The sequence below is a fragment of the Amphiura filiformis genome, chromosome 8 (assembly GCF_039555335.1).
Source record: "Amphiura filiformis chromosome 8, Afil_fr2py, whole genome shotgun sequence".
In the NCBI taxonomy this organism is placed as follows: Eukaryota; Metazoa; Echinodermata; class Ophiuroidea; order Amphilepidida; family Amphiuridae; genus Amphiura; species Amphiura filiformis.
The window spans coordinates 41,732,516-41,796,995 of record NC_092635.1 but is presented as its reverse complement, the minus strand read 5'-3'; the positions used below and the strand labels follow the sequence as shown (position 1 = coordinate 41,796,995).

Below are 64,480 nucleotides of genomic sequence, written 5' to 3'. Positions count from 1 at the left end.
TCAGATAGCCAAGGTGTGGATGTTATTAAGCTATCTTCAGAAGATAGCCAATGTGTGGATGTTATTAAGCTGTCTTCAGTAGATAGCCAAGGTATGGGTGATATTAAGCTATCTTCAGTAGATAGCCAAAGTGTGGATGTTATTAAGTTATCTTCAGTAGATAGCCAAGGTGAGGATGTTATTAAACTATCTTCAGTAGATAGCCAAGGTGTGGATGTTATTAAGCTATCTTCAGTAGATAACCAAGGTGTGGATGTTATTAAGCTATCTTCAGAAGATAGCCAAGGTGTCGATGGTATTAGGCTATCTTCAGAAGATAGCCAAGGTGTGGATGTTATTAAACTATTTTCAGTAGATTGCCAAGGTGTGGATGTTATTAAGCTGTCTTCAGTAGATAGCCAGAGTGGATGTTATTAAGCTATCTTCAGTAGATAGCCAAGGTGTGGGTGTTATTAAGCTATCTTCAGTAGATAGCCAAAGTGAGGATGTTATTAAGCTATCTTCAGTAGATAGCCAAAGTATGGGTGTTATTAAGCTATCTTCTTTAGATAGCCAAGGTGTGGATGTTATTAAGCTATCTTAAGTGGATAGCCAAAGTGAGGATGTTATTAAGCTATCTTCAGTAGATAGCCAAAGTATGGATGTCAGTAGATAGCCAAAGTATGGATGTTATTAAGCTATCATTCAGTAGATAACCAAGGTATGGATGTTATTAAGCTATCTTCAGTAGATAGCCAAAGTATGGATGTTATTAAGCTATCATTCAGTAGATAGCCAAGGTATGGATGTTATTAAGCTATCTTCAGTAGATAGCCAAGGTGTGGGTGTTATTAAGCTATCTTCAGTAGATAGCCAGAGTGGATGTTATTAAGCTATCATTCAGTAGATAGCCAAGGTATGGATGTTATTAAGCTATCTTCAGTAGATAGCCAAGGTGTCGATGGTATTAGGCTATCTTCAGAAGATAGCCAAGGTGTGGATGTTATTAAGCTATCTTCAGTAGATAGCCAAGGTGTGGTTGTTATTAAGCTATCTTCAGTAGATAGCCAAGGTGTGGATGTTATTAAGCTATCTTCAGTAGATAGCCAAGGTGTGGATGTTATTAAGCTATCTTCAGTAGATAGCCAAGGTCTGGATGTTATTAAGCTATCTTCAGTAGATAGCCAAGGTCTGGATGTTATTAAGCTATCTTCAGTAGATATCAAAGGTGTGGATGTTATTAAGCTATCTTCAGTAGATAGCCAAGGTGTCGATGGTATTAGGCTATCTTCAGAAGATAGCCAAGGTGTGGATGTTATTAAGTTATCTTCAGTAGATAGCCAAGGTGTGGGTGTTATTAAGCTATCTTCAGTAGATAGCCAAAGTGTGGATGTTATTAAGCTATCTTCAGTAGATAGCCAAGGTGTGGATGTTAAGCTATCTACAGTAGACAGCAGAATGTGCATTAAGCTACAGTCAATAGATGGCAAGTGCATACATGTGTTAATAAAGCAATATTGTACCATTTCCATAACAAATAAAAATTTTTCCCCATGTAATGAATTTGATGTTATGCACATTCCGTAGATTCATAAAATGGATGTATAATAACTAGCATGTAAACCATGAAAATGCACATCGATTTATAACATCAAGACATTTCAGTGATATGCAAGTGCAACTAATCGACAATATGATTTAAATGACATACTGCATCATTTTATTACAAATCTCTCAGTTTGTCACAAGATGGAATGTGCAGTTCCGCATGCGGAAGTACAAGTGGAAATGTGCACTGTGAGCAGTACCTCATGCGGTACTCAGGCCATGCCGTTTGAGGCGAGCGATCGCTCTCGCTCGCCACCGCTCGCCCAAGCTCAATTTCTAGCGAGCGATTTTAAACTCTGCCCAAAATTGAATCCAATATCAATTTACATGCAATTTTCAGCACTTCAGTGTATCCTGTATCCAATCTACCGTAATAAGTTAGCCTTAAACCCTGGATACGAAAAAAAGGTTGTGAAGCTTTGTGAACAGTGTGTAATATTGTTTCATATTAGTATATTTTCAGACCTAGCGAGTGATTCGATTAAAATGTAGAGAATGATTCGACCACTCGCCTAGCATCATGCTAGCGAGTGATTGACCACTCGCCTTTCAAAATCTAGACGGCAAGGCCTGGGTACTGCACATAAACAAGTCAGTTGTAATACCTGACATAAGGTCTTGATTTTGGCAGAGTATGCTAGTTCATTAAAATACATTTCAAACATGTAAAAAATCAAGAATTTTGAAATTAAATAAGGGCATCCTTCTCAGCAAATGTTACAAATAAATTACTCTTGATATCCCCTTCTCTATTTGTACTTCTATTTTTTTTTCATGGAACGAAACATATTATTGGCTCTCTTAAGGGTTGGGGTATGAACCTTTGGACAGTATTTATTGTGGGACATTTAGAGCACATCAGACATATCGAATTGCATTCTGAATATGAAGAATGTCCTTCTAATATCAAATAATTTTGATTTTTTGAAATTTGCAATGTAATACACATTTTATGTCTGATGTGCTCTCATGTCCCACAAAAAATACTGTCGAAATGCTAAAAACGCCCCGGGCAAAACGCTCATTCCAGATCCCTTAAATAAACACTAAACATCACATTACATCTTGTGTAGAATGTTTTATTCAACAAGGTGTTCTTTATGATAAATATATTTACATACTTAATCAAGGCATCAAGGCTTTTTTTTTTATACATAAATAAACTTTAATGGGTCTAGCTAGTTTCCAGAATGGGTCTTAATTGTTTCAACTGTTATCACATTCATGATGATTACACTGAGGTGCCTGGCTCAGTGACATAGCAAGTGGAGGGGAGGGAGGGAGGGATGTATGTTTGAGCGCTGCTCTAGTGGACATCAAATTTGGTCAAGTGAGCAAAGATGGGTTCAGAGGTAGAATTTGGTTTCACACTGCAAGAATCCATTTTGATTCTGGCAACAGCATTTTGCGATAAAATTTAGATTCTCCCCCATTTACTTAGTGTGTAGCACTAGGATCCACAACATGTTCATCCATGAGGGCAGTTCTTTAACCCCAATACAATTGTACATTCATTGAATGACCTTAAAAAAATTTGGGTACAAAAACTCATACTCTGCATCTTGATGTCAAATTTTGCACTGTGAGTGTTTAATTGAGGTTATTGAACTATGCCATTGGGATGAGGCCATTGTGGTCCATGATAGTGTAGGCTCCAAACAATATTTTTATAGTATCTCGATTCACACAAATCAGTTTAGGAAAATTGCTGCGGAATGGATTCTCACTGAATTCCTATGCCTGGGTTTGTAAGGAATTACTCCACAAAACCTTGCCATGCCACCGGATTGATTAGGTTTATATGTAGAAATGCAATACTAAACATGCATTCTTTCATTACTGAATCAAATGACGCAAGAAAGCAATCAAATTTGATGCTCAAAAATGATGTAAATATACAACATTTTATATATATTTTAAAAACATGAAAAACCAGTAAAAATGTATGTCCTATAACAATAACAACCATAGTCATTTACAGTCTCCAGAATCCTGAAAATCTCATACAATTATTTCCTAATTTTCACCATATATGTGATGTGATCAAGCAAAATCCGTCGGAAGTCGGGAATATGAGATATAGCCAAGTAAGAGGTATTTCCTTTTGTTTTCCTTGTTTTGGAAACTCTTTTAACTGCTCATATCTTTTGAACTGCCAAAGTCAATAGGGTTTTCTGCAAGAGTATATCCAACTTCAGACTGATTTTGCTTGATCCCACCACATATTATTTGCCAATAACAACAACAAATAGACATTATTGGAACTGTGTAAAGTGAAATTCAATTGTCACTTTTAGTTTTAGTTGCTTCAATTTGAAGTCTGTTGAGCTGAGAGAGGTTTTGTTTTCTTGGCATTTCCACCCAAAACCGACTGATATTGTTTGTCTAAGTTTGTTCACCTTCTAATTAAACTGAATGTAATATCCAACCAAAATTTGCCAAACATTCAATTTGGATCCAAATGACTGGCTATGATTAATTATTATCTTGTGCTCAAGTTATTTTTGTTTTAATCATCAGAATGTCATAATTTCTTAGGATGTGTCTGCTTTCCCTTTGTCGTTTCATTAGTATAACATAGAGGTGGCTTTGTTACCCTTACTCCTAATCCCATAGGCATTTTTAACAATGAAATCCATATACCCCCTATGGAAGACATAACCTTAATCTGCCACACAGGGAGTGTGAATTTCAAATGGAGTTACCTGAATGGGTGACTCCATTTGAAATCTACACCCTCTGTGTGGGATATTAAAGTCAAGTCTTGCAAAGTGTGTATGGGTTTCAACTGGAATAGTCCAATTTTGGTGTGTTGCATAGTATTCTTCTCTTTCGTTTGGTCCTACATGTGCATGAAAATGAAACAAACAAATCAACAACCATTTAAAGATTTAAAAAAAGGATATTCCACATGGACTTATAAATGAGATACCATACGAAAACATGCCAAACTTTTAAAAGTGGGTGATTGGATATAGCACTTGGTTTCTTTTTCTACATGACATGGAGGCCCATCACCCAAACATTCTTATTCCAAGCTTTGAGTCACATTGCTCCAGAGATTTTGGATTCTAGAATAATGCCTTAACAACAAATATTTTACGTCTAATATTACCGAGATTATGAGAAAAATTTAAGCTTTCATCTGATACCAAAATCTGCTTTTTTTAGAAGCGTAGGGGCACACCGGGGCTGACGTGATTCCATTAGCCCAAAATAAGCTGATTTTGCATGCTTTTGAAACAAGCCTGATTACACCACTGATTTTGATGGGATATTTGAGGGGGAAGGGGCGAGGCTATCAATCGAGTCACCCACCTTTAAAAAGACATCTCAATACCAGAGAAACACTGTACAATGTCTACTTTTTGCAATCTGAAGTTTATAAGAAAACACAAGTTGTGCAGTTCAAGTTGAGGAAATGATATTGCTACCATCATATTACTGATTAAATAAAACTTCAACACGTGACAATGTGACATGATCAAGGGGATCCGAATGAGTCATATGTCGCTAAAAACAGTGTTCAAATTCTTTTGTTTAATATTGTTTTCAGCCATTGATAAATTGTTTATAACTCGGTAACCAGATTTTTTATGGGGTTTGCATTTGTAAACTGCCAGAAAATGATGTAAAAAACTTCTAATTGAAAATTGCCGAAATGTGACTCATTCCCTGTGATCATGTCACATATTATCATAGAAACTGTCAAATAGATGGGTACTAATCATCAAGATCACCCTGTAGTAATTTACTTGTCCATGGGAACTTCAAGTCGGGAAACAAGCAATCTATGGAGGCTCCAATATGAACTGCCACGTCAGCACCAAAGCACCAGTAGTGTCCAGCACATTGCCAACTGTGCTACCTTGACAGCTCTGAAGAAAGTAGAACTTGAAAACCTTTGTAAAACCCAACCGCTGTCTCTTGCATAAAACTAACTTGTCATATTGGGCTATTCCAGTTGAAGTCCATACACCCCCTATGGAAAACATGAACTTAATCTCCCACACAGGCAGTGTGAACTTCAGACGGCATTCCCTAATTGGGTGACTCCATTTACATCCCGTTGGGAGATAAAGCTCACGTCTTCCATAGGGGGTGTATGTATCTCAACTGGAATAGCCCATTTTTATGAATCCAGTGAGCGCCCTCACTTAGGCTAAGTCCATGTTGGTATTTATAGTTCGTATCTTTATGCTTCTGTTTGCTCTTCTGTTGGTGCTGCTGCATCCGTTGCTTCTTGTTCTTCATCAGCAGCAGGTTGTTCTCCTTCTGCTGGGGTTGTTTCTTCCCCACCCTCCTTAGCAGTGTCTCCTGCTTCCCCACTGTCTTCTGCTCCCTCCTGTAAACAAATATAAAGGATGTACGTTTTGAGGCAGGGTCTGACTTAGATTTCGGTTTTCTACTGGCCTTCCAGGGCAGTTATATTGTAAAGCTACTGGTCCAGCAATACATTTACCAGCCCAGCTTTCTCAATATTTTCTATTGAAAATTCAAGCAACTGGCAACCAATTCCATCTTTCATTTCAGGTGATATCCCAGTGATCTAGCATTTTAACATGACATGCCTGGTCACATTGTTCTTCACTTGTCTTCTTTTTAGGCAACAGGATTGGTGGCAGCATAATTAACAAGAAAATGCTCCATTTTGTATATTATTTGTGTCTGGTCACTCCGTGTAATCAACAAAAATTTACTGTTCTCTTGGTGCAGCCATGAAATATCTAGCGTGGTATGTTCGCAAATTCCGTCTTTATTCTGTCTTTACTAATCGAGACTTCCGTATCATCTCAAAATCTACTGGACCGCTGGGCCAGCATTGTTGAATATTTACTGGCCTGATGCAAAATTTACTGGTTTGGGGCTACCGGGCCATCACATAAATCCGACCCTGTAATTTGAGGGGGCATGGTCTCTTGTAACATCATAGAATTAATTTTTATCACCTTTTTCTCCTATACCTACTTACCTAAGCAGTCAACATACTGATGTTTAAGTCCCTGCATACTTTGTTGCAAAGGTATGAACTCTCTTATGCTTTTTATTTTTTGCTCTTCCTTTTTTGCTTTTATATTTTTTATTCGTTATGAGCGACTTTAGTCCGATTGTGATTGGACCAGACTGTGTCACAGATTGCGTTCAATTCAACCCCACCACTAAACCAACAGTTTGAAAAGGCCACACAATGAAATTCTTTCAAATTGTCATCATTGGGCAGGAAAAACATCTGGTGTGTCATTGGCCCCTGAACATGTTTATAGCAAAACTTCCTATGTAACCTCTTGGCAGTTTTGTTTTAAACATATTCAGGGGCCACAAGCACATAGGAGGTTTTTCTTGCCCAACGACATTGTGCGTTTCAACTCACTTTAGTGTCTGTTTCTTCCTCCTCTTCTTCCTCAGCTAAGGTATCCAGATTTGGTGCTCCAGTGAGATTACTACTTCTATCTTTAGCCACAGCTGTCTGTTTCTCTGGTTCAGGTTCTGGTTCTGCTGCCGCTGCAGCTGCGGCTGCTTCTGCTGCTGCCGCCGCTGCTGCTGCATCCTCCTCTGCCTTCTGAAATAGGATATATTTTTTAAATAAATTATAAATTGATACCTATTCTAGAAATATCAAAACAGGGACAAAATGTGATATCTAATTGTACTGTACACTTGAAGTGAACCATTTTGCCACTCACAATACATGGCCTGGCCTGGGGGTACTCAAGTTTGGTTTGGGTAGTCGGTGTTGCTAAGAATTTGACATTTAGGCCAAAAGAAAAGAAAGTATGTCTCAGACACATTAGGTAAAAAGGCTAAGTGCTATGCATTTTTTATTTTTTTAAAGAAAATGAGCTTTGCGATATGCGATATTGTTTTTTTTTACAGTCAAGACACAATATACCTTTTGATATTCAAAATACAGAAACATAGTAATATACATACACAATGAATAGTTTTGTTTGTCTCTTTTACAACCATGGCAAAATGGCCAACGTATAGCGCTAAACGCTAAATTGGATTTCACATATCAATGTGCGCGGTGTCTGAGAAATACATTCTTTTTTTCTTGGCCTTAGACCCATCAACATAACAAACTGCCTTAGTTATTACAACTTTTCCCCCAAATTTTGGTGAAATTTCCAGAATTTTGACTACAGTGAGGCTAAATTGAAAATTGGGATGTTTAAAAAAATCAGAACAGTTTTTCAAAAAGGAACCATACATATACCAAAATTTACACCCCCTGTGTGGAAGATTAAGGTCATGTCTTCCAAAGGGGATGTATGGATTTAAAAAAATAGCCCATCGTAGTTCATTGTGCACCTTTTAAAAGAAACGAACGAAAGGCGACAAAAAAACCCTGTTCTACTGGTGGAAGGACCTTTCATGTATATAGTTAATCCAGTACCTTTTGGCGACAGAATAATTGTATGGTACAAATGCACGCGAAGTGTACACAAACATTTTTTGCAATTTTTCCCACATTTTTTCAGTTAAAATAAATGTACTTTTTCCCAAAACATTGCCAAAGCAGCTGTTTTTACATGCATACAACTATTTCCATCAAACTTAGTCCACATTTGACCAAAGAACAGGTAATTTTACATGCATACAGCAAATTTAAATTTAAAAAATAATCACTAAAACAGAAAATCTGGGATCATTAGGGTCCATGAAACAGGGTGGAGTTTTTTTGTCGCCTCTTATAGATACATCATACATTATTTGTGTGTGTGTTTACTTACCTTCTTTGCTTCAGCTTCTTGTTGTGCCAATCTTTCAACTTCTTGCTTCATGATTTCTTGTTGTTCCTTCTCTCGCACTGCTTCTTCTTTTTCTTGTTCCAGTTGTTTTGCTAGATCTTTTTCCTGTCAGTAACAGAACCAAAACATTACTTGAAAGTTGATCAAATTTGCTCTAAATACTTTTCATTTAAGTTAGGGTGTCCACTGTGCAGCGCACGGCGTGCCGTTGTTTTCCATTCACACACAAGCACACGGCTTGTTGAACGCAAAAAAGCAAACGTTTTAAAATTGCTCTCATTTGTTTAATATTTAAGATAGAGCTATACAACTTCGTAATACAACTAAAAAGGGATGAAATCAAATAGAAATCCAAAAAATATTGAAATCCGATGAGTATTTTTGCATCTACGATTTTCCAAAGTTGAGGTTTTTTCCGACTCCGAGCAGCCATGTTGGTGGTTTTTTTGGTGATGGCTCCAATATTTTTCGTCAAAATGGTGATTTATATCTCAAAATAGAAACTACACGCGGCCTATAAATGATTCTTTTTATTAATTGCATATTAAGTACAGACTTCAATGCCATATATACTGAAATCCCTAGATTTTTTGATAAAGGGAAAGTATTTTAATATTTTTTTAAAAATGTATCACTTACGCAAATATGGTTCCCGTGGCCCAATATACTGTATGTGATATCAAAATAAAGCTTGTTCTGTCGGCTACAAGATCCATTGAAAAAAATCTCTGTAAATCGCCCACGTGTATTTTCTTTCCCATACATTGTCATACCATACCCGCCCGTTGGTTTCAATGAGAAACAAGGTGAAAATCAGCTGCCGTGTTGCCAGCTAGCTCACGCAATATCGTCCCCGCTGTTAGTGCACATGACTAGCGTACGTGTAAAACCAATAGTATGGTCGTTGAAGAGGAAAAACAGTGGCTACCCGGAAAAAATTGGTAAAAAGCTGATTTTTGCACCAGACAAGCAGAATATATCATAGAACATCATATCCAAAATCCGAAGAAATCCTCTTTGGGGAATTCGTTTTATCCAAGATGGCCGCCAAAATGGCCACCACAACATATAATTAGCTGTATCTTAGCTTCTAAAGCAGATATGATGATGATATTAGTGTCTTTGAATAGGTTTAAGAGGTCAGAGAATTCAAATTTGTACAAATCTAACACACTGATGTCTTCAATCACACTGAAATCCAAGATGGCCGCCAAAATGGCCGCCACAACATATAATTAGCTGTATCTTAGCTTCTAAAGCAGATATGATGATGCTTTTAGTGTCTTTGAATAGGTTTAAGAGGTCAGAGAATTCAAATTTGTACAAATCTAACACACTGATGTCTTCAATCACACTGAAATTCAAGATGGCCGCCAAAATCTCACCACCACATATGATTAGATATATATCTCCGCTTCTGAAGCAGATATGATGATGATTTTAGTGTCCTTGAATATATTTCAGAGGTTAAAGAATTCAAATGTGTACGTATCTAAAACACTGAAGTCTTCATTCACACTGGAATCCAAGATGGCTGCCAAAATGGCTGCCACCACCACATGTTATGTTTAGGTATATTTTGGCTTATGAAGCAGATATGATAATGATTTTAGTGTCTTTGAATAGGTTTTAGGTGACGAGAAGTCAATTTTGTTTATTTATCTGTTTAAGTATATGTCTTTACTGACACTGCAATCCAACATGGTCCTCAAACCCGGGCTTATAACACTGAAGTGCAAGTCGCAATAGAATCCCAAATAGCTGCCACCACATGTGAATATATATCTCAGCTTCTGAAGCAAAAGTAGCTGTCTTCGTTCTCATCTACAGGTATATTCTCCTCAGCGTTTTTGCAATGTTCTCCTGTTCACAAGCTGTGACACATTGAAGTTCATTTTTGTGACAGGATCATCCGTTATTTACACAAGAATTCCTGGAGGAATGTTTACAATTGTATCGTACAAGCTATGCTTAAAGCAAGCTATGTGGTGCTGCATCTAAATTCGTAAGGACCGGTGCTAGTACGATGTCCGAGTGTTTCCAGCCCCATTGCTTTAAATTGGATTCAAGTCATTGTTTGTTAACTTTCTCCAAAGTATGACCTGTGAAAGAACCCGCAGACTGAAAACACGCTGCTCTTTCAGTAGGTGAAAGCTTTTGTCGATAGCTGTGGATCAAAGTGATGCTTTATTTGATGATACCCTCGCCATGGATTAAGCGAACCGTAGACCGTTTAAAGAATCTTCTTCTCTGCCACCATATAAGACAACAAATACTCTGATGCCATTTGTACCAATCTGTTCTAATGTCGCCTCAGGATCGCTCATCTAGGATGATATCTGCTGCAATTCTTTTATCTTCTGCAACAATCTTGTCTTTCCATGTCCAAATGTTGCAGAAGTTGAGTCGCAACCACTCCATGCATGGATAAACAGGAGATGGGATGTCACTACTTCACCAGCTTTGTTAACCAGGTCTTGAACTTTCCAAACCACCAACCCTTTCTTCTCTAAATGGAAGTAGATATCAGCCATAGTCTGGTCTCAGTGGTACATCAAAAGGAAAATTATATCTGTGTCATCTGCTACTACAGGTACTTCTCTTCCTTGTCTTGCAAATTGAAGGGTACATTCCATTATCAAAGTGTCAAACAATCCATCTCAGGTCCTGTTTATCCATGCATGGAGTGGTTGTGACTCCACTTCTGCAACATTTGGACATGGAAAGACAAGATTGTTGCAGAAGATAAGAAGAATTGCAGCAGATATCATCCTAGATGAGCGATCCTGAGGCGACATTAGAACAGATTGCTACAAATGGCATCAGAGTATTTGTTGTCTTATGTGGTGGCAGAGAAGAAGATTCTTTAAACGGTTCATGCGTTCGCTTAATTCATGGCGAGGGTATCATCAAATAAAGCATCACTTGATCCACAAAAGCTTCCACCTAGTTAAAAAGAGCAGCGTATTTTCACAGTCTGAGTGTTCTTTTGCAGGTCATACTTTGGAGAAAGCTCACAAACAATAACTTGGATCCAAATCAATGGGGTTGGAAACTCTCTGACACCGCCGTACTAGCACCGGTCCTTACGGATGTAGATACAGCACCACAAGGCTTGCTTAAATTTGTACAATACAAATGTAAACTATCCTCCAGGAGTCCTTGTGGAAATAACGGATGTTCCTGTTGCAAAAAGAGATTTAAATGTGTCACAGCTTGTGGAGATTGCAGAGGAGAAAATTGCCAAAATGCCGAGGCGAATATACTTGCAGATGAAGTCGAAGATAGCTACTTTTGCTTCAGAAACTGAGATATAGAAAATCATGTGGTGGCAGCTGTTTTGGATTCTATTGTTACTGAGCACTTACTTCTGTGTTTTAAGTAATTGCAACATTGAAATCTGCAACCCCTAAAACCTACATTCTCTTAAAAGCCTATTCAAAGATTAAAATCATCATTATATTGGTTTCAGAAGCTGAAATATACAGTTAAGCATGTTTGATTTTAGCCATATTGAGGATCATCTTGGATTACAGTGTGAGTGAAGACTTGACTTAGTACTTTAGATAAATACAAAATTGACTTCTGCACACCTAAAACCTATTCAAAGACACTAAAATCATTATCATATCTGCTTCATAAGCCAAAATATACCTAAACATTACACGTGGTGGTGGCGGCCATTTTGGTGGCCATCTTGGATTCCAGTGTGAATGAAGACTTCAGTGTTTTAGATTTGTACAATTTGAATTCTCTGACCTCTTAAACCTATTCAAAGACACTAAAATCATCATCATATCTGCTTTAGAAGCTAAGATACAGCTAATTATATGTTGTGGCGGCCATTTTGGCGGCCATCTTGGATAAAACAAATTCCCCAAGAAGGATTCCTTCGGATTTTGAATTCTTTGACCTCTGAAATATATTCAAGGACACTAAAATGATCATCATATCTGCTTCAGAAGCGGAGATATATCTAATCATATGTGGTGGTGGTGGCCATTTTGGCGGCCATCTTGGATTTCAGTGTAATTGAAGACACTAGTGTGTTAGATTTGTACAATTTGAATTCTCTGACCTCTTAAACCTATTCAAAGACACTAAAATCATCATCATATCTGCTTTAGAAGCTAAGATACAGCTAATTATATGTAGGGCGGCCATTTTGGCGCCATCTTGGATTTCAGTGTGATTGAAGACATCAGTGTGTTATATTTGTACAAATTTGAATTCTCTGACCTCTTAAACCTATTCAAAGACACTAAAATCATCATCATATCTGCTTTAGAAGCTAAGATACAGCTAATTATATGTTGTGGCGGCCATTTTGGCGGCCATCTTGGATAAAACAAATTCCCCAAGAAGGATTCCTTCGGATTTTGGATATGATGTTGTATGATGCATTCTGCTTGTCTGGTGCAAAAATCAGCTTTTTACCAATTTTTTCCGGGTCAAAATGTCCAACGACCATACTACAAGGCATGTGCCTGTTCTGTATGACGGCGCGCTGTCGAGTCTGCATGTGTTGCCGTATTCAACTAACACGTGGTTCGCTCGAAGCCGGTTGGGGCCGGTTCTGTGTTGGTGATTGTAATAAAAAAAATGGCTGTTCATCTTCTGGTACATTTGAGAGATGTTTTATCCCGAGTTTTATAAACAATAAAAACCAGGCAGTTATGTGGTACAGGTTTTTGTTTAAAAAGATCATATAGGCTTGCAGTGGTGAATAGAATGTTATTTCTATTTCTAACGCAATGATTTGTTTTTAATGCAACCACGCAAACCATTAATATGTTGTCCCTCATTAATTGTCTACTACGATTGCTGGACAATGCTGGTCAATATGGTATCACCCAACAGGTGATTGCAGTCGCGCACGAGGTGTAGCTGGGCTATTCCATTGACTGGAATAGGGGTGACTTCTCAGTTTGATGTGTACGATATTGGAGGGCACTTTTCAAAGCCCTAAATTTAGATTAGTTTTCATTTTTTTAAATAATACTTATTTATTTAGTATGTTTATTTTATATAAAACATTTTTGTTGTTTCTTTTTTCAAATAAAAAAAAAAAAAAAAAAAAAAAAATTTTTATTTAAAAAAACACATCAACATTGGGTGGTGAGAGGGGGAGGGGGACCGAGAAAGAGGGATAGGAAGGGGTTTGGGGCATGAGATGTGAAAGGAAGACATGCAAATAAATCTCTTTTAAAAAGTTTTAAGACTTTTAACTTTAATTGTTCACAAATGTTTTTTAAATATTTTCGTATTTTAATATTACTGGTAATTTCATGAAACAGGAGAGTTTAAGGGGGATATGGGACTTTATCTTTGAGGTTTTTGTTTGTTTGTTTTGTTTTTTGTTTTGAATATGCTCAATCAAGTCAATTATTAAAGAATTGTTTGTTGATGTTCTTTCATATTAATCTTAGCTCTAATTTTTGGTTCACATTTTGCAAGGGTTAAATTGCTCCTCGGTCTATACTTTGAAATACCCATAAACAAAATGGAATATTCCACTCAGTTTGCAATTGAATGAGACTTGTATTAAATGATTTTTATTTTATTTTTCAACCATCCTATTTTTACATCAAATAGGAAACAAATGTACATTACATATAATCAAAACAATTCATAAAGCCTACATTTAAATACATGTGAACCTAAATTGAAGTTACAAAAATCCCTCAACATGGATTGATTCACTATACTTGTTCCATGAATTGAGCAGGCCTACTCTATTATCTTCAACAAAAATATTTATACATTATAAAAATGACAAAGACTAGAATTGTGTTCTTTCAAGTACAGGTATATTTTATTAGCAACATTACAATAGAAAATGTGAGCATTCATGTATACATGTGTTCCTCAAGAGACAAAGGGTCAAAATTGAAGAACAATTAAAATTACCCCTTTAATTAAATGGAACATCCGATTTTAAGTATGTTATTTTAATTTTAAAAAGTTCATTTGAACAACATATCATACTTAATTCACTTCTCAACAATATTATACAGTTGCTGTCAAGTGTAAACAGATCACATTGCAAACATTACCAAACAAATTTATTATAGCAAATCTTGAGCTTCATTTGTACCATCGCTGTAAGATATGCTAATTTATGCAAATTAAGCCTTAAAACTAACAAAACATCAAATTATTGAACATAAAACTTGATCCACATCATGTGTACTACCAACATGCCAAGTTACATAAGAATTGCATTTCAAATAACTTCACAACAGTACTTTAGAAAATGTATTTCAATGTAGCACAATTTTTGTTATTCCCCCATAGAGATTGTACAGGCTTGATTCACAGGTGGAGCCATGAAAGCAATGCATTATGGGTAATATCAAATATGAGGCAAAACGATGTTTTTCAAAGTGCGATAACTCAAGAATGGCTATAGCTATTTGAATAAAACTTGGAATATAGTTAGACAAGGATGAATACTTCCAAGAACAAACATTGCAGTGTCAAAGAAACAGTAATTTTGTTTACATATTGTCTACAAAAGCGCCCTCTTTTGCACTTTTTACCAAAACGACGAAAATTGCGCTTTTTTGATGCCTTAAAACGGCTGTATCTGGGGACCGGACGGTCCGATTTTGATAAATTTTTTTTTAATGAGTGTCTTTCAACATACTCTTTAGGATAAAATTTTAAAAAATACACAATTAACAATTTAAAATTTTGACCTGGACACCCTATTTAAGTATTATGATGTACACAGCTCTGTCTAATGTTGAAAACAGGGTCGGGCCTATTTTTAGGATCACTTAGGCAAGGGTCGCGCTAGGCTGCGTTTTTGCGTCCCGGACCCACCAAAACCCGAATCTCACGCATGAATATTGCAAAAGCAGTGAGTTATTGCGTCCCGTCGTACGCAACAAAAATTCCCACATGTTGTTTTCTATATCCAGGTTTCATAAAACTAGGCTCAAAAGTTTCCTCAACTTGCATTATGCACATCATTTTCGAAGCAACTGAACCCCCGAAGTACCAAATTATGGCCTAATTTACTTCAATAATTAATATTATGCACAGTAATACTGCTGTGAGTGAAAATTTTGACAGCAAAACAGCCGTGACTTCGCGAAAATACGGCGAGATCTCTGGCTATGGCTGCCATTGTTTACTGGCAAATACACACAATAGAGGGCAGTATTAAAAGTATTATTGGGCAGCCAGTGGTGGGCGCAAATATTAGGTAATTATACTAATTTGATTGAAATAAAAAAATTAAATTAAAAAAAAAAAAGGAAAGAAAAAAAAAAAAAAAAAAAAAAAAAGAAAGGAAAGAAAGAAGAAAAGAAAGGAAAAAAAAGAAAAGAAAAGAAAAAAGAAAAGAAAAGAAAGAAAAAAAAAAAAAAAAAAAAAAAAAAGAAGAAAAAAAAAGAAAGAAAAAAAGAAAAAGAAAGTAAAGAAAGAAAAAAGAATGAAAGAAAAAAAAAAACAATAATATTTAATAAACCCCTGCCCCCCACCCAACATATCACACAAATAGATTGAATTGGCTAGACAATAGTTGGGACCCCGATATTTCTTTAGGGACCCCCATTTTTGCATTTTTTCTGTTAGCTCGGGGTCCCAAGGGACCCCGAGCTTTTGACCTAGCGCTACCCTTGCACTTAGGTATATATAAATGCCATTCAAACAAATATTTTTAGGCCTAAGTGGCAGGGGTAGCATTAAGGCCCGAAAGTCGGGGGTTGATTTCCCGTGTTTTTCGCTCCTGAGCCTTGCAGAAAATCCAAATACATGGGGTGAAAATTAAATCTCGATGGTGACAAATATTTTGGAGTGTAGTCAGGGGTAGGAGTAAGGTCCAAAAGTAGAGGGTCAGAGTTCACCCCCGAGCTTGCACATATTCCCAATAAAGAGGGTGAAAAATTAATATTTTTTTAATTTAGGGGGTCATTCACACCTGATCGGGGGTTAACGCTACCCCTGCTAAGTGGTAACAAAACATATGTTCATGCCATGAGCATTTCACTAGGATTATGAGAAAAAATATGAGCCGTTAGCTTTGGAAATTTATTTATTTTATTTATTTTTCACCAAACTTAAGGGTTGGGGTATGAACGTTTGGACAGTATTTATTGTGGGACATTAGAGCACATCAGACATATCGAATTGCATTCTGAATACGAAGAATGTCATTCTGATATCAAATAATTTTGATTTTTTGAAATTCGCAATTTGATACACATTTTATGGCAAATCATTAAAAATTGATATTTTTGACATTTAACAGTACTCGAAGTAAACTTTATAAATCTGATGATTTATACTTAAAGTGTATGTAGGTGGGATGAAAAGCCGACGATCAATTGAAAATTTTGACCTTTTCAGATTGAAGATATGGATTTTTTTCCCAAAACACCAAAAAAAATAGGTCTTTTTGGGAAAAAAATCCATATCTTCAATATGAAAGGTTAAAATTTTCAATTGACTGTCGGCTTTTCCTCCCTGCTACATACACTTTAAGAACATGTCATTAGATTTATATAATTTACTTCGAGTACTGTTATATCAAAAATTTGAAAAATATCAAATTTTTATAATTTGTCATAAAAATTGTATTATATTGTGATTTTCAAAAAATTATTTGATATCAGAAAGACATGCTTCGTATTCAGAATGCAATTCGACTAGTCTGAGGTGCTCTCATGTCCCACAAAAAATACTGTCGAAACGCAATAAACGCTCATTTTAGATCCCTTAACCAGGTAATTAAATGTCCAAACTTTGGACTCCAAATGTAACGTTAAATAGGCCACCTCCACTTAACGCTTTTTACCAGATCATCAGTACCAAAATATGCATTTTGATGGGGGTGAGGGAGAGGGGGGGTACACTGTTAAGCGGGTCATCCACCTTTACTTAACCCAATACTTACCTGCTGGTCAAACTGTTCATTTTCCTTGTATTTATAAAGCCACTGTGCTATGTATTCAATTGGATCCAGGGGTCTCTTTTCTGCTACTTCTGCTAAAGCTTTAGTCAGGCAAGTCCCCAGATGTTTCTTCAAATATTCAGTATCCATGGCTCTTGATGTTAGAGTTCCTGCAACTGTATGAACACATAAGAGAAGTGTTACAATATGGACTGGACCTCCATGGCAGGACCACAAATAGATCCTGGGATACCCGGTGAATCCATACAGTGGGGCACATTTTCCACACCAGTTAAATAATTATTTTAGACAGGCAATAAATGAACCAACTTGCAGCAAAACCCCGGGAGCAAAACATGTGGGTTTATCAAATGCCTTGCTGATTGCTGGAACTTGCTGTGACTGTGAGTAGCTGCTAAAATACTGCATATTAAAAGCTGATTGTATACTCCCTGCATGGTGAGCTAATGGTATTTGACCAATAAGGTAGCTCGCTTTTCCCGGAGCTCTATCTCATTGGCTATAAAAACCGATCACTATAATTAATATAGCTCAGTAATGTAATAAATTCAGCTATGAGTATGAGTTGCCTTTCAAAATATCCAGGCCAAATCCTAATTGTTGAATGGATGAGTGCCTCGATCACTGTCTGTATAGAATTGAAAACTCATTGTCATTTTAACAATTAAGAGCACATTCCTCAAGCACATAGTTGCATTGAGATGAATTGAGTGACCGCCACTTGAAATCATTTCTGGTATTTATTCCTAGCTATAATGAAAAAGTGGTGTACCAGAACGTAATTCTTTTTTTGAGAAAAGTGGGGGGATGAGGCTGTGGATCACGAAATGCCCTTTTAATTCATCACCAAAGTTCATTGAGAAAGGTAAAATAACAAAATAACAGATCCAGTTGATAGGAAATGATTGGTTGATGCATTCACATGTCAAGCGATATCGTTTGAAAGTTGAGATTTCTTTCAATGTTTTTGGCATTTTGCCTCAGCGATTTGTATTCATACACTCTAGACTTAGCTTCACTTCTGTGGTCATGAAAGAATTCAAAAGATAACCTCTGCCCCAATAATCCCGAGCTATTGTCTGAAACTGCTCCTCGGAAGATGTATCATAAGAACTCAGTCTTCAAATGATAGTCATGTAACGACCAATTTAAGATAAATTACTGACTATCATTGAAGACTGAGTTCCGCAGTCTATAGCCAAAATAATAAATTCTCGATCATGAGAGGATGTACCTTCATCTCATCTCATCTCATCTGTATAGTCAGCAAGACATCATTTCTCGACGCATCACGCTAACTGTGTATAAACCTCTGAATGATGCTTGCATTAAATTTTAATTTTTACTTTTGGTTTGGTAGTGGTCTTTAACTGCTGACTTGAAACTCTCAAGGCTATTCAGGCTTCTCAGTCCTTCTGCGTCAGCGTATTTTTCATAGAATAACACGATCGCGCGACCTGCATGACCGAACCTTGACCTTGCCTAGCAACGACAGTGTGATTGGTCAATTCTCAAAAGCTGTGTTTGCGCCGTAAGCGCCGGTCTTTGCGTAGTAAGCTCAGCGCAAATAACTGTGCGTTCCCAAGTTGGCTCTCATGATCAAGAATTTATTATTTTGGCTATAGTCAGTCATCTGTCATTGACATTCATTGATTGTGCAAAAAAAAATGCGTTCCCAAGTTGGCTCTCATGAATCCCATGATCGAGAATTTATTATTTTGGCTAGTATAGTATAGTCATGTCAGTCATCTGCCATTGACATTCATTGATTGTGACCTTATTTTGTATTTTAAAGTTCTTCGTAAAGTTAAATTGTTGAACTGTTTATAATTACTTATATGGCGAGCATGGTGAGTATGTAGAATTGAATGACTTACCAAATTTTTAAGCTTTCATACACGTAAAATTTTCTGGTGCTTCTGGTTGCCAAGATTGTTGTTTATCCCATCAGAGCATGCGCGCATGAAATGTCACATTATCGGTCAAAGGTCACTACACGTAAACAAGAAAAAGTGGATCATTTTGCATGATAGAACGAGCCACTTTTGGTCCTAACAAGTTATTTGACAGCATCTTGGGAATCAGATATAGCTTTAGAAAGGTATTTATATTGAGGCGTAAGTGTGATACTGTATTTTGTAAATTTGTGCTGTAAAAGAAGTGAAATTACTTATCGCAGAAAGGCGGCGCAGTGCAGAAGAGTACAAGGATGCCGAATTCGTCAGACAAACATGTAAAATACACTGGCTACATATAATTGTGCTTGCTGGCAGAGATGAATTAGCAGTGATTAGGGGTTCATTGATTCATCTATTTTCATGACTAAACGGTTGTTTATGCCCGAGGGCCGCTTGCATTCATACCAGAACATTTTATGATTCATTTTCATCAAAATAATATTTATTATTTACAAATTATTAATTTTAATAAAAAATAACTTTAACATTATAATTTAATTAAATTAAAAAAACATGATGATTTTCCTTGCCCTTGATTTTTCTGCCCTGTGCCCTGTGAGCGAACACATCCTGGTGATTCCATATGGTGCACTGACCATTTGATGCGGATAATTTTCCTATGGCATTGCCATAATGTCAAAAGCATATGTGGGCAATTCCACGGTAACTCGTGCTACACTTTATGGCGTCCTTTTACATACTTTGTGCTCCAGCTTTTAAATTGATTTGATGTATTTTAATACCCAACATTCAAGGCTAGATCCTCATAGTATTGCTAATTCAGGATAAAATAAAAATAAAAAAAATAAATTTTGGATTTATAAAGCTTTATAAAGGATATCAACTTTTGTATGTATGGGACAGCTGTAAAAATCGGTAACTCGTGCTACGAGCAGAGGACATGCTTAAAAATCACTCATTTTTATTTTGATGGTGTGCTAAAACAAAAAACACTAAAGCCTTATTGATTATATGATAAGTAATTGCTATAATAAGGTTTGTTTTGGTATACCTTAAAAAGTTGTGCCCCTCATAGTTTTACATTGACTGGCAAAAACATGGTAACTCGTACTACGGTAACTCGTACAGTTTGTCCGCCATATATAAAATGGTATTGTTCATCTAAATGTCATTTTTTTTGGATAACAATTCCTCAACAACTGGTGTAATGATCAAATAACTCAATCTATGTACAAATAACCCCCAAATAACCCATCTATGTGCAAATAACACTATTCAGTGTATGTACCAGCATACAATGTACCACACACATTACATACAAACATCCCAGCGTTTATACGCCTTGCTTGATCCTGTTTGGATTTTTATTATAGGGCTTAAATTTAAACAGTTAAATTGAACAGTCAACAATTGATAAAACTTTTACTTCCATGTTATTTGACTCTAAATTCCCTCACAAAACTTGTAATGTTCAATTGTTCATGGTTATTTGCTCTGTAAGTTTTTTAAAAATTGCTTTCTGAGTTATAGAATGTTTGGTCATCTTTTGGTTGAGCCCATTTCCTGCTTGGTGCAAATACTCTAGTTTGCCCGATTTCAATCACTTCACTAAGCTGGAAAATGAGCCTCATTACACTCAACAACAAACCAATTTCCAATACAAATCTCAGAACTATACCAATCTCAGTATCAACAATGTCACTGTGGCTGTTAATCTCAGGATTTCCAGTATCTATTTTGTTTGTTTTATTTCTTCTTTTGCCTCGGTTACTCATTCAGTGGATGTTTTAAGGTACCGTATCCTCTGTTCTTCCATGAGGCCCATATTAATTGATTGGTTCTTAGGCTAGATCCTAGGGGGTGGAGGGCTAAAAATTTTGGTTGCATCATTATGACCAGGTATTGATAGTGGGATATATGCTAAATAGCATGTTTTTTTAGAGAGACTGTACAATGTAAAGTCTTTGAGCTTAAAAAAAAGGACTTTATTGGTGTGTGCAAAAATTTGGTATAAATAAATTTACACTATTTTGGCACATGACCGGGGTGGAAACTGGCTCCTTGAATCTTATCTCTATCTTTGCCTTCCATATTTTTACTTTAATTTTCCTGCGACAGGAGGTCACTTTTCTCTTTAATTTTGGCCCCTACACATGTGTGTTTGCCTGGTTGTTTGTTTCTTTCTTTCTTTGTTTGGCTGTCCGGGCGGAAGCAAATTCATTAATCCACTGTACAGCTCCAACACAATAACTACAAACTTGGTACCGGTATGGTGATAGAATAATGGTGGCTTGATGTGCTGTGTAGTTTTGTGTTATGTTATTTGCATATTTATGAATATTAATGAGCTTATTTACAAATTTTGCCTACATTTTCATTAATCCACTTTGCAGCATTATAAACACAATAACCAATCAACTTCAAACTTGGTTTGATCGGATATGGTGGCCTGATGTGCTGTATAATTTTGTGTCATGTTATTTGCATATTTATGAATATTAATGAGCTTATTTGCATATTGCATATTATTTTTTATTTACAAACCTTTGTTATTTACACACTTTTGTGTGTGTGTGTATGGGCACCTTAATTACGAACTGCATAATACTAGTTTGTCATGGGGCAGGCTGCCCCCCACACTGGCTACACTGCTGCTAAAGCTGTTACCAATATCATGGTCACATATAAATGCATATTCATGTAGTTGGGAGATCCTCTATTGCTGCCAAGTGGTAGATTTTGCATTACCTTTGCTGGTACAGGGGGAAGTGGGCTATGGTAACTTGTGCTACATCGGTAACTCGTGCTACTGGTAACTCGTGCTACAGTTTTAAATGGGTCATTATTATGTGATGGATAGTGTTTTGTATATTAATTTCTTATTTTTACTCAAGGCACTACTAGTAGAAGGAAAATAATAAGTGGCATCAATTACATTGCCAACATTTTGAAAATATATAAAAAAATGCATCTTTTCGGTAACTCGTATATGCCATATTTAGTGCTATGAAAACGCAATGAAAGAAAAAAAATTAGTGGGGATTATTTAAAATGTTGGATGTTTCTTGAAGACCATATTTCAGAGATATAAAATGTATCAAATTTAAAAGAAAAGTGCCCATGTTTAATAAAATAGGCCCACTTGGAAAATATCTAAGTTGAACAGGAGTTTTTCACTTAAAATACACTCCCCAAAGAAACTTAAAAAATAAACCAAAATGTTAGAAAAATGCCGAAAAAAGTTTATAACTTGAACCTTACATCTGTTTGGAATAAGATAAAAGTTAAAAGAAATATATATTGGCAATTTCATTTTTTTGAGTCATGTCCACTTTTGCTTGGAATAAATTTAGGTTCATTCATATTTTCATGACTAAACGGTTGTTTATGCCTGAGGGGCTGCTTGCGGCCCGAGGGCATAAACAACTGTTTAGTCATGATATTTAAAAGAGTATTTCGTGATCCTAGCCTCCTCTTTTTATGACATTTTTCTGTAGATATCCACGAAAAAAGCGTTTGCAAGTTATGCATGATTTAATGTGTATTACACTTGCACTGCACCATAGACCACTGTTGTAAAATTCAAATTTGGCGATATTTTTGCTAAACGAATTAATCTGCAAGAAATATTTGGTACATAAACATTATTCAGCCAGAGGTTTCCAGTGGTATAAAAATCTCAACTTTTTTTGAGAAAAGTGGGGGATGAGGCTGTGGATCACGAAATGCCCTTTTAAATATATGTTGTGATTCTTATTTTATCAAAATAATAACAAAAAATAAAAAGTAATATCATTAAAAAACATGAATTTCCTTCATTTTCCCTACCATTTTCCACCATCCGGGCCACCAGGCATAAACTTTGTTTATGCCCGGCTCTCGACCAATCACGCACGCCGTTACACAGCGCTTATGTATGAACACTTGTTATTGCTTGTAGGGGCCCTACTTGGAGCTGATAGATTAATGATAATTTGATATATTTATAGAAATTATTTATTTCAATTTGTTTTACAGGTGATTGATACATAAAACACCATGGTTCGTATCCTTGCCAACGGTGACATAGTTCAAGACGATGATCCAAGAGCCCAACAAGCACGAGACAGAGCATCAGGAGGGGCTGGTGGTCCAAGAATGGTAATTATAATCATTATTCGTCTCTCAAGTTGATAGTAATATCAATGCTTGATACTGCAGCAAAGTAATATTAATAGCCTGGAGCTTATAAATTGGAGTACATTTTGCATCAGTGCTTGTCTCATATTCATTTTATGGTAAGAAATATGTGATACGATCTTGAAAGCGAAATGAGTCTGATGTCGATCGAAATCAAAATTCATTTTCAATTTAATTACATGAGCCATCATTCTCAATGCTTTGTTTTGCTGAAAACCCCATAAAATGTCATCATGAATGTTCCCAAAGATATGGACATTTTAATGTTGCTCAGTCGAACAATAAAATACAAAGGAAGCTGAATGCTATTATTGGCTATATCTCAAAATCAATATTCCTGACAATGACATCCAACTCATTTTGCTTTCACACCACACATAAAAAATTCCTTATTATTTTCTTCATTTTTCCCAACCTATTTCATTGTGATTTTTAAAGGTGAACTTTGCATTTGACAGCCTCTGAGTTTTGGTGTGGATGAAATTGGGCTATTCCAGTTGAAATAGACCCTGTATGGAAAACATGACTTTTGATTTAAAAATCTCCTACATGGGGCATTTAAATTTCAAATGGAGTTGCCCATTCAGGTAAAGGCCATTTGAAATTCACACCCCCTACATTTGTATAAGATTAAGGTCATGTCTTCCATAGGGGGTGTATGGATTTCAACTGGAATGTCCCATTTTAAGATTGCACTCAAATTTTTCAACTCAAATTACCCAAATTTTGTGCTGTTTTTTTTTAAATTTTTATTATTTTTTTATTTTTTATTCAGCATTTTCAGCTTTTTTTCACAAAAGGTCTGTTTTCAGTCTGAAATGTATTTTATAGTTTTATAATGATTATATTCCATCTCTCTTAACAGGGCTACGTAAGACATGACAACGATGCAGGGCATCAGGGCCAATATGGCCAGCAACAACAGCAAGGCATGATGGGACAACAGGTATCAATATTCACAGTCTTCAATCAGAAATTAATTGACGCTGGATTTCCACGATGGAATTTAGGTTCCACGGTGATAGAACCAATTGTGTCTGTAGGTTTTCTATTAGCATTCCTGGTGTTTGGACTGCCTGGTATACTTTTCGGTGCACTGTTATTTGTTGTATGCAAAATGAGCATGGGAGGTGGTGGACAAGGACAAGGACAGGGACAACAAGGACAAGGACATGGACACTATCAACCACCTGGAAGAAGATGAATGATTTATTTATCAGATTTGACTATATGGGACACTTTATATGGTGTATATACTTGTATAATTATGACTGCAACATCAATTTTCAACAACATTTGTTGAGAGAAAATAATTAGAAATTATTCCAATTATAATTGTTTCACTTGGTAGTGGATTACCCTCTAGTTTTAGAGGTAGCATTATCAATGGAATTTAGTATATAGACCACTTGACATGTGACGTCATTGCCCGGCAGTATGTGTGCGAATTATGGCAATTGCCATTGTTCTTTGCCCTGCAGTGTGCGTACGCATCGTAGTTTGCTCAGGGCACGTACATTTTAAATTGCCCACCACATTTCATATAGTACAAGAAAGCCATTGAACAGTGTAGCAGTTCGTTCAAACATAGCGATAGACCAGTCCTTTGCCTTTGTTGATGTCAAGTGGTCTATAAGTACTGCATTTCTGATGCAGGGATGAGATCAATGTGTTATTCCAGTTGAAATCCATACACCCTTGATGGAAGACATGACCTTTCAACAGAGGGAGTGTGAATTTCAAATGGGGTTACCTGAATGGGTGACTCCATTTGAAAGTAACACTCCCTGTGTGGGAGATTAAGGTCATGTCTTCCATAGATTACAACTTGAATAGCCCAATTTTTATTTATATAGTATATTGGGCAGTGGACACGGTCCAGTGCATTTACCGATCTCAAAACTCTACAATTAAATCTATTATTTTATTTGAAAATATATTCTATTCCAGTACCTGACAGAATAAACAGGCGCAAATTGGGCTCTTTCATTTAAAATCATTTGGAAATATCTGCCACAGGGGAGTATGAATTTTAAATGGAATGAGCACATTAGGCAGCTCCATTTTAATTTCATACACCCTCTGAGAAAGATTCAACCTGAATCTTCCCCTCAGGGAGAGTGAGTTACAAGTGGAACTGTCAAATGTGCTCATTCCATTTGAAATTCACACTCCCCTTGTGGAAGATATTGCCAAAATCTTCCACAGGGGTTGTGTGGATTTTAAATGAAATAGCCCAATTTTAGAATCTGATGCGCCACTCCTGTCATGCACCCTCTGATTATTTTGAGAACGATGCATACTCACGTAATAAAGCACAGCCTGTGGGTGTCTTACCTAAAGGTATAACCTAGACAACAAACAACTCAAATTTTTGCAATTGAAGAGATTTGAAATGTGTTGGGAATAGACATCAAAAGTAGTTTTAAAACTGCAAAAACACTCATTCTCTGAAAAGTGAGTGTTGTTGACCAGTTTTAAAACTATACTTTTGTTGAACTCATATTTTGTTTTATCATGTAATACTTACATGTATGCATGAATTTATACCTATGCATGAACTCAGGATGTACCATGTGCCATGATATGGGAGATGGGAACTTCATTTTTCGAATTATGGTAATTTCACATTAGAGGGACAAGCTGAGATATTCTTGTCCACAAGGTTTTGTCTGAGAGAGATTCATCTCTCTTGCGTGACACAAACTTATTCATAGCAACCCTGGGTAGGTTACTACATTGATCAATTGATCTTGGACAGAATTAAATACTAGTTTGCGTCACTACACGTAAAGTTTGCGTATAATGTTACCGTCACACTCCCATTGTTGACATGGTGCCTTCAGGAAAGAACTACAATCTAACTTTTGAGACGGTTTGTATATTTTGAAGGTGCAAAATTAACCACAAGGCACGCTGTTTTACAGTCGTGTGTAAACCTCGATCGTCACAATACGCGGAAACAAACCGTACCCGAGTTGATTGACAGGTGACGTCAGACTTGAACTAGTCTTTTTAATTCCAGTGGCGTAGATTTCTTTTTGACATTGGAGGGATGGGCTTGGAATAATTTCTTGAAGTATAGTGAATCCAGCACCTTTTGGCAATGGTGTAAACACCGAATTTGTGTTGAAATTTGTACTTTTTAGACTAAAATAGCCAAATATGAGGTTGATTTGGTCAGAAACCCACATACAGGCATCAACATTCATTGGGGGGATGATTGTATGTGCCATCCCCCCTATTAAAATATTGGGGTGGGTGGGTTATCCCCCACCCCCGGGATCTACGCCTATGTTTAATTCTGTCTTTGTTTATACACACTAATCATTGTACACAAAAATGGTAAGTGTTGAAAATGTGCTACAGTAGAAATGGATCTCTGCGTGTCCCTTCCATATGAACTTTTTGTATGTAGGCCCAATGTAATAGAATCCTCTACTGGGTTGCCACGTTTCCCACATTGGGCTATTCCATTTAAAATCCACATTGACACTCCCCCTGTGGCAGATATTTCCAAAATCTTCCACAGGGGTTGTGTGGATTTTTAAATGGAATAGCCCATTATGTGGTTTCAGTCTGTGTTGGGATATCTTCTAGTTTATAATCTTAAGTAAAGTAGTGCCCCAGACTTGCGATTTTCCATTCTGGTGGCATTAATTTTAATTGTATTAAAAAATTATCTTATTTGCCAGAATACCTGGTGAATGAATACATGTGTCCAAAAATAGCCTGCAATGCTTGAAATTACTTGGCAAACTGCCTTTATTTTCATGATCTTTGCTTCATATGCAACAAAAGATCTAGAAACAATATATCGTATTTTATTTGATCGCTTGTTTTACTCTCCATTTTTGTTGTCCTGAAATAGTGTAAACTTATGAAAATTTAGTAGATAATTTATTGAATGTTATACCACTAAAAAGCACAACAGAAAGAACAAATAAAAAAATATTGTTGAAGGGAACAAAATAAAATTTTGATAACATTTTACATGTATTATTAAAGTCCTTTTTATTTTATTTTTTTTTTTTTTTTTTTTTTCAAAAAGTCTGATTACGTTTGTAAAATAAATAAAATGTCAGTCGAATGACCTTCTGGGTTGGAAATTTCAACATTTCACACTTCTGTTTCTGAAACTTTCAAGGACGGGGTGTCACAGCTTCATAATGATCATCAAACTTATGGTTTGTTCCCTAATCTATACAATTATCAGAAGTATAAAGCTTCATTTAAATTGGTGTCAAGGGTCCAGGTCTAAGTTGGTCCTATTACACTAATTGCAGGGTCAGAATTTGGTTTCACAGTGCGAGAATCAATCTTGATTCTTGCAGAATAAATTTGCGGGAATCATTTGATTCCTGCAAATCAACTTCTGTGTAAACTACAAATGTTTGCGGGAATCAACTTTGATTCACGCAAATCTGTTTACGAGAATCGATTCTCTGATTCACACCAAAATTCTGACCCTGTAATTGGTGCAATAGAGACTACATCCCCGACTACATCATACTCACACTTGATTTAGATTTATTTGTATTCATTATTGATGTTTAAGACTTTGATGAACATTGGTGGAAATTAGTAAGTGCAATCAAAAGATGTATCATCTGCAAGATGACTCTTTAACCGTTATACTTGTGTATTTAACTGCCAATGTCAGTCATGACGGTGATATTAAAGGGCTATGGTCCCCACTTCGACCCCCAGACTTGGGTTGATATACCAGCATGAAACTTCATAGATGGGGAGTGCGGTCAAGGGCCATTCAACCAAGGTGAAAACTTCCATGTCATGAAATCAGACCATCCTCTTTTAAACTACCAAGCATATATTTATGGATCATCTTGTATTTGTCACAACTCATTCCAAAAAACAATTTACACCATTATTATGTTTTGATGAATCCAAGTGTGTGAAAATATTGGATCCAACACATAATAATGATAAAATTGGATGTTTTACGCCCAATATTTATTGGTCTCGCTATGAGTTTTAAAATATTGGACTCGACTACGCCTCGTCCAATATTTTTAAACTCATAGCTCACCAATAAATATGGGCTCAATTGATCCAATTTTATATCAAACAAGTTCTCATAAAAGCTTCGAGATTAATAAAACATGTAATAAAATAAAATAAAAAGATAAAATAAATATCCTATTGTGTATGTGTGCAATGTTTAGACTACAGGTAAAAAGAATTCTCACAGAAAGCAATTACATATTGTTTTGAAATTGGTGGACAGCTGAATCCGTATTTGGCTTTTTGTTAATTCATGTTAACGCTTAAGCTCAAGAGGGCAGCATACCAACATTTTAATGGTGATAATCGTCAACCGTACTGCACTTCTTTCAAGAACTTATCACGCTTAACACTGGTAAACAAATTGATATGCTGCCGTGATACATGTAGTGCCATCTAAAGCTTAAGCACAGCAAGTATGTTACCTTCCCTTGTTCTCTAATTCAGTTAATCAGCTGTCTGCTGAATTCATAACGATACGAAAGAAAAACACCACACGCTTCCAATAGTGTAGTTCTCATCACATAATGTTTATTACAAAACATGATACTAACTTCCACATTAAAAATTGTACTTATTCCCGCTACCCACATATCTACACATTGTATTTACAGCATGAATTATTACTCAAATTCAAACATGATATTTGTTTACTACCAGTACGCATGGTAACTACAATGGACACCAAGTCAAGGTAGTGTTGTCAAAACTTGGGCACAAACTGATTTGAACTAAATTGTTCTTTCAATTGAGCATGCTCAAAAATGAAACCCACAAAACAAAAGAAGCTGATGATTTTGATATTCATTTGGGTACAGCAGTTTGCAACATCAAGTTTGAATTCATTCTGATATTTACTGTCGGAAAAAAAAACATTTATTCATTATTATGTTTTGTTGAATCCAAGTGTGTAAAAATATTGGATCCAAAACAATGATAAAATTGGATGCTTTACGCCCAATATTTATTGGTCTTGCTATGAGTTTTAAAATATTGGATTCAACTACGTCTCGTCCAATATTTTGAAACTCATAGCTCAACCAATAAATATGGGCTCAATCGATCCAATTTTATATCAGACATGGGGGATAATTCAGGGGTAGTTTTGCCAGGAATGTATTCAGAACTAGTCACTGCTTGTGGCAACACTTGCAGAAGCATAACAAGCACCAATTTCATTGATGGTGTGAAGAATTGACCTGATTAACTCCCAAACATTATTCCCCCATAGATGATAGCATCACTATACAGGGCAGTATAGGAAGGAAGTCTGGATTCTCCTCTATTTCTATGATACAAGCATATAAACCCATTGTTGTGTTTTTTAATTGCAGGTATGAGACAAAATAAATGCAATCCATTTTGCTGTGTGTGGTAATTTCAAGTTGTTAACCTTGAAAATACCAAGTAAGATTTATATCAGGAATCAATTCACTTTCTAAATTGTGTCACTCTTCTAAAGGGACACTTCATGATCATAACCTGACAACCCCACCCCCACATACTCCAAAAGAGTTGAGATTCTGATACCATCAGAAACCTGGGACTATGGGATGTTGTTGTGTGCATAACCTTTCTTGCAATTGTATTTTCTGTCTACTGACAGACAGAAATTATAACACATTAGGTACATGCAATTATACTATAAAAATGAGGATGTTAGAATCATGAAATGCCCCTTTAAGTAACCATTGAACAGGGTTAAAATTTGGGTGCAGATCCTTGCACAGATTTTAGTAAAAAAGACTTGGGTGATTCAAGTTTATTCTCATAAATGTTCAAAACCAAACAGTAGATGCTTACTTAGCAAGAATCAAGTGACTTCCACAAATTCCTTTGCAAAAATGAAAATTGAAGCTCACCACAGAATTGTAGCTACAGTGGATGGTAGAGCCCACCACTGAAGATTAATTTTGATGTTGGAGCTCAAAATGAAAGAACATACAATATATGTTACTGCATTTATCCTTAAAGTGTCCAGTATTGGTTTGTAAAGGGTAAAGGGAGGTGAACCTGTAAATATAAACTGTGAACGGAATGCCCATCTCCCTTTCATTTCTGTGGGGGGATCACTATACCTCTTCCACAGCAAGTATGTTACCTTCCCAGCATTAAAGAATGCCGGTACCCATTTATACACCTGGGTGGAGAGGAGTAATCGAGATAAAGTACCTTACTCAAGGGCACAACACGATGGCGTCGCCGGGGCTAGAACCACACAACCTTCCGATTATGAGTCAGAACCCGTTCCGCTCAGCCACCATGCTCCCACAGTATTGGTACAATCTAAAAATATGAAGTATCAGCGATTGGGCTATTCCATTTAAAATCCACATTCCCCCTTTGGAAGACATGACCTTGTTCCCCCACGCAGGGGATGAAGAGTTTAAATGGAGTTACCCATACAGGTTAACTCAATTTGATATTCACACTCCCTGTGTGAAAGATTATGCTCAAGTCTTCCATAGAGTGTGTCTAGATTTCAGATAGAAAAGCCCATTCTTGCACTGTGACAAACATTTTGCCCTGACCACTTAGTGAGATTGCTTCCAAGTCCTTGATCAATGAATACCCATACTAAAGTTCAGTACTCTTAATGGGTAATTTAAATCATAGTTCATGATGAGTGCCTGCCCAGTCTGTCACTAGTGTATCATTTACATTGGATAATTAAGCAAGACATCTTGGCGAGCCAACTCCAACAACATAGGATCGTCGAAGAACTTGTTGATGCTCACATCTTCACTCAGACCCTGTAGTAAAAGTGCAAAACATACAGTAATTATTTCCACGCGGGTGTCAACTGCAGAAGACAAGTTTCTTTTTTTTTTTTTATTCAAATATGTGACACGATCTGGTCCATGGGGGCCAAAGGAGGCATTTTTGAAAATTAAGTTACTGTAATTATTACATTTACTGAAAACACCAAAAGTCTAGCATACTTGGTTATAAAATTATGAAGCTTTTTGATGTCTATTTTCTTGTGTATTTTCTTTTTTTTTACTCCATATTTTTACCTTTGTCTCAGTTTCAAATTTGCCACCTTTGGCCCCCATGGACTAGATCATGTCACATATTTCAGAATTTAAACATTTTCATGACCATATTTGGAATCACCATGTAAAATGCATTAAAAAGAGTACAAACAAGCCTAGTATTGGTTCAATGGTTCTTAAGATAGTTCTTGATACTCTGAGAAAATATCTCGAACCTTGGACTTTTTCATGTTGAAGCATATGGCTAGCATGCAGACAGTCGCAGAGCATTAAGGTTTGAATCACATGAATGATGACCCATGTTTTCTTCAGATCTTAACTGGTTTTTCTTTCAGAAAATTATTAATTATCATTTATCAACTTGTTTTGTTTCCACATTTTATATATCACTATACACACTACTAAAATGTATGAAAAAGGTATGACCTCACACTATAAAAGTAATTTTTGAGTTCAAAAAATATTCTGAAATGTGGGCACATTTCTTATAGGTGTGCCAATCACAGCATTGAATAACCAAAATGAGGTTATTTGGAAAAAAATTAAACAAAATAAAAAGTACACAAAGTCAAAACCAAGTTTTACCTTTCTCCTCCTGGTTTTAATCATGAATTCTCTAGCCAGATGAGTAGCTGGTTGTGGTTCCAATGGTCTGATAATGATGCTCTTATCTAGGGGATCACCTGGTACAATCTGAAGCAATACAAAACCAAAGGCAGTGAGTTAGCGAGAGTGTACTGTAACATATTAAATTTTATTTGTATTCATGAGTTCTTGAGGCAAAGTAGTGGATTGTGATATCATAATTTGATACTCCAATCCAGAGAATTCAACCATCTACAGCAATAGATTGGGTGTTGTGCTTGTTGTGCTGATAGGCATTGTTAAAAATATTTTCCTCAGATAAATCACAAAATTGACTGGTATCAAAAAATTGCACCAAAGCGCATGATCAGTGTTAATAACATCCTACAATTGTGTGCAAAGAAGCCAATGTACATATTTCTCTATCATCTCCTAGATTATTGATAAATCAGTACATCGCCAGAAAGAGGTCTACACACCAACTCGGTAGTTTTGGAAGATTTTCAACATTGGGAGGGGGAGGGCTGACTAAACTAGATTTTATTGATGATCCGATATGGGGATGCCCCCCCCCCCACCATCGGAGTCAAGAAAATTTTGCAAACAAAATAGGTAAAAAAATACCAATTTTCCAGTATTTGATCACATTTGAGACCTGCTCTCACAAAACCTGGACAAAGTTGCCAAGGCTTTATTTTAGATACAGTTCAATAAACATGACAAAACTCAATAGAAAAAAAAACCAAAGCAATTTGGAAGCTAAAGATGTATTCTTAATATGTGATATATCATTCTAATATCTACAATCTGAGCATTTAGAATTTGGATGTATCTCCAAATCATAATTTTCCCCAACTTTATCCGGGTTTCGTAGGATCAGGTCTCATTTTTTACTTCACCTGAAGGTATTAGGGGGGGGGGGGGATGAAGGGTATTGAACCAGGCCTCTGCATCTGCTACCTCAATGTTCCATAATTACAGTTATGATTTATTTTAATACCACCCACCTCACACCTTCAATTCTATGTTTGCCTTACCTGCCAATGATGAAAGACAGACATACAGAAAGCCTGTCCTTGTGTATGTGTCCTGAGATCTGTCTCAAATCCAAATGAGTCAATAGCTGGAACAAAGGCTTTGATGGTGTACAATGGTGAACCTGGTACTGGTGCATCTTGTGTGACATGACCCCTACAACAGAAATACACATTGGATTATTTCTTCAATGAATTCCAAAGAGGGAGATATAAGTACCAATCCACCTGCTGATGGTGGGTGACTTCTTCCAAATCACTGTGCACTGGCTTTGTTTTCTTACTTAAGATGCATGCATTCCACTACTGCGTCAAAAAAGTATCCGAACACTTGAAAAAGAATCCTTAATTTTAAAACTAAATTTTATTAGGTTATTTGAAGGAAAAGACCTTATGGCATCACAAGTTGTGTGTCCGTCTGTTGGACTCGATTACGTCTCGTCCAATATTTTAAAACTCATAGCTCGACCAATAAACATGGGCTCAATCGATCCAATTTTATATCAAACTTGAGCCAAATCTGAATTATGGGAGCTTGCATGTAATGGTGTCATTAAAGGTCATATACTGAGGTCAAAGGTCATTTGAGGTCAACTTGTCAAATTGAATCCAATGTGATCTCAAGCAGTTAACTTATACTCTGGTTGCTCTATGAAAAAGGAATAAAAATCAAAACCACTAATCCCTCCAATTAGCTCCTGCTGATTTCCCATTATAGAACTATCAAAAGTGTGCCAACAGGTATCATAATAACATTATTACATAACAATTTCCTATCTTTTGGATTGTCTGCTGTGGTTTATTATTGGGGTGGGCTTGTCTAGCTGGAAGTGTAATTGACCAAAGGGGGTAATTATCAGTAATTGGGCCTGGATTTATCACCTTTTTCATAGCAAAAGCCAACTATACAAGCATTTGATTAGACGAAGGTCCAGTTTTTAAAGTGACAATATTTTCCATGTACATATTTCCAGCTTGAAAAGATTTTTTGTAATAACTTTGTTGGCTTCCTACCTTCTTCTTGCCAGTACTGTGTATACAGCAGACACACAATCAGCCGGTGCTTGGACCTCTACAAAGTAATAGGGTTCCATCAAACGAGGGGTAGCCTGTCAAAACAACAAAAGTTATATTGATAAATATTTGAAACCATAAAGTTAAACCGTCAAATAAAGAACTGCTAGCTAAATATTTAGTCCAATAAATTAGAATGCCATCTGCAAGCATATATGCTTCTAAATGAGTGTTTTATAAATAAAATAGCCAAAATGCAAACCCGGGGAGGGGGTGGGGGGGCGGGGGCACTCCCATATATTGACATACGTTATGTGCCCATGAAAAGACCCTGGTATTTTTGGCAAATCCTACACCCAATGACCCCATTTTTTTCAGTAGCCTACACTGAATGACCCCCTTTATTGAACAATTAGTCCTCAAAATTGAAATTTCGGCGCGCGAAGTTTGGGCAAAATAAATTTTTGTCTATTTTGTACTATAAAATTGGGTAAAAAGCAATTTTTTGATTGTCAATTATGTTAAATTTTTAGCGCTCCCATACAAAACCACCCCATTTTTGACATTACCCCCTTTTTTCTGAAAATTTCTACACCGATAGACCCTAGTTTTGTACGCTGGTGGGTACAGGTACGTCACTTTCATATTCGAGTGCCTCCCCCGGAAGGCAGACACACTGAACAAAAACATTACTTGAAGTTTGAGCAACTATATTACTGATACAGGTGACTGTACAAACATGTATTATTGTAATTTCAAATCCCTCTGCCTGCCTGTCACACTCACTCACCATAAGGAAAGCTGAGTAGGCCACTCTCCTGGCTGTTGGAATGATTTGACCACCTCCTCTATGGATAGGTTCCCCTGCAATGACTGCATCCAGAATCTTGAACTTCACATTCCTGATTGCTGTATACATCAAAAGTTAGAAGACAATTAGTCACAATATCCGTTGTGATATGGGCTATTCCAGATGAAATCCACACCCCTCTACAGAAGACATGACCATAAGTCTCCCGCACAGGGAGTGTGGATTTCAAATGGGGATACCTACATGGGTGACTCCATTTGAAATTTTATAGTCAACGTTTGGGAGATTAGAGTCGTGTCTTCTGTAGAGGGTGTATGGATTTAAGGTTTTACCGTCGTTACTAAACCTATCGACGAAATTTTTTTAAATTGACATATTTTGTACATTAATATGTGTAGATAATAAATCAGGAAAAAAAACATGAGGCGCCGGACCTCACTTTTAAGCTACAGTCGTTTTAAAAGAGGTGTACATTTCCAAAAATCTCTGTACACTTCAATGGCAAAATCAGCAATTTGCCCAAAATATATCACCTTTTATGTTGTATAAAAAAAAAATTGTCGAGACAAAATTTTTTAATTTTATATATGTTATGAAAAAAAAAAGCTCTGTAAAATCGCGCATAAAAAAAATTGGGGGTACGGACCTAGTTTTAGCGTAAATTGACCAAAATAGGTCAAAAATGCACTTTTTCTGCGACACCATGCATAGTTAATTGCGTGCGTGGATATTTTGAGTGCGTCCCAGCGCTGGTATGAAGCGCGATCTGATGCGGATCAGCGTTCATTTACGCATATGGCCATAAAAAAGGAAGTGTCTGTTTACGCAGGAAATTTTTCACTGTAAAAAACAGTTACCTAAGAAGGCTAAGAAGTGTCCATAATTAGGAACAATTATAATGATGTCGACTATTAAGGCTAAGAATATTTAAAAAATTCTTAGCCTAATTCTAATTTGGTGTATTTTGGTCACAAACGGGTGTAAGAAAGACTCCCATTCTGCAAGGATATTGGGCCAAAGAGTTATCAAGTTACACAAAGTGAGTTATTTTCAGCTTTATGTTCACCTGACTCGAATGACCAAAAAGAGGATTTATTAAACATGTTAAAGCGGCGTTTGACACCATGGTAGGAAGTGTTTGACTATAATAGGCCTACAATTATTATAGGCATTGGCCTACTTAGCATGCTTAGTGCCGTTTACGAGAGGAAAACTTTTTGGTCACAAAAACTATAGGCCTACGGAATTATCTCGAGGTGGATTCATATCAATTGTTGCAGTTCAATTAACGCAAAGTTAAACACTGGGTTGCCTATAGCTGTAGAAAAACGTTTGGCCAATTATAATATCATTTTTGTAAATGTATGACACATTTTTTGAAACTGAATAGTTTTGATGGTGTTGTCTATATCGCATGCATTATGAATTCAGTGCACGTAGTTGGTCTTTACCCAATAACACAAAATGCTTTAAACATTTAATTGGTGGATTATAAACTTTTAAAACATTTTAAAAATAACAATCAAAAACATTGAAGACTTTGGGGAGGGGGTCCAGGTCCGTTATTACTGGAAGCACGCTGGCAAGATTTGGTTTGTACATGTTGTATTTAATATATTAGAAGCGACCACTTTTTTTTTTTTTTAGCAAACATTGTTTTCTTTATTTTTGGCCCTAGTTATCGCCGGTGCTTAAAAATAGCATTGACACGCACAACACGCATCGTTCTCTCGATGTCTGCAACATAACGCCGAACACGACGCTGCGTCACGCATGCCTTGAAAACAGGCGCAATAGTCAAGTCGAATCGGCTGACGACGGTAAAACCTTAAACTGGAATAGCCCCTATCAAACTCGGATTATCTTAATGTTGTGTTACAGAAATCTACACACCCCTACAGAAGACATGACCTTAAGTCTCCCACACAGGGAGTGTGGATTTCAAATGGGGTTACCTACATGGGTGACTCCATTTGAAATTTTATAGTCAATGTTTGGGAGATTAGAGTCATGCCTTCTGTAGAGGGTGTATGGATTTAAACTGGAATAGCCCTATCAAACTCAGTTTATCTTACTGTGTTTAAAGCAACGTTGTGTTACAGTTTGAGATGTTATAATAAGATAATAAAGATATAAGACAAGACAAGATTTTGTGAGATAATATGGATAAGACAAAATCAGATTAGATCCAGTAAGATCAGAATTAAAGAAAGGGCAAAACAAGGTGAAATGAGATGAGACACCATATTAAGGACAAATACAAGTTAGAGTGAAAAAAGGCATGACAAACAAAAACACTAAAACATGATGCTCAAATTGTGCATTATTTTGTAGAAATATGTTTCACATTATCATGATAGGTACTCACGTTCATCGCACAATGGTCCTTCCCTTGTGCCCCACTGGAATCCTTGCACTATGCTGTCCTTGACTGAGTTCAACAAACCTTTATCAACCTATAATGTCAAAAGTTAGTTTGGTAAAGACAGTGTGCATACACAATATTTGAAAATGAAGTACTTTTCATTTCATACATCATTTCAAAAGCTGGCAATCCTACTTGCCAAAAAAACCAATAGCTCAAGTGCCCTCAATAAAAGATCTGAGCTAGTATCTAAATGTCGTCATGGATACAAACCAGCCAACCGTGCTAAGAAAAAATAAGACTGTGTGATCATTGTCATATCATTCCACCTGATGATTGCTACATGCTTGTAGCATGAAACTCGGAGTAGTGGCCATGATGTGTTAATTAAACTTATTTAATTATTTTACAATTTCATATACGTAGGGAATGCGCAATTAATCACAGTATTTGAACTGTACAACATATTCGTTTAATCAAAACATAACACAGATGACATGGAACACACATTTAATTAGCAGCGTGTCAACTGCAAGGTCCTGATGTATCAGGTCCAACTACCAATACAGAAGGAACAAACAAAGCAGGACCAACAAACCACATGCAGTGTAGTACTGGATCATCTCGTCATAATGCCCATAAGCAACCTGCTAGGTGCTAGCAACTCCCGATCAAACATGAGCAAACCAGCAGGAAGACAAATGAAAACTTGAAGTGTATCCCCATCATTTGACAATGATATTGGGACCACCTGTATTATTCTATTTTCTAGATAAAAATGTTCTCAGGGCTCTGACTAAATTTGGCAGGAACTATAAGCACACTTAGTATGGAGCCTGACTAAAAATAAAATGCTGGGTATTGCAAATTTTGTACTTGCATGGGGTGCAAGACAAGACAATTATCAAAATAAAATATATAGATATTAACGCAGCTGTGTACTCTAGACATTGTTTCTTTTCGCGAAATTGAGTTTTTTTGATATGTTTGTACTTTGGTATGTTTTTTATAAATACAAGGAATGAAAATCCAGATTTGTAAACTCCAACTGCAATATTTAAGGATTTTATTTCACTATTCCACTCGTGTTTGAAATTTAAAAGGAAAGAAAATCTTTGTTGTACCAGCAGGATACACGCATAACAACGCATCGCGTTAAATGTGTCATCGCGCAATATGGTAACGCACAAATCGCTTACGCATACGCCGACGCTTATCTGCATCTGGGCGCATCTTATGGAAACACCACGGAAGCACCGATTTCACAAAAACCTAGCGGTCAAATGGCTCTGTTTTAGCTTATAAAATGTGAATTTTTTCAAGTTCTTTCCCCCGATTTAAACATCAAGATGTGAATAGATTCCGCCCAAACTTCTCAAGGGGCTGTGGATTTACCCGATGTTAACGTAATGTAAGGTAGAAAAACGAGAACTGTCGCATTCTTCTGAAAGCTTCGATCAAAGTGCAAAATGTGACCACTTTAAACTTCAACGGCCTTTATTTCAATGTTCATTTTCTCGGTAAAATGGCGATTTAGGTACATCATAACTCAATAAATACAGCATCTATAGGTAAGCAGTTATGCTCATCATAAAAAAGCATGATCGATTTAAGAAAGCGGTTTTCTTATTTTTTATATTTTGGTCTATTTCCGATTTTAGGCATCATTTTGTGCAAATAGGCGTTTGTGAATTTTAAAAGTTCATTTTGATGCCTTATATGGTCAATATCTCAAAAAATAAGGCCAATATCAAAAACTAAAAAAAACATTTTTGGAATGGTGCTTCAAGATTAAGAAAAAAGCAAAACAACAATTTTTGGAAAGAGTATTTTTTGTTATGATGTACCGAACAAAATTGCCAAAAATTCACTTTTTGTGATTTTCTTCATAATTGTTGTTTTTACACCAAAACTGTACTTATATTGATATTCATTGATGTCTTGCCTTCATAAAAATGTATACTTTTATATGTCTTGTGTGAATAATTGCAAAGTTATGGCACTTTTACTACATGCGTATCTGAGAGTACACAGCTACCTTAATCCGCGATGTTATAAAGCCCGCCGATTACGAGCTGATCAAAGTATAGCTTTACCTAATGCTGAAGATGCTGACAGATCCCGTAAGGAGCTGCTTGCTGGCAAATCACAGACAAGCAACTAACAAACCAACTGACAAACTCACCTCAGATGGCAGTGTGTCATCCACCAAGATGTTGGGTCCAGTAGCATCTGGTCCAAATGCCCAAATGGAACGGGCTGCCAACAAATCCCAATCGTATTTGGTCTGGAAGAACTCACCCAGTCGTTTCCTAGCAACAACAGAATGATCAAAGGATAAGACACACAATTTAAAAGGGGGTGTAAATCAGCAACTGACCTCACTTTTGACACCATGAATTTCGTGATCCACAGCCTCATCCCCCATTTTTCTCAACAAAAAAATATAATGTTTATGTACAAAAAATTTCTTGCAGATTGATTTGTTTAACAAAAATATCGTCAAATTTGAATAACGAAATTACAACAGTGGCATAACAATCATGCATAACTCGCAAACGCAAAATCGAAATCAACTGATATTTTAGGAATAAGCTTTTTTTGTGGATATCTACAGAAAAATGTCATAAAAAGAGGATGCTAGGATCACAAAATACTTCTTCAAGTTGCTACCGAAATAATCTTTCTCAGTTTTGCAGAGTTAAGCCTGCAGCTAATATTATGCATTACTCTTGATGATTTCTCTGTGACTGATCACTATGCAATCTGCCGTTGCAGACATCAAGATAGCTGCAACCATCTTGGCAAGGGTTTGACAGTTCACGCGTACCCTGATGCAGATAATGGAAGAAACTTACTTTGAAAAGGATATTGCAGCATGCACCATCTCATCCTCTCACAAATGTAATATGTCCTACAGTCATGTACAAGTTACACTACTGGATTCTCATGATAGAAGCAGCGCTGCTACTATCAGGTAAACAAATTCTACAGTGAGCATTGACAAAGACATTTGATTTCACTTTCACATTGTCTCTGCATAACATGACATCTTATGATCTTACCTATTCCAAGTAATCTGTACTACTTCATTCTCTATGTCTTCTGCAAGACCCTTCTCCAATGGCTCGGCAATCATTGTCAATTTGTTCCTGAAGCAAACCACAGATTTCATGCATTTCATGTTTATCACAAAAATATGTAAACATATTTGAAAAGATTCATCAACTATTTTATAAACACACTAAATAAATGATCAAAACAAAACATTGACTCAACATCTATGACACCCTGACAATAATTTATACTCCAAAATGCAGCTGTTGTGATGCAACTTTTAAAGTAGAGAGCAAAATTGCGCACATTCTTTCATAAAGAACCAACTTCAAATGTGGATTGCACCCAACTATTACGCTCTGTAGGGGCTGTTCCATCTATTGCACTTTACCAATTTCTGACGTCATCAAAGGGGACACCCTTGTGAAATCCCTATTGGTTTGTATAGGACCTTTCAATTGTTGTCAAAAATATCAATTTGTCTTTTCTTTTGTAATTAATGGAAGTTGATTTTGCTGATAAGAAATTAAACTGTTGCAATTGATTCACCAAGAGGAATTTTTTATGGTGTGTTTTGTGATTTCCCCCTTGAGGGCAACAATAAGCTTCCCTTTCATGTCAGAGGGCGCGAGATGAATGGCAAATCAACCAATTCGATGAAACAATCTAGTGAGTGAGTGACGTCATGCCCACTGAACGACCGACCGAATGCAACATAAGTTGGAAATTATTTTTGAGTCCATTGCTAACAATTGTATTCTTGTAAGCTACTAGTACTAAAACAATACTTACTTTTTATTTGGTGTTTCAGCAAAACACTTGAGAGAAGACGTCTCTACAACCGTCTCACAGAATGACACCACAGGATCAGCAACTTTAATTTCTACAAACAAATCATAACACACAAGCGATAAACATTAATATCATATTATCTGGAATCAGTATTTCAAAGAAGAATACATACTTAGGCCAAAAAAAATTGTTTGGTTGCCTTTCCAAGACAAAAATTTGAAGGGTTGGTAGGTTGATCCATTTTTTTCCCAATGCGCTCTTCCTACATTTTGAAAAGGCTAGTATTCACAAATGCTTGATAATTTTACGGTAAAAAAATTGTGCATTTTTGGACTGAATTTAAATGGAAATACTTCTTGTTTTTAATCAAATATGCATTTAATAAATAAAATAAGTGAATAACAAAATGAAATGTCCTTGATACTGTTCAAATTTAAAGTTTTTCTAAAAAAGTGATTAAAAAAAACCTGACCCAAGATTTCTAATTTTTTCGGTCGGTCGCTGAGGGCAACCAAACATTATTTGTTTTGGCCTTATTAGTTATCACATGTGTTTTCAACATGGCTGAAGTAACAAAACTGATTTATTTTAATGCAGACATATTTAAACAGAGTAGTCCAAAGGTGACTATAGTCAATCACCCTACCAAGTTGGAAGTTCATTGCTTATTATATGTAGGCTGCATTAATGTAATTTCTGGTAAAATATGCAAATATGCACACTCACTTCTGTTCATGCATTCCCATCCATACCAAACTATTATTTCTTATATCTGGTATAGATTATAATAAATATATTAATATTATAAATGGATTTAATTTACAAAATAATATTACTTCCAATCTTTGAATATGATTTCACTTACCTATTTCAGAATACATTTTCCTTAGATCATGCATAACACTGTCTAAATACAGCTCTCCAGTTCCCAGTACTACATGCTCTCCCGACTCCTCTACCTACAGGTTACAAACACACAAAACTAACTCTCAAACTGGAATCTATTTTAAAGAATCTGAATCAGAATTATGTTTGAAATGGTAGTGACCTATTCACCTTTTATTTTCTATAATAAACAAACAAATTCCTACAACACACCTGTTTTTAATAAACCAAAGAAAGCAGGTCACTATGATTGGACTCTGCAGAGCATAATGTACCCAAGTATTTTGAAATTCAAGGATTACCGAGACCTCAAATTAAATACAGGGGAATCTGGTCCAATCGCCAAGGAAATGCGAGATGCGAAATCTGGCCTGTGAGCATTTTACTGCCACCAACTTCAATTTGAATTCTATTACCCTCACAACCCATTATCCATAATCGCGCACTGTGATTTGTTAAATACATCATGTGAGAGAACCCTTTATTTGCAATAATGGGTCAAGCATCGAAACACATTCTACACATAGCATTACACTTGATTACGCGTACAATATTATCGCGATATGCGCTGTCACTTATCAGTACGCACTTCACCTTGAAGTAAACAACTTAAAATATGTGTGGCCTGTTCTTACAAAATCAGACAGAACTGGACATGTTGGTTATTTAAATTTGATCTGATATTCTTGTTTGTCTCTGAATCAAGGAATGTCTCTTTCACTCTAGTCCAGTCCTTTCATTTGTAGAAACTTATTTTATCACCATCGATTGTATTTTGGTACAGGACACATGTTCAATGCTTTTGTTTATTTTTTGAAGAGGTATAAACTCTGTAACCAGTAACATTTTCTGTCTGATTTTGATAGAATGAGTCACATTGCATTATTTTGTGGTAATAGAATAGAAATAAAGGATGTAGCATTATATTCTTTACACCCATAGAATGTGTACTTGGCAGTAAAAACATTTACATAATGGGTTCGGCTGAGCCTCATCCTTAAAAAAAAAAAAAAAATTTGTTTGATTGGCGTAACATAAAAAAATTTTTAGGGTAGGTAGGTCGGGATTCTTTTTTTTTTTTTTTTTTTTTTTTTTTACTTTTTAAGCTGTAAATTTAGTTTGATAAAGGCTTTGGAACTTTTTTCTTCTTTTTTTTTTTAAAATTGATTTATTTTAATTAATCTTTTTAAATTTTATTATTTTTTTTTTGCAAAAAACAATAAAAAAGTTAGGGTCGGACCTAATTTTTAGGGTAGGTCGGGTTCGCCAATCAAACATTTTTTTTTTTTTTTAGGCCTTATTTACATTTTTACTGCCTCTGACACATTTGGGTTTAAAGGATTTGGCACTAAATCATCAAGCATTTTCATTGCCAGAAGGCAAACCTTAACCCTAAGCCAAGGAATAAACACATTGGGATCTCACCTTAGTTGTGATGAGTGGATAGCTCTTGTTGATCTTTCTCAATCCATCCAACATTTTGGGCAGCTCTGATGGGTTGACTGGCTCGACGGCTATCTTGATCACAGAACTTGTGTTGAATTTCAGTGGGCGGAATATATACACCTGTTTAATGCAAACAAATGAGTTATGTACGCAATGCGTAATTTATTTATTTTAAGCAACAAAAAAAACTCCTGTTTTACGGATGAACAGACTTTTTGAGTGGCGTGGGTTGGTCAAGATGTTTTTTTTTCTTCTGGAGACCCTCAAATGACCTGAAAATATCACCGCAAGCTTGATAAAACTAGCAAAAATCAATCAATTTTGGCCCAAAATGGCTGATTTTAGCCAAATTACAAATTCTCAGAAAAAGCATAAAATCTGGGTCGGTCGGGTCTGTACAGGTTTTTTTTTTTCATTGCCTTATTGCTAAATTTGACAATGCAGATTTACAAACGAATGAGAACAGTGTGTGTGTGATGTGTGGTTTGCATTACTTGCAGTCAATCAAGGTCACACATGTGAGAAAATTGCTGTGCAACAGTGGGCACAAAGGAACCATTGACGTCTTGAAAATAGCATAAAAAATGCATTATAAACCACACCCACCCAGTGTGCGATCAGCAGTAAAAACTCTACCAGTCAGCAGTAGGGTGATAAAAACTTGAACCTGCACATACATCGGCAGTAAGCCAATTGAAACTCAAGAGTGGTGTGTTGCTGGACCTGTTTACGCACACATATGTGGGGGTGGTTGTGTGTATGTGATGTGGACTAGGTTTGTTTGCATGCACATAAACATATTTGTGAGTTGTAGACTTACCTCATCCAGGCCTCTGCTCTCCGTGATGGTAGATGTCTTTACAATAGGTTCATCTACACCTTCTATTAATACCCAGTTACCAGCTGGAACACGATTCACTTCAATTTTATACCTGAAATTGCAAGTAACAAAAATAGTTTACAGAAACAGAACTCATCCAGATGAGGATGCTTCTTCATGCATAACCCCATCAAATATGAGCAAATATAAATGCATCAATCCACAACAAAAATGAACACGTCCGTAAGCACTGCACTGAAACATATCCCCCCATCCTGGGGATGGGGATAAATCCCCCCCAATATTTTGCCAGGGGTGGTCCATACCTGTATGTAGGTTTCTCATATTTGGCCATTTTAGCCCCGGAAGTGCAAAATTTGTGCACGCTTCGCGCAAATTTATTCCAATTTTGCACCATACTTCAACAGTTTATCTTCAAAATGGCAATTTTTTTTGGCGAGCTTCACACGCATTTGTACCATAAACTTCTTCTGTCGCCAAAAGGTGCTGGATTCACTATACTATAAGATTATTTCTCACTATCTAAGAGTTTATGGAGCTGCATCACATACATGCAGTAAAGCATCTGGAACACATTACACTTCTCACTAAGGGGCCGTCCATAATTTTCGCCATTTTCACTTACGTACAAAGCGTACGTAAGAGGGAGGGAGGGGGTAAAAATCCTAGGCATGTGTACGTAAGAAAAATGGCAATATGTTTGAGCAATAAAAAAAAATGAAAGTGAAAAATTATGGTATTTTCCAATATTTTGTTCATAAGTTATAACCAATTGACCTAAAATTGTTCAATTTGTTTTAATTTCTTTAACATGCCATGCAAACAATGATTTTCGCTTTAATTTTGAGTCTAATATGCAGCAGCACAGTGGTCCTATTTTACATTATATGCTTAATTTATTTCATACCAAAATACTTTAAAAAGTATTTTCTATCTGTGCTAGGATCGATGTGTACGGATTGTCACTGTTGCGACAACAGACATGGTACCCACAGTTTAGTTGCAAGAACATACACCAAACATGCCAAAGGGATGTCCCCCTGGTCCCCTCTATATTATGATTTGATCCCGGGGGTTCTAAGTGGAAAAGAGAGTGTAGGATGTTCAGCAGATTTTGGAGTGCATTAGTCATTTAGTTTAGATTCGGGCTGCATTTTAAGCTATATTTTAATTTATTGATGGCTTCCGTTTTCATGAAAATATGGTTTAAAAAGGAAGTTTTTTCAGCATTTCTCAACTTATCTGTAAAAACATTACTCATGATAATCCAGAACCAATTGTCCTCCTGGAACACTAATATAACCCTAACCCTAAACATAATCGAACCTTTAACCTAAACTCTAACCACAACCCCAACCCAACATCTCAATTTTGCTATTAGTTGTGGAAATCCTTCGCCATTTTATTTGTAATGTAACTTGAGGGAGGGAGGGGTTAAATAGTAACGTCACGCTTTGTAACGTAAGTGAAAATAAGCGAAAATTATGGACGGCAATCAAGTTGGCCTGATCAGACAGAGTCATCACTACACCTATCAATACATACCTTGCTTCTGACACCCATAACCTTCCCACCAAACTGATCCTTGAATCCTCCTCATCCTCCATGGTATAATTCTCTCCTAATATTCTCACTTCTTGGTTAGCATGTATGGTACCGCTGAGGACACGCCCAAACGCATGAAAACTTACGCCGTCTTCTGTACTGTACATCTTGGTTGTGTGCAGCATCAGTGGACCCTGGAAATTACACAACAAACATTTGTATTGGTCATTTAAAAATATTATTAGTCAGTGGGATTGGTCTTGTTCATAGACAAACAATCTGATTGGACAATAACATGATTTAGGGTGTTGTCTATCGGCCGTAGATGACCCCAAATCATTATGAGTAACGTGTAACATGTTGTATGTGTAGTCCTTATGCGTAATACTTGCACACATGAAAATGGAGTTAGTGTTAGTTTCTGCTGCAAGGAAGTTATCTACACCCTCATCAGGCAGCTCCATTTGAATTTCATACACCCTCTGAGAAAGATTCAACCTGAATCTTCCCTGCAGGGAGAGCGAGTTTCAAATGGAGCTGCTAATGTGTTAATTCCATTTGAAATTCTTCCTCCCTATGTGGAAAATATTTCCAAAATCTTTAACAGTAGTGTGGATTTTAAATAGAACAACCCATTAATATCTCTACTAAATGAGGCATGCCTTGGGATAGACAGTTTGGAATAATGCATCATAAGCCCTGTGTAGACTTACCTCTTGATCACATTCTACCATGTAGTCTGTTAGTGTGGAGTCCATTGGCCCTGTGTATGTGTGCTGTACTTTGTTTTTTGCTGCTGCTGCTGGCGATGGCACATGTTCTACACACATATCCACAAAACCTACAATGAAGTTTGGAAAAGGACATTATCATTATTGTTGTTTTTTTAACTTAAAATACTTTTGTTTTCATAAATTTTTATATAAATTAATAGAAATATTCATAGTACTATATGGTGTTTTGCATTTTATTGAAAAAATAAACTACTCGATAACAATAACAGAAGCACAAACCTGTGAAATCACCAAAGAACCTGCTACAGATAAGTTTGAGCAGCGGTCTGATGTTAAGCTGCATCTCCTCTCTGGTAAGATGAATACCCAGCTCATCTAATACTCCTGGTAACGTGGTATCCACATCACCAACAACCTAAAGAGTGCAATAAAGCAACATGATAAATCATCACTACACAGATATGGTTCTCTGCACTTAAGGTCCACCGTCCCACCAAAGGACAGAGTACTCTCCCGGTTCATTTATTAATCTAAATTTAAAATGGGGAGTGGATAGTTAGAGTAGATATCTACGAAAAAGGTTTATTCCCACAATTTCAGTTGATTCAGATTTTGTAATCGCGAGTTATGCATGATTATGTATATTACATTGCTTTATAGGCCATTGTGCTGTAATTTCGTTCTGTTAACAGCAAATTAATCTGCAAGAATTTTTTTTGCATACAAACATTATGTAACTAGAGGTTTTTGGTGTTATAAAAAAATTAACTTTTTGAAAAAGTGGGGGATGAGGCTATGAATCACAAAATTATCCTGTACCTCATATCATGTCAAATACACACAACAGTGTTGATAGGCTATTCCAGTTGAAATCCATACACCCCTATGGAAGACATGACCTTTATCTCCCACACAGGGAGTATATAAATTTCAAACAGAGTCACCCATTCAGGTACGGTAATCCCATATGATATTCACACTCCCTGTGTGGAAAATAAGGTCATGTCTTCCATAGGGGGTTATGGATTTCAACTGGAATAGTCCAAAGCTGTTGCTATGGTTTCAATTACAAACCCTATCATACTTCATATCTCACCTGTGCAAAGAGTTTGTACATTGGTTCCAAAATGAATTCCACAAAGCTACGCTGTGATGCACTGGTCTGTGGTTTCTTGGTAAACTTCCTCCTGAAATCAAGAGATATACCAAAGATATAAAGCTATGTGTGCTAGCCATAGGCTTCAACATAAAGAGTACCCAGTTTTGAGATATTTTCTCAAATTATCAAGCGCTATAACAAGCACTGAACCAATGCTAGGCTTGTTTGTACTTGCTATATACCAGGGGTCGAAATAAGCGATAGCCCGATAGCCATGGCTATCAGGTTTTCTGTCGGGCTATTGGGTTTTATCTCCATCGTATGCGCGGAGAAAAGTGAAAACATGTGAAAGAAAAATTAAAATAAAAGCTTTGATCTCCAATATTTATGGCCTGTCCAGAAATTATGTAACATAAAATGCAATGTAACATAAATGCTGAAGTGAAGTCACCGTAGCATTGTAACATAATTTAAAAATAGAAATAAAATACACACCGCCGGCATAATTACACAGATTGCGATATTGTCTAGAACCACTGCTGATAAGTTATTGCAGTACTGAATGATGACACGTACATGAGTTGGTAATTTCTAATTCTAGGGATCGGAAAGAAATGCTTTGTGGGTGGTGTGTAGAGATATGCCATCGGTGAAATACGACACAATGATCGGCCTTAGAAGAAAAAAAATGACGAAAAGTTGCCCTTGAATTATGTTTTATAGTCATCATACTCCAGTAATTCAATAAATATCATAATATTTGGCCTAAACTTGAACTCATTTGCAATGAAATGTCATTTTTATTGAGTAAAGCATGGGTTCCATGTGGTGCCACAATGGTGTTGAATTCTGCACTTTGCCGAAGTTGAACTGCATTTTGTGGAATTCTGCGAACTTTTATGGCATAAAGCAACACTTTTATAGTAAGTAAACTGCTTGGGAACTTTCTTAAAAAGCGAGATAGTTGGTTACAGGCGAGAATCGTGGCGTGAAAAGCGAGATGTCTCAGGGAAATTGTTCAAAAGTCACCCATTTGGGTATCAAACCACAGGTTTGGCAACCCTGATTAATTTGTCTTTCAACTCAAAAGCTTCACTTACAAACTAATTCAATAAACAAACACTCTACTGTTGACTATATGTTCTAAAACAGACACTGTTGAACACAGAATACATGCTAATGTTGACAAATTAGTTGAATAAACAATAGATGTTAATTGAGTTTCTACTGTGTCATGTAATAGTTGAGACAACAGGCATATTATCTTCACACCGATGACAGGACAGAAGGCCTATTTCAGGCTATGTCAACATTAGTGTATTGTGTTGGCGTGAAAAGTTTTAGCTCGTAGGGAGCTTTCAGTGCTTTTTAAACTAATTAACATTATTTGACACCATTAACGTAAACAAAAACAAAATTGAACGTTTTATTGGGGTGCGGACAACCTTACTCTATGCAACGCAAAAATCCGTTTTCCAAAATAATGTAAACCGTAGAAGTTTTTAGCCCTACCAATTTGCCAAACTCAGTAATTTATTATAGATATTATAGATACTGGATGCTTGGAGTAAACAAATTTAGAAACATTAGTTTCTTGTCTGGGATTTTTGAAAACAGAATGCAGGATGCCTTTTTTTTCCAAGATGATGGATTGTTACATTTTCAACATAGCCAATCATAAACAGTACATGGTCCCTTGCAATTCAACAAGTCTAGATCCCTAGTATTTGGTCAAAATGGATGATTCAGGGCTACATCACAGGATTTAGTGCCTTACACCATATATATAAACACAAACAATGCAAAAAGATATCTTGGAAAAAAGAAGGAAGTGGGCTGAATAAAAGGGAAGCGGCAGGGACAAGAAACTAATGTATTTTTTTCTTGGCTATCCACATGAGACTCTCATGGTGCTAACAAATATGTGACATGCTCTGACAAAACCAGGAACAAATCGCATCACATTTCATGATTTGAATAAAAATGCAAGCACTAAACAATAAACTTTAAAATGATACCAAAATTATATAAATAGCATCAATACTTTTCAAGATATGGATAATTTCGTGAATGATACCTTGATATTTTTGCCAAATTGCTATTCTGAGTAATGGGCTAATTAGTTTCCTGCCTTACACAGGATTTAATAAGGATTATCATAGTTCAACTGTTATTTATTGATTAAATAAACCTCATTTTAATAAGTACTTTCAAGGATTTTAAAGTCCATTTAGTCCCACAGTCAAATACCATGAAATTAAAAATTCCAAAATTTCATTTTTTTATGGGAATGTCATCTTTAAAGGCTAACTCAAAAACATGTCTGGCGACTTGTTCAGGGTTTTGTTGGAGCTGGTCACATTATTTCAAACGACTTACGTTTTAGGGCTGAAGTACTGGTCTCCCCACAACCTCTTAGCAAAATCTGTATAGATAACACCACCATATGTGTCGGTGTAAATTTTAGAGAAGGAGTTCAATGTGAAACACACACTGTATTTGGCACTAGCGAAGCACACATTGCCTAGGAGTGGTGAGACAAGCTGTGTTTCTGGGTCCTCTGAGTACAAACTGCAAGAAATAAAAACAGATGTTGGTGTGAATAACAATTTCAACACTCTTGAAATAACTAACATTTATCCTCTATAATGTAGGGGTTCATGGTGGTCCGTGGGCCAGATCTGGCATCCGGCCCGCCAACCAGTGTAGTGAGTCCTTGACAGGGTTATACATGTAGCTAGCCCAAGTTGAGTGCCGGCTAATTTTACTATCCAATTTTACTGGCTCGGGGCACAATCTTTTTAGCGAACACAAGGGATCTGGGAATAGGCTAGGGGATATACCCAAAAAAAAATTGTTTTTTACTCATTTTATGATAAATAAAACATTTGTGGAAAAAAATTTTTAAAAAAATTTAAAATTTTTTTTTTTTTTTTTTTTTTAGTGCCGGTCGGGTGCCGGTCCATGCGCCCGACCGGCACCGACCAGCGTGGCTATAACCCTGGTCCTTGAACAGCTCCGAAATGTACCGTATACATGGTAAAACCAAGGTGTAATTGGCTCTCAAACACAAATCTTGGCCTGTCGTGGTCCGCAAGCAAATAGAGTAGAGAACTCTTGGTATAATGTATTGCACAAAATATTTACAAGAATAAATCTAATCAGGAGGATCTCTAGACGATTCTCACCTAGTTTCTAGCCCTGTACATTTGCAGAAAAAATCTACCAAGCACCACAGATTTGCTATCCTTTGAATTTTGGACTAGATAGTACAATTCAGAATTTTAAAAAAAATCAGATTGCATGTTAGAATGTTAGCATTTTCTCTTACTTTATGAGCGCATTGACTTCATCAACGATATGTCTAAGTTTGTAGTAAGCATCTGCTGGTGGCAGCTTCAGCTCCAGTACCAGTCTGTCAATCTTATTGATGCAGATACACACAGCCAGCTGCTCCTGTACGGCATGCTTGATGAGACGCCTGAATTCAACATCACGCCCTCGGCGGCATCGATAAAGATGACGGCGCCATCACTGATGCGAAACGACGCTGTTACCTCGTCGGAAAAATTCACATGACCTGGTGGAGAGAGCAGAATCAATCATAAAACAAGAATTAAATTGTGCATAATATTATGCAATAATATCCTAATGAGCACATTGATGCAAAATGTAATGCTCCCTAGACATCCACATATAACAGGCCAACCACCCACCCACCCACCTACCAACCCACCCACCCACCCACCCACCCACCCACCTCCTCCCATATTTGGAACAGTAATGAACAAGAAACACTCAGATAAATGCAAATGGCCATTCCACAGCTTTGGGACAAAGGCATGTAACATGAGTAACCAACACTGTGTCCACTCTCTTGTACAAGAAGCAAATCACACAGTTTTTAATATCATATCAAGGTGTCTTATCATATCAATAACCCTGTCCTTGGCATTCTCACGACTTACTTGATACTTCATGTAAAAGAGAGGAAAACGTTCCCTACCTTTGACCCACCCATAGGGTTAGTGTTTTTGTTAGATGAAGATGATTGGTCCAGGAAAACCATTGCAGATTAATAATAAACACTTAACAAAAACACTCCTCATTAAGTACTGTAAAAGTGGAAATTTTCATGCTACATTTATTTTTGTGCTTTTCACATTCCAAGCTGCTACCGTGAAAATAACAACGCACAAATATGTGTACAGGTCAATGAAAGGAAACATAGAATCGCCAAAATTTAAAAACACGGACACCAGTTAAAGGGGGGTAACCCTATTGGTTTTGGATATGGATTGTTTTTAAAATTACATATAATATCAAATATCGTCCCCTTTATGCAGCTTTGTGAAACAAGAGCACCAATGGCGCTGTGGCTCTGTGCTTTTTTGAATGTGAAAGTAATTGCAGTCGAATGTGCAACAGGTGAAATCATATACATTGTATGTGCCAGATCACACGCAATCATACATCTTGCTGGTTGGTAGCTATATCTTATTTGCAGAGCATAATACATCCATCAATAAGTTTCATATCCACATGAGGTTTTAGTAATTTGACCACAGATGACCCCTGAGTGACCTTGGATGACCCCAAAATGACCTTCCAAAATTTGGCTTGAAATGTTGACTGTACCCACCAAGTTTCATGCCCATGCGAGTTTTTAGTAACTTAACCTCAGATGACCCCTGGGTGACCTCGGATGACCCCGAAATGACCTTCCAAAAATTTTGACTCTAAATGTTGACTGTACCCACAAAGTTTCATGCCCATACAACAGTTTTTAGTAATTTGACCTCAGATGACCCCTTGGTGACCTCAGATGACCCCAAAATAACCGTCTGAAAATTTGACTCTAAATGTTAAGTGTACCCACCAAGTTTCATGCCCATACAAGTTTTTAGTAATTTGACCTCAGGTGACCCCTTGGTGACCTTGGATGACCCAAATGACCGTCCGATAATTTGACTCTAAATGTTGACTGTACCCACCAAGTTTCATGCCCATCGACAGTTTTAGTAATTTGACCTCAGATGACCCCTTGGTGACCTTGGATGACCCCGAAATTACCTTCCGAAACTTTGACTCATAATGTTAAGTGTATCCATCAAGTTTCATGCTCATACGACAGTTTTAGTAATTTGACCTCGGATGACCCCTAAGTGACCTCGGATGACCCCAAAATGACCGTCAGAAAATTTGACTCTAAATGTTAACTGTACCCACCAAGTTTCATGCCCATACGACAGTTTTAGTAATTTGACCTTAGATGACCCCTGGATGACCTCGAGTGACCTTCACCCACTAACCAATACAAACTTGTTCTGTCTGGGGTCAAGATGCACCCGCCCACCAAGTTTGAAGAATGTGCGACCCCTAGTCTCCGAGAAAAAAGGTTTTTGCATATTATGCATAAATTATGCAAATTAGGTAGGTAATTACCATATTTTGCGCTGAAAATCGAATCAGGTCGAGATCCTCTGGTCATGCTACCCCACCACGTTTCATCATCATAGGGCTTAGCATTCTTACGGATCCCCAGAAACAGCTTCACAAGGCGGTTTCTTCAGATTTCCAACCATTTTGTAGAAGCGTTCATATAAATTATGCAACTTAACAACTAAATCGCATACTTTTCGCCAAAAACTAATCAGGTGATCAGCAGGTGTGTATCATTCCTGTCACAAGGTTTCGTTACCATGCACCGCTATCAATTTGCGCTGATATTCGCATAAATTATGCAAATTAGCTATGTTAATTTGCATATTTTCACTGATAAAATACAATTACGGAGCAAACTTGGATACCCTTCCTCCCACCAAGTAGCGTCCCGTAGGTCTTACGGTTCCCCAGATACAGCTCCGGACAAACATTCGGACATCCCACCCCACACACAGACGGAAATAGTGATTACTAAGTCCCATCCTGAACAAAGTTCAGAAATGAAATTTTATCAATTTGCGCTGATTTTTGCATAAATTATGCAAATTAGCTATGTTAATTTGCATTATTTTTCACCGAAAACATACAATTACGGAGCAACCTTAGATACCCTTCCTCCCACCAAGTAGCGTCCACGTACTGCGTAGGTCTTACAGTTTCCCAGATACAGCTCCAGACGGACACACGGACATCCACACCCGGACAGACAGAAATACTGAGGCGAGACAAAAATGAAATTTTATAACAAATTTTTGTGACTTGAGATCATTTGCATTTTTTGTAAACACCAAAACTGTTCTGTCCTGACATGTCTGTTGTGTCATGTGTGTTGAACCAGTCCAACCGAACAATCGTAAGTTCTGTTCGGATCTGCCTGGTCTGGATGCTGTACTCCGATTAAGCAGGACTAGCCTACATCACATCAGTGTTTATTTCTGATAGATTTCACTTCATGATTTTTTCTTCAATTTCATCACTTACGAAAGTACAAAAGTAGACAATCTAGTAGTCAGTATAACCTCGGAGCAGTTAGTGTGAGACCTACGTACATGGAATAGTAGTACATGGCTTCCGAATTTGGAACTTCACATGTTCAACTTGTCATGCCGGTCGAGTCCCGCGTTTACAACTAAAATCAAACCACTTCTATATTAAGTCCATCGCTGAATTTTACAAATAACTTAAATAAACATCTTTATATTTAATAAAAAAAATATTATGGTATGCTCGTAAATGCTTGAATGACATTTACCAGAAGCTCATGAGCTCAGAATGGTAAACAAACTAGCGTATTTTCACCTCGATTATGCACCGTAGCTCTCTGTGGTTGAGTTTGCAAGGTCAGTGGGTCAGTGAACTTAGTCTCCTATGCAGCCAGTTTGGTTACGCTCCCTCCACAAAAATGTTTGTGTGGAAGGGGCGGAACCAAACTGGCTGCTATGGAGACTACTGCAAGAATCGATCAATCACACAAAACTGTTTGCTGATTGGTTCAGAAATGGTGATGTCATCAATCAAGAAAAACTAATCAATTTATTGGTTCAAAATAGCCTCATAGAAAAAATCACGAAGTTTGTTGAGCATCGCAGCTTATCGGTAAAAAACGTGACCTTTAACAAAAAAATCGGCACAGTGCTTTCGTACTGCACTTGCATAAGCCAAATAGTCCCCCAGAAAAGTCATTTGTTCAGATTTATTCGGGATTTATTCAAGATTCAGACATGTTCTTGACTATTTTTTGACATTCCTTACCTATCTCTTTATTTAAATTATAAAGAAATAGTGAAGAAAAGTTAAGAAGTAGTCAAATAATTTCTGATCTGAACTAAATCTTAAGAAATGTACCTCCATTGGTTTCCGTCTGTATTACGCATCTTAAATTATACAGACCAGAATAATCTCTAGCACACACAGGGAACCAAGATATAACTTCGATTATCGTGACTATTTTGGTCTTTTTTACCCAAAATAATACTTTTATCGCCTGAATTTCAATAAAATCTGGAGTGCAATCGATTCGAAAATAACTTAGCCAAACTTAGAAACGAAACTTAAGTCTTCATATCAGTCATTAAATGATCCTTAGCATAAAAACCAACAGCGTATTGTGGCCTGAAAATGAATGCTAGTTAGTTGCATGACAAAGGCACTGATAAGCTCCGCTCAGAGCCAAAAACGAGAGCATTTTCAGCGTAAATGTGAATAAATAGCAAAATTTGCAATCCAATATCTTGGTATGCGTGAACTGCATTCTGGGCAGGCAATCAATAACATGTGCTGTATTAAATTCCTGTTCGTCATGTGCTGTGCGTGCGTGGTTGCACTGACAACCAGGCTCCAACAGGTGCACGTTCCGATAGTGACATTTTCATATACCACTCCCCATAACCAGTGTTTTTATGCTCGTCTTAATATTGTTCATGATAGATTTTTGTGTATAAATTACGGCATAATGGCAATAGCCAATATTGAAAGCAAAACAGAAATGCCCTGTACGACAATGCTGCAAATGCCCGTATTGAACGGAACATTTTTTTAAATCTTTTTCGTACCGATTCAGAAAAAAAAGAAGAAAAAAATATTTCCCCTTGCAATATGTACATTTCAAATGAATGTAAATAAGTTTGGGTTAAAATGGAGAAGAAAAAGAAACCTGCCACCCCGGTATTGAACCGGGTACCTCTTGCATAAGTTGCATAAAAAGCATAGCGCTAACCAACTGCGCCAATCAGCCCGCTATCACCATCTTGGATTTTTTAGAACTTTATAGTATCTGAAGTCTCTTCAGCAGTTAGTGTGGTTCGCTCTTTTCACACAATGTGAATGACGCGAAACCAAACTAGCTATTGAGGAGACTATAATTATCTACGATAAGCCTGTCCAGAATTCAAGAAATTGGTAGCCACCGAGGAAGCTATTTTTGTGTGAATTCTCTGATTTCTCCGGAAATACATCGACTTGGGGCGTCAGTCAAATTTCAGGATAGTAATGAGAAAAATACGATCTATTTTGTGATACCAAAAACTCATTTACAATGACAAAAATCGGGGGGATGATGTTTTCGATCGGGTTACGGACCTTTAAAAATTAGCAAAGAGCGAAAAATTAATCACACAAACATTTCCACTTTTTCAATAATAAATCCTAAATAATATTCACCTGGTGTATCCATGACATTTACTAGATAATGTTTGCCCTTGCAGTCCGGTAACACTAGGGTGACGGGCTGTGCTTTGATACTGACGCCTCTCTCTTGCTCCGTGAACAGTGTGTCTGTGTAGCGGATGTGTTTATCCTCTTTGGTTCTCAGCTCAGGGTGGGTCTGTTCCATAAGACAGTCAACAAACGATGTCTGCCAGGAAAAGGACAATTATTTTTAAAAAGGTGTCAATGGAATCGGAATCATTTTCACCAAAACTGCCTCTCAAATTTGATCTTGAATACAAATCAAACCAGATCTCTGCATCTTCTGGGGGTTCAGTCAGTTCAAATAGCTATTGTTATAGACTTGAATTGTTTGTCTGATCTTGTTTTAGTTCACGAAACTTATTCTAAGCTTTGTTTTTAGAATTTAGCATATGTTACATCCATTATTTTTGCCTGTCCCAGGAGCAAACTGCCTATCCAAAATGATCCTAAATGGAATACTATGAAATCTGGAAATATAACCAATTTTGTCTGGATTTACTATTAAAAAAACAACAATTATAATTTGAATTTAAAAGTCACTTGGGTGACACACTCTACTCATTTTGACTTTTGAAACTTAAGATAGTGACCAAGGGAAGCTGCTTGCTGGCCAGTCAAGATTCCACCAGGAATGTTTGTCATGTTCTGTCTGCCATATATAGTGAAAGAACTAGCCATCTTGTTGAATACACTATTCACATTGATTCAAATAGCCTCTAGTATTCGCTGTAGAAGTGACATAATAACCGGATTAACTACCATAGCAATAGATGAATATGATTTTTGACTATATCGCCCTGCACTACAATGTTCACGCGGTACATTTGCATTGAACCATATCATGTTGATCACTCGCACCTGCAAGATTAGTATCTTTGAAAAGAGCGGTATTGTATTTAATCTATGATTGCAGACATACACAGGTGATGAGTGCAACCTGCTTGTAGTGCAGGGTGATATAAGTCAAAAATTGTATTCATCTATTGCTATGGTAGTTTAATAATCCGATTTATTATATCACTTCTACAGCGAATAATACTAACCTTTCCATTGTGTAGATGTCCTGCCAGTGTGACATTACGAATTAACTCTGCATTGTCCATCATGTCAGCCAAAAACCTGGGGGGAAAGAAGTATCAACAATCACTTACTTTGTCATAGTCCAATATGTGAATGTAAGCCATGTACACACTGAGCAAAATCTGAATTGACATGTATCATTCCTGTTACCAATGTAAACATGGTGGAGGATAGTTGCAAATTTATTTAAATTCTAATAAGTTGATGCAATTGGAAATTGTTGCTGTATCACAACTTTCCCATTGTTGCATCATAACTTTCCACATGGAAATAAATACACAGGGGTAAGTTTATGTTTACCAACCATGATTGACCCAGATGGGTGAAGCTACTTTTCCAAATAATTCAAACTTGGTAAATCACCCATAGCGTGAAAGTCTTACCGTTTTGACATTTTTTTTACTAAAACATCGATTTCTCAGAGTTCACTTTTGACAACATTGCACGATTTTTGTGACAAGATAACTCGAAAAATATGCAAGGAAAAGGTAAACTTTTTGCACTATCGTTTAGAGCACATCAATGTCTAGGGAAGGTTGTCTCATTTTTTTTAAATATTTGTTTTAAACAAAATATACACCATTATGTGCAATTTTTAGCTTAATAGAGTGACAAAATTGCCTTTTTCACATGTTTTTTTTTCTTCAATATTTTGGGAAAAAAGAGACGAATTTCAAAAAAATAAAAAAACCTTCCCTAAGTTCATGTCTCTTTTTCATGAAAAAGAATTTTTTTTACTCTGAACTGATTTTTTTTTTATGTTGTCACAAACAAATTGGGGTAAAAAAAGTGAATTTTTGTAATTTTTTCAAAAACTCGAGATTTTTGAAAAAAAAAATCTGACGTCACCATGGGATTCCTTGACTCATTTCCTTTCCAAAAATGTATAGTTATATACTTTGGACATACGAAAGGTCCATTTTCTCTCCCATTACTCTGGCCTTAATTGCTCATTTTTGAGAAGTATAAAGCTTTTTACTTACTCCATGTCATATGTTGTAGCTGGTAACTCTTGTTCTGTGATCTGGAATTTCTTTATTTTCACTGGAGCAATGATTGGATCTGAAAAAGAAAAATCAAAACTATGCTGAGATGAAAGTAGGTAATGTTGATTCCAATGGAGAGGGATATAAAAAACATTACGGATCAATAAACGATACAAAAAGGTACCTTAAATATGCAAACAATTGGAAAGAGAGCACGGTACACCAACTTGATTTGAGGAACAAGTAAGATACACCGGTAAAAAGAGAAGACTACAAAAAACCAAATGTAGGCACAGAAGTAGGTATTTAAAATTCAATAGCCAAAAATGACCAATTCCACATTTGAGAGTCATAATATAAATAGGCCGTCGTTCTTGTACTCAGAAATCAACTCTGTGTTTTTTCATATAATGGATTTATCAAAAATTTCCCAAACTAAGAAGTTCTGAAATGTGCTAATTTAAAACTTATAGTGGCATACACCCAGCTTTAATAGTTCGTTAAAGATTGTCAAATTAATAATGGAAAATTATCCCAATAGCTGGTTACAGAAGGAGAACATGTGCTCGATCATTAATTGTTAACCTTTCTGTCCCAATTTAGCTCAATTTATTCTCCCACCCCTAACACTCATGAAATTAAAAATACTGTATGTTACCTGTGAGTAGGGGTGTGATTTTCGGGTAATTTTGTGCCCGGGTACCCGGCGCATTTTTCGGGCGGGTAACCGGGTACCCGAAATTGGAATTTTTTTTTTTTTTAAATAAAATTGAATTTTGCACATTGTTTTGTAATTTTAATATGAAAATTGATACATAGTTTTCATGTCATACTCTATTAAGGGATCTAAAATGGCGTTTATTGCGTTTCGACAGTATTTTTTGTGGGACATGAGAGCACCTCAGACCTATCGAATTGCATTCTGAATCTGAAGCATGTCTTTCTGATATCAAATAATTTTCATTTTTGAAAATCACAATATAATACAAATTGTATGACAAATTATAAAAATTTGATATTTTCCAAATTTTTGATATATAACAGTCCTCGAAGTAAATTATATAAATCTAATGATATATTTTTAAAGTGTATGTAGCAGGGAGGAAACGACGACGGTGAGTTGAAAATTGTGACCTTAGAGATTGAAGATAGGATTTTTTCCCCAAAAAGACCTAATTTTTTTTGGTGTTTTGGGAAAAAAATCCATATCTTCAATACGAAAGGTCAAAATTTTCAATTGATCGTCGGCTTTTCATCCCACCTACATACACTTTAAATAAATCATCAGATTTATAAAGTTTACTTCAAGTACTGTTAAATATCAAAAATATCAATTTTAATGATTTGCCATAAAATGTGTATTAAATTGCGAATTTCAAAAATCAAAATTATTTGATATCAGAATGACATTCTTCGATTCAGAATGCAATTCGATATGTCTGATGTGCTCCAATGTCCCAAAATAAATACTGTCCAAACGTTCATACCCCATCCCTTAATGATATCAAAATGCATTGAATTTGAATTTTTTTTAAAAATTTTTTTTAGGTCAACCATGATCCTAGCATTTAGGTCTAGGTCCAGAGACACTACAAAACCGAAAAAAAACTTTGAAAATTTTTTTTTTTTTTTTTGTTTTTTTTTTTTTTTTAAATTTGGTACCGGGCAGGGAATTTCCTGCCGGGTAATAGGATTATCGGGCAGGACTCGAATTCCGGGACTCGCTCACACCCTTACCTGTGAGTGGCTGTGTGTCTTCTTCATGAACTATTGTTTCTACTTCAGGTCCATAGATCTCCTCAGCGGTTGGGTAATACTTCTTGTCTTCATGGAGTACCACAGCCTGTGATGTTACTCCCTCATCGTGATCCATGCGATCGTCCATGTCATCATCGTCGTCCTACAAAGACAAAAATTGGTTTCAAGAATACGATGCTGCAAAGTGTGGCACAAATCGATTGCTCGGTGCCAGAAGTTGGTAAATGCAATAGCTGCCATGTGTAGTTGAGTGCAATATACTGCAGGCATGAGACTGCACTTTCCTAAAAAAACTGAAAATGCGCGTGAAATTGGGCAAAAAGTACCAAAAACAGGCTGAAATTAAATAAAGTTGCGGAAATTTTGACTATAAAAAAAACTGAATTCAGTTTTTAAACTGAAAATTCTCATGCCTGATACTGTGTGTAAATTGCCAAATGTTGCACTGAGGTATACCACATTTGAGACTAATTAGACAAGTTTTATAATATCTTCGGAAATAAACAGTTTGAACGTCTAATAAGGGTACTGAGAAAAATAGGGTCTTTCATTTGAAATCAATATATTACAATGATGATCATGATGACTATCAGTAATAAAAACACCGAAGTCTACCAATATCATGCTGTGTAAATATCAGTGTATTTCAATGGGAAGTGGGCACATTGCATCAAAAAACATCAAATATTCAACAACAAGCCATAACTCAGAAATGACAAGGAATAGACCTACGAGTACCCTTTGAAATGTGCTCATTTGGCCCATAGGGCTATGATATAAGTGATTTTAAACCAAATCTGAGAGGGTGACCACTGACCAGCCAACCTTTTCTGAAAATTGGTTGAGTTGGTATGGAATGGTAAGTAGGGAAAATCAAGTCCTATCAAACCAAATGAGGTTTCAACATATGCAGTAAAATTCCCTATCTATCGACTACTTTATTTTGTAATTTAGTTTTAGTGTCTTTTAAGAAATGGCATTGTTTTAGGGTCAGATTCTTTTTGGGCGCAGTATACTTACATCTGCATACTCAAATGCTTCCTGGACTTGGTGTCTGGCATCATCCACATCTTCATCAGAGTCACTGTCAAGCTCTGGACCAATGTAGTTGCCAAACTCATCATATAAATCCGCATCCATGATGCTGGTGATGAATCCGACTTAGAAAGACCCTGCCTGAAAATGACCATACATGTACAAGATATATTCATTTACATTGCTCAAGATAAGTCAAGATAATGCTGTCAGTTTGTAAATTTGGTATGCCTAATATTCTGAGGAACCGGCATAAGGTCTTGCGACATGTATGTGATGAGTCATTCCATGCCAACTCAACATGAAAGTTAACCCATACTCATGGATTTGTTTCTTATTTTGTGTACTGGTAGATACTATTGAGAAATGAAAAACCTGAAAATTTGAGGTCGTAACTCCCTTTCGTTTCCGTGTTACAGCAAGTTGAAATTTAGGGGGGGGGGGCAGGTGAAAATAATGGGTCGCGAGGGCTACTTTGATTTTCAAGGTGGCATAATTTCAAAAGTGTATATCCCACACCCCTGAAAATTTGTATTCTGGGCTAACTTTTTGTGTAGAATCCAAATATGCAACTTAGAAGTTCATAGGATATACCATAGGCCTATTGAAGATATGATGGTCTAAACATAGCCGAAAATCAAAGCTGGACGCACTTCAGGGGGGTCGTATCACTAAAACCCAAAATATTTTTAGGGTCCAAATTTTGTCATCTTTAGCCTGCACTACCTGCATGTCTTCGGTCCTATCCTTCAACATACTGACATTTACTGAGCCCTTCGACATGCTGCGGTATATTTTGGTCCTTTTCGCAAAAGAAATTTGCCGTCTTCATCGGCCCATAAAATAATTTATATAAACTCAATACCTACATCATCTATAATATGTACCTTTAAATCACAAGCTTTCCGTAAGCTGTTGTTGTAATTTCACTTCATTCTTCCTTTTCTCGTAAAAGCAATTATTTCGAGCACTTTCTGTTCGAAATTTTCTAAGTACAGAACTCGACGTGAAGTAGCGAGGAAGTAGGTTAAAGGTCAAATTAATGGCCACGTGGTGGCGTGTTTACAAACCAGCACAGATGCAGGAAGTGCACAGAACGTTTCATAAGAGGCAAAGTTCCTGCGCTTTGTATCGTTCGATCGTGCCCATGTGATTGTGCCATTTTTTGTGCGTGCATGCTTCATCTTTCAGATGATGATGGACTTTGCCAGTTGGTGAATGGTTTGTATTATTTTCTCGTCTATGATTGACGTCACGTTACGTTGCGTTACGTCACGTTACAAGAAGCGACGGATGATGGTCTAAACATAGCCGAAAATCAAAGCTGGACGCACTTCAGGGGGGTCGTATCACTAAAACCCAAAATATTTTTAGGGTCCAAATTTTGTCATCTTTAGCCTGCACTACCTGCATGTCTTCGGTCCTATCCTTCAACATACTGACATTTACTGAGCCCTTCGACATGCTGCGGTATATTTTGGTCCTTTTCAAAAAAGAAATTTGCCGTCTTCATCGCCCATAAAATAATTTATATAAACTCAATACCTACATCATCTATAATATGTACCTTTAAATCACAAGCTTTCCGTAAGCTGTTGTTGTAATTTCACTTCATTCTTCCTTTTCTCGTAAAAAGCAATTATTTCGGAGCACTTTCTGTTCCGAAATTTTCTAAGTACAGACTCGTCGACGGAAGTAGCGAGGAAGTAGGTTAAAGGTCAAATTAATGGCCACGTGGTGGCGTGTTTACAAACCAGCACAGATGCAGGAAGTGCACAGAACGTTTAATAAGAGGCAAAGTTCCTGCGCTTTGTATCGTTCGATCGTGCCCATGTGATTGTGCCATTTTTGTGCGTGCATGCTTCATCTTTCAGATGATGATGGACTTTGCCAGTTGGTGAATGGTTTGTATTATTTTCTCGTCTATGATTGACGTCACGTTACGTTGCGTTACGTCACGTTACAAGAAGCGACCATTATAAAATGTGAACAGCACGTTAAACAACATAAACAGAGGTATTAAAATTTGAAAAACGTGGAAAATCATATCAAGACATCCATATGCGGATAGTTTGCCGGAGTGTCTGAAGATCACATATTGCACTACATTTGCGTAAGTTATTTATGTGCTTTAGTGAAAGAAGCTAGCGTATTTGCGAAAGGTATGCTAGGTGAATTCAAATTTGCCATCAAACTGCATCATTTTATATCAAATTAAAGCCCTTGAGTAAACAAAGCCAACACTGAAAACATTTTTTCATAGCACTTTCCGTAGCAAAGTTACATCTTGTCAAAGATTGACTTTCATCAAAAAGATTCAGGTAGCAAAATTCCCCAACACGGCATTTCGGGGGTGTTTCTAGGTCCTCGTCTCATGGCGATAGCAGCTTTTTTTAATGGAACTGCTATCAAAATCCTCTAAAATTCCATATGCGACTTGATTATCACCATAAAAATCATATATTTGGGTCAAGTGAAGTATAGAAAACATATTTATGTAGGTTTCCTTCACCGACCTATTCTCGAAAAAAATTCAAATTTCTATGTAAATATGCATTGTGTTTGGGCCCCGGTCTCTGCGAATTTCGCTGACTAGCAAATGTGTTAACTAAGGTTTGCCTGGGATACCTAAACTAGGTATGCCCACATTGCTTATTATAGAAGGCCTCATTCAACTCCTACTTGTGACCACAGAAATGGCTTAACTGTGTAATCCCCATAGGAAAATACAACAATTTGACATTTGGACACCAGAAACTTTACGTAGAAAGTCAAAAAGTGTCAATTGGTATACCCTGATACAGAAGTTATCAAACAGTGATAGTAATTTTTTTTCAAATAAAATCGCTTTTCTGTAAAATGGATCGCCGTGCTGAAAAATGTTGCATGTACTTGCTGTTTTGTATAGGTACCGTCAATGATGTAGGTATCCCAGGCAAACCTTAGTTAAGTTAACACATTTGCTAGACGTCAGCGAAATTCGCCAAGACCGGGGCCCAAACACAATGCATATTTACATAGAAATTTGAATACTTCACTTGACCCAAATATATGATTTTTTTATGGTGATAATCAAGTCGCACATGGAATTTTAGAGGGATTTTGATAGCAGTTCCATTAAAAAAAAGCTGCTATCGCCATGAGACTAAGTCCTAGAAACACCCCTAAATGCCGCTTTTGGGGAATTTTGCTAGCAGAATCTTTTTTGATGAAAGTCAATCTTTGACAAGATGTAACTTTGTTACGGAAAGTGCTATGACAAAAATGTTTTCAGTTTTGGCTTTTTTTACTCAAGGGCTTTAATTTGATATGTAAAATGATGCAGTTTGATGGGAAATTTGAATTCACCTAGCATACCTAAATGATGGTCACAGAATTTGGAAAAATACATTTGCCCA

General features: G+C 36.5%; 3 protein-coding genes across 4 annotated transcripts; 1 reads left to right on the top strand and 2 right to left on the bottom strand.

Moving 5' to 3' along the window:
• Positions 1 to 5,417: 5,417 nt before the first annotated feature.
• LOC140159055 (uncharacterized) lies at positions 5,418 to 19,219 on the bottom strand. The gene is made up of 5 exons (XM_072182383.1): positions 19,140 to 19,219; positions 17,245 to 17,417; positions 8,322 to 8,444; positions 6,959 to 7,147; positions 5,418 to 5,932 (listed from the first exon to the last, which is right to left on the bottom strand). Exons 2-5 carry the CDS (start codon positions 17,389 to 17,391, stop codon positions 5,783 to 5,785), a joined length of 609 nt encoding a protein of 202 aa, XP_072038484.1. The 5' UTR covers positions 17,392 to 17,417; positions 19,140 to 19,219; the 3' UTR covers positions 5,418 to 5,782.
• A 23-nt stretch (positions 19,220 to 19,242) lies between these two features.
• On the top strand, positions 19,243 to 25,297 carry LOC140159056 (protein FAM241B-like). Of its 2 annotated transcripts, none has more exons than XM_072182384.1 (3): positions 19,243 to 19,363; positions 23,199 to 23,321; positions 24,226 to 25,297. In XM_072182384.1, the coding sequence occupies exons 2-3, from the start codon at positions 23,220 to 23,222 to the stop codon at positions 24,562 to 24,564; spliced, it is 441 nt and encodes a 146-aa protein (XP_072038485.1). In that variant the 5' UTR covers positions 19,243 to 19,363; positions 23,199 to 23,219; the 3' UTR covers positions 24,565 to 25,297. The 2 variants fall into 2 exon arrangements, with proteins under 2 accessions (XP_072038485.1, XP_072038486.1); XM_072182385.1 differs by having other exon boundaries at positions 19,262 to 19,379.
• Positions 25,298 to 30,949: 5,652 nt separating this feature from the next.
• On the bottom strand, positions 30,950 to 61,223 carry LOC140159054 (116 kDa U5 small nuclear ribonucleoprotein component-like). Its single transcript, XM_072182382.1, is given in 24 exon segments — positions 30,950 to 31,138; positions 31,967 to 32,074; positions 33,004 to 33,157; positions 34,015 to 34,109; positions 34,805 to 34,923; positions 37,194 to 37,281; positions 39,376 to 39,502; positions 40,256 to 40,342; positions 41,040 to 41,130; positions 41,905 to 41,998; positions 43,350 to 43,490; positions 44,191 to 44,302; positions 45,757 to 45,950; positions 46,470 to 46,597; positions 46,770 to 46,905; positions 47,587 to 47,677; positions 49,969 to 50,160; positions 50,921 to 51,071; positions 51,074 to 51,169; positions 56,194 to 56,386; positions 57,267 to 57,342; positions 58,287 to 58,365; positions 60,027 to 60,189; positions 61,068 to 61,223. Coding segments are annotated over 24 exon segments (2,931 nt in total). The 5' UTR covers positions 61,188 to 61,223; the 3' UTR covers positions 30,950 to 31,042.
• Positions 61,224 to 64,480: the final 3,257 nt, after the last annotated feature.

Bases quoted from the DNA above. Each gene is read 5' to 3' on its own strand.
- LOC140159055 (XM_072182383.1), bottom strand. From the start codon at position 17,391: ATGGATACTGAATATTTGAAGAAACATCTGGGGACTTGCCTGACTAAA. The intron at 8,445-17,244 runs GTAAGTATTGGG...TGTTACTGACAG, and splicing joins ATGAACAGTTTGACCAGCAG to GAAAAAGATCTAGCAAAACA. The intron at 7,148-8,321 runs GTAAGTAAACAC...ATCCTATTTCAG, and splicing joins AAGAAGCTGAAGCAAAGAAG to AAGGCAGAGGAGGATGCAGC.
- LOC140159056 (XM_072182384.1), top strand. From the start codon at position 23,220: ATGGTTCGTATCCTTGCCAACGGTGACATAGTTCAAGACGATGATCCA. The intron at 23,322-24,225 runs GTAATTATAATC...CTCTCTTAACAG, and splicing joins GGGCTGGTGGTCCAAGAATG to GGCTACGTAAGACATGACAA.